Source organism: Salvelinus alpinus, unplaced genomic scaffold (assembly GCF_045679555.1).
Source record: "Salvelinus alpinus unplaced genomic scaffold, SLU_Salpinus.1 scaffold_44, whole genome shotgun sequence".
Lineage (NCBI taxonomy): Eukaryota > Metazoa > Chordata > Actinopteri > Salmoniformes > Salmonidae > Salvelinus > Salvelinus alpinus.
In genome coordinates, this window is record NW_027255985.1 from 295958 (window position 1) to 366360 (window position 70403).

Genomic DNA, 70403 nt, shown 5'->3' on the forward strand with positions numbered 1-70403 from the left:
GTGACTCCAAATCCAGACCTCCATGGGTTGATAAATTTGATTTCCATTGATAATTTTTGTGTGATTTTGTTGTCAGCACATTCAACTATGTAAAGAAATTTAATTTAAATTTAAATTTAATTAAATAATACTATTATATTGAGACATACAAAGACAGGAATGTGTTGATTGATTAGTGCAAATAAAAATGTTTACCACAGCATATTTAAGGCAGTTTCATTAAGTTATACTACATCTAAATAAGTAGCTAGCTACTGTAGGTCTATACTGCTCCTACATGGTGTAACAATACATCATGTAGATGTATATAATGAACAGACTAGGTCTGTACTGCTCCTACATGGTGTAACAAAACATAATGTAGATGTATATAATGAACAGACTAGGTCTATACTGCTCCTTCATGGTGTAACAATACATCATGTAGATGTATATAATGAACAGACTAGGTCTATACTTGCTCCTACATGGTGTAACAATACATCATGTAGATGTATGCTACCGTTCAAAAGTTTGGGGTCACTTAGAAATGTCCTTGTTTTTGAAAGAAAAGCAATTTTTTTGTAAACAGTGTGTGGGCCTTCTTGTTCTTTAACAAAGCTTTAGTAAACAGTGTGCTGGTTTTCTTGTTCTTTAATAAAGCTTTTGTAAACAGTGTTTTTGAATACAGCAATTCAACCATGAAGACCTGATTCATGTAGTCTCTGAACAGTTGATGTTGAGATGTGTCTGTTACTTAAACTCTGTGAAGCATTTATTTGGGCTGAAATCTGAGGTGCAGTTAACTCTAATGAACGTATCTTCTGTAGCAAATCAAATCAAATTTTATTTGTCACATACACATGGTTAGCAGATGTTAATGCGAGTGTAGTGAAATTTTACATTTACATTTTAGTCATTTAGCAGACGCTCTTATCCAGAGCGACTTACAGTAGAGATGGTCATTGAAGTTAATTTGGTTGAAAACAGCACGACCTGATGAAGATATCCCAGAAGACTTGTACATCTTCAGGTTCCCCAGGAAGATATCATTCAGTAACAGGTGTAAGCCACATCCAAGTACTTATAGGTTCCGACACAGGGGTCGCCGAACACGGAGTTGGATACCTTGACGATACACTGGCGCTCTCCGTCACACCTTTCTGCCATTGTGCTGGTGGTGGATGGGCTGAGGCAGTTGGTGTTTTTGAGTTGTTTATGTGGGCGCCCAATGGAACACACATCGTGTTGACGACGACCATAGTTGGCACGCTGAATATGGATCTCACCCCGATCACATAGTAGTTGAGAATCAGAGCCTTCACATATGATGCTGCTTATTGTTTCTTGCTGTTGGACACAGGAGTATTTGATGTCCAGGTACTTGTAAGTCCCGACACAGGGGTCTCCAAAAACAAAATTGGATGCCGGCACAACACACTCGCTCGTCCCACCGCATCTTTCTGCCATCTTGCTGGTGGTGGATTGGCTGAGGCAGTTGGTGTCGGTGAGTTGGTTATCGGGGCGCCCAATGGAACACGTATCGTGTTGACGACGACCATAGTTGGCACGCTTGATTTGAATCTTACCTCCATCACATTGCAGTAAAGCATCAGAGCCTTCACACGTGATGCTGATTGCTCCATCCGTTAGTGTACAGCAAGCTGCAGCCAGCAATGTGACCTGTTATGCTGATGAATGAGGACCCAAAAGCGACGTAATAGTAACAGAGTCTTTATTCCAGTATTAAACAAATAATGATTCTCCTGGATATAATCAATGGTAATCCAAAACAGGAAACTGAAATCCTCTCGTCAATAGAGAGGAACGCCTGGAGACGCGACCACAGACTGCAGGTCGCTTCGGGAAGGCACTGGCCGTAGCTGACATTGACACCTGCTCACACGCAGCATCTGAAGAAGGCAAAGAACACGACAGGGCGAAACAAGGACACAGGTACAGCAAACATCAAACAAGAATCCGACAAGGACAGGAGCGGAAAACAGAGGGAGAAATAGGGACTCTAATCAGAGGGCAAAATAGGGGACAGGTGTGAAAGAGTAAATGAGGTCGTAGGGAGAATGAGAAACAGCTGGGAGCATGAACGGAACGATAGAGAGAGAGAAAGAGAAAGAACCTAATAAGACCAGCAGAGGGAAGCACAGGGACAAGACATGATCAAAGACAAAACATGACAGTACCCCCCCACTCACCGAGCGCCTCCTGGCGCACTCGAGGAGGAACCCTGGCGGCAACGAAGGAAATCATCAATCAACGAACGGTCCAGCACGTCCCGAGATGGAACCCAACTCCTCTCCTCAGGACCGTAACCCTCCCAATCCACTAAGTACTGGTGACCACGTCCCCGAGAACGCATGTCCATGATCTTCCGTACCTTGTAAATAGGAGCGCCCTCGACAAGGACGGGGGGGGGGGAGGGAAGACGAACGGGGGCGCGAAGAAAAGGCTTGACACAGGAGACATGGAAGACAGGGTGGACGCGACGAAGATGTTGCGGAAGAAGCAGTCGCACAGCGACAGGATTGACGACCTGAGAGACACGGAACGGACCAATGAACCGCGGAGTCAACTTGCGAGCAGCTGTCGTAAGGGGAAGGTTACGAGTGGAAAGCCACACTCTCTGACCGCGACAATACCTAGGACTCTTAATCCTACGTTTATTGGCGGCTCTCACAGTCTGCGCCCTGTAACGGCAAAGTGCAGACCTGACCCTCCTCCAGGTGCGCTCACAACGTTGGACAAAAGCCTGAGCGGAGGGAACGCTGGACTCGGCGAGCTGGGACGAAAACAGAGGAGGCTGGTAGCCAAGACTACTCTGAAACGGGGACAGCCCGGTAGCAGACGAAGGAAGCGAGTTGTGAGCGTACTCAGCCCAGGGGAGCTGTTCTGCCCAAGACGCAGGGTTTCGAAACGAAAGGCTGCGTAAAATGCGACCAATCGACTGATTGGCCCTTTCTGCTTGACCGTTAGACTGGGGATGAAACCCGGAAGAGAGACTGACGGAAGCACCAATCAAACGACAGAACTCCCTCCAAAACTGTGACGTGAATTGCGGACCTCTGTCTGAAACGGCGTCTAACGGGAGGCCATGAATTCTGAACACATTCTCAATGATGATTTGTGCCGTCTCCTTAGCGGAAGGAAGCTTAGCGAGGGGAATGAAATGAGCCGCCTTAGAGAACCTATCGATAACCGTAAGAATCACAGTCTTCCCCGCAGACGAAGGCAGACCGGTAATAAAGTCTAAGGCGATGTGAGACCATGGTCGAGAAGGAATGGGAAGCGGTCTGAGACGACCGGCAGGAGGAGAGTTACCTGACTTAGTCTGCGCGCAGTCCGAACAAGCAGCCACGAAACGACGCGTGTCCCGCTCCTGAGTAGGCCACCAAAACCGCTGGCGAATAGAAGCAAGCGTACCCCGAACGCCGGGGTGGCCAGCTAACTTGGCAGAGTGAGCCCACTGAAGAACAGCCAGACGAGTAGAGACAGGAACGAACAGAAGGTTACTAGGACAAGCGCGCGGCGACAGGCGATGAGAAAAGTAAGCGCAAGGATGGACCTTATCGTCAGACTGGAAGCGCTGAGACAGAATGGCTCCCACGCCCACCTCTGAAGCGTCAACCTCGACAATGAATTGTTTAGTGACGTCAGGAGTAACAAGGATAGGGGCGGATGTAAAACGCTTCTTGAGGAGATCAAAAGCTCCCTGGGCGGAACCGGACCACTTAAAGCAAGTCTTGACAGAAGTCAGAGCTGTGAGAGGGGCAGCCACTTGACCGAAATTACGAATGAAACGCCGATAGAAATTAGCGAAACCGAGAAAGCGCTGCAACTCGACACGTGACTTAGGGACGGGCCAATCGCTGACAGCCTGGACCTTAGCGGGATCCATCTGAATGCCTTCAGCGGAAATAACAGAACCGAGAAAAGTGACAGAGGAGACATGAAAGGCGCACTTCTCAGCCTTCACGTAGAGACAATTCTCTAAAAGGCGCTGGAGTACACGTCGAACGTGCTGAACATGAATCTCGAGTGACGGTGAAAAAATCAGGATATCGTCAAGGAAAACGAAAACAAAAATGTTCAGCATGTCTCTCAGTACATCATTAACTAATGCCTGAAAGACAGCTGGAGCATTAGCGAGACCGAACGGCAGAACCCGGTATTCAAAATGCCCTAACGGAGTGTTAAACGCCGTTTTCCACTCGTCCCCCTCTCTGATGCGTACGAGATGGTAAGCGTTACGAAGGTCCAACTTAGTAAAGCACCTGGCTCCCTGCAAAATCTCGAAGGCTGACGACATAAGGGGAAGCGGATAACGATTCTTAACCGTTATGTCATTCAGCCCTCGATAATCCACGCAGGGGCGCAGAGTACCGTCCTTCTTCTTAACAAAGAAAAATCCCGCTCCGGCGGGAGAGGAAGAAGGCACCACGGTACCGGCGTCGAGAGAAACAGACAGATAATCCTCGAGAGCCTTACGTTCGGGAGCCGACAGAGAGTATAGTCTACCCCGAGGAGGAGTGGTCCCCGGAAGGAGATCAATACAACAATCATACGACCGGTGAGGAGGAAGGGAGCTGGCTCTGGACCGACTGAAGACCGTGCGCAGATCATGATATTCCTCCGGCACTCCTGTCAAATCACCAGGTTCCTCCTGAGTAGAGGGGACAGAAGACACAGGAGGGATAGCAGACATTAAACACTTCACATGACAAGAAACGTTCCAAGATAGGATAGAATTACTTGACCAATTAATAGAAGGATTATGACATACTAGCCAGGGATGACCCAAAACAACAGGTGTAAAAGGTGAACGAAAAATCAAAAAGGAAATGGTCTCACTGTGGTTACCAGATACTGTGAGGGTTAAAGGTAGTGTCTCACATCTGATACTGGGGAGAAGACTACCATCTAAGGCGAACATGGGCGTGGGCTTCCCTAACTGTCTGAGAGGAATGTCATGTTTCCGAGCCCATGCTTCGTCCATAAAACAACCCTCAGCCCCTGAGTCTATCAAGGCACTGCAGGAAGCAGCCGAACCGGTCCAGCGTAGATGGACCGACAAGGTAGTACAGGATCTTGATGGAGAGACCTGAGTAGTAGCGCTCACCAGTAGCCCTCCGCTTACTGATGAGCTCTGGCTTTTACTGGACATGACATGACAAAATGTCCAGCAGAACCGCAATAGAGGCAAAGGCGGTTGGTGATTCTCCGTTCCCTCTCCTTAGTCGAGATGCGAATACCTCCCAGCTGCATGGGCTCAGTCTCTGAGCCGGTGGGAGGAGATGGTTGAGATGCGGAGAGGGGAAGCACCGTTAACGCGAGCTCTCTTCCACGAGCTCGATGACGAAGATCTATCCGTCGTTCTATGCGGATGGCGAGTGCAATCAAAGAGTCCACGCTGGAAGGAACCTCCCGGGAGAGAATCTCATCCTTAACCTCAGCGTGAAGTCCCTCCAGAAAACGAGCGAGCAACGCCGGCTCGTTCCAGTCACTGGAGGCAGCAAGAGTGCGAAACTCTATAGAGTAATCCGTTATGGATCGATCACCTTGACATAGGGAGGCCAGGGCCCTGGAAGCCTCCTTCCCAAAAACTGAACGATCAAAAACCCGTATCATCTCCTCTTTAAAGTTCTGATAATCGTTAGAACACTCAGCCCTTGCCTCCCAGATAGCTGTGCCCCACTCCCGAGCCCGACCAGTAAGGAGTGATATGACGTAAGCGATCCGAGCTCTCTCTCTTGAGTACGTGTTGGGCTGGAGAGAGAACACAATATCACACTGGGTGAGAAAGGAGCGACACTCAGTGGGCTGCCCAGAGTAACATGGTGGGTTATTAACCCTAGGTTCCGGAGACTCGGAAGACCAGGAAGTAGCTGGTGGCACGAGACGAAGACTCTGAAACTGTCCAGAGAGATCGGAGACCTGAGCGGCCAGGGTCTCAACGGCATGACGAGCAGCAAACAATTCCTGCTCGTGTCTGCCGAGCATTGCTCCCTGGAACTCGACGGCAGTGTTGAGAGAATCCATAGTCGCTGGGTCCATCTTGGTCGGATTCTTCTGTTATGCTGATGAATGAGGACCCAAAAGCGACGTAATAGTAACAGAGTCTTTATTCCAGTATTAAACAAATAATGATTCTCCTGGATATAATCAATGGTAATCCAAAACAGGAAACTGAAATCCTCTCGTCAATAGAGAGGAACGCCTGGAGACGCGACCACAGACTGCAGGTCGCTTCGGGAAGGCACTGGCCGTAGCTGACATTGACACCTGCTCACACGCAGCATCTGAAGAAGGCAAAGAACACGACAGGGCGAAACAAGGACACAGGTACAGCAAACATCAAACAAGAATCCGACAAGGACAGGAGCGGAAAACAGAGGGAGAAATAGGGACTCTAATCAGAGGGCAAAATAGGGGACAGGTGTGAAAGAGTAAATGAGGTCGTAGGGAGAATGAGAAACAGCTGGGAGCATGAACGGAACGATAGAGAGAGAGAAAGAGAAAGAACCTAATAAGACCAGCAGAGGGAAGCACAGGGACAAGACATGATCAAAGACAAAACATGACATGACCACCGTCAGTCTGAACATGCGCATGATTCCAGGTACAGGAGTGGTAGTAACAGAGAAAATGCAACTGATGCTTGTGCTTCTAGTTCCGACAATGCAGTAATAACCAACGAGTAATCTAACCTAACAATTCCACAACTACTACCTTATACACACAAGTGTAAAGGGATAAAGAATATGTACATAAAGATATATGAATGAGTGATGGTACAGAACGGCATAGGCAAGATGCAGTAGATGGTATAGAGTACAGTATATACATATGAGATGAGTAATGTAGGGTATGTAAACATTATATTAATTGGCATTGTTTAAAGTGGCTAGTGATACATTTTTACATACATTTCTATCAATTCCCATTACTAAAGTGGCTGGAGTTGAGTCAGTATGTTGGCAGCGGCCACTAAATGTTAGTGGTAGCTGTTTAACAGTCTGATGGCCTTGAGATAGAAGCTGTTTTTCAGTCTCTCGGTCCCTGCTTTGATGCACCTGTACTGACCTCGCCTTCTGGATGATAGCGGGGTGAACAGGCAGTGGCTCGGGTGGTTGTTGTCCTTGATGATCTTTATGGCCTTCCTGTGACATCGGGTGGTGTAGGTGTCCTGGAGGGCAGGTAGTTTGCCCCCGGTGATGCGTTGTGCAGACCTCACTACCCTCTGGAGAGCCTTATGGTTGTGGGCGGAGCAGTTGCCGTACCAGGCGGTGATACAGCCCAACAGGATGCTCTCGATTGTGCATCTGTAGAAGTTTGTGAGTGCTTTTGGTGACAAGCCGAATTTCCTCAGCCTCCTGAGGTTGAAGAGGCGCTGCTGCGCCTTCTTCACAACGCTGTCTGTGTGGGTGGACCAATTCAGTTTGTCCGTGATGTGTACACCGAGGAACTTAAAACTTACTACCCTCTCCACTACTGTCCCGTCGATGTGGATAGGGGGGTGCTCCCTCTGCTGTTTCCTGAAGTCCACAATCATCTCCTTTGTTTTGTTGACATTGAGTGTGAGGTTATTTTCCTGACACCACACTCCGAGGGCCCTCACCTCCTCCCTGTAGGCCGTCTCGTCGTTGTTGGTAATCAAGCTTACCACTGTAGTGTCGTCCGCAAACTTGATGATTGAGTTGGAGGCGTGCATGGCCACCCAGTCGTGGGTGAACAGGGAGTACAGGAGAGGGCTCAGAACGCACCCTTGTGGGGCCCCAGTGTTGAGGATCAGCGGGGTGGAGATGTTGTTACCTACCCTCACCACCTGGGGGCGGCCCGTCAGGAAGTCCAGTACCCAGTTGCACAGGGCGGGGTCGAGACCCAGGGTCTCGAGCTTGATGACGAGTTTGGATGGTACTATGGTGTTAAATGCTGAGCTGTAGTCGATGAACAGCATTCTCACATAGGTATTCCTCTTGTCCAGATGGGTTAGGGCAGTGTGCAGTGTGGTTGCAATTGCGTCATCTGTGGACCTATTGGGTCGGTAAGCAAATTGGAGTGGGTCTAGGGTGTCAGGTAGGGTGGAGGTGATATGGTCCTTGACTAGTCTCTCAAAGCACTTCATGATGACGGAAGTGAGTGCTACGGGGCGGTAGTCGTTTAGCTCAGTTACCTTAGCTTTCTTGGGAACAGGAACAATGGTGGCCCTCTTGAAGCATGTGGGAACAGCAGACTGGGATAAGGATTGATTGAATATGTCCGTAAACACACCAGCCAGCTGGTCTGCGCATGCTCTCAGGACGCGGCTGGGAATGCCGTCTGGGCCTGCAGCCTTGCGAGGGTTAACACGTTTAAATGTTTTACTCACCTCGGCTGCAGTGAAGGCGAGCCCGCAGGTTTTGGTAGCGGGCCGTGTCAGTGGCACTGTATTGTCCTCAAAGCGAGCAAAAAAGTTATTTAGTCTGTCTGGGAGCAAGACATCCTGGTCCGCGACGGGCCTGGTTTTCTTTTTGTAATCCGTGATTGACTGTAGACCCTGCCACATACCTCTTGTGTCTGAGCTGTTGAATTGCGAATCTACTTTGTCTCTATACTGGCACTTAGCTTGTTTGATTGCCTTGCGGAGGGAATAGCTACACTGTTTGTATTCGGTCATGTTTCCGGTCACCTTGTCCTGGTTCAAAGCAGTGGTTCGTGCTTTCAGTTTCACGTGAATGCTGCCATCAATCCACGGTTTCTGGTTTGGGAATGTTTTATTCGTTGCTGTGGGTATTACGTCGCCGATGCACTTTCTAATGAACTCGCTCACCGAATCAGCATATTCGTCAATGTTGTTGTTGGACGCAATGCGGAACATATCCCAATCCACGTGATCGAAGCAGTCTTGAAGCGTGGAATCAGATTGGTCGGACCAGCGTTGAACAGACCTGAGCGCTGGAGCTTCTTGTTTTAGTTTCTGTTTGTAGGCTGGCAGCAACAAAATGGAGTCGTGGTCAGATTTTCCGAAAGGAGGGCGGGTGAGGGCCTTATATGCGTCGCGGAAGTTAGAATAACAATGATCCAGGGTTTTACCAGCCCTGGTAGCACAATCGATATGCTGATAGAATTTAGGGAGTTTTGTTTTCAGATTAGCCTTGTTAAAATCCCCAGTTACGATGAATGCAGCCTCAGGGTGTGTGGTTTCCAGTTCACATAGAGTCAGATTAAAGTTCGTTCAGGGCCATCGATATGTCTGCTTTGGGGGGAATATATACGGCTGTGATTATAATCGAAGAGAATTCCCTTGGTAGATAATGCGGTCGACATTTGATTGTGAGGAATTCTAAGTCAGGTGAACAGAATGACTTGAGTTCCTGTATGTTGTTATGATCACACCACGTCTCGTTGATCATAAGGCATACCCCCCGCCCCTCTTCTTACCAGAAAGATGTTTGTTTCTGTCGGCGCGATGCGTGAAGAAACCAGCTGGCTGCACCGACTCCGTTAGCGTCTCTCGAGTGAGCCATGTTTCCGTGAAGCAAAGAACGTTACAGTCTCTGATGTCTCTCTGGAATGCTACCCTTGCTCGGATTTCATCAACCTTGTTGTCAAGAGACTGGACATTGGCGAGTAGTATGCTAGGGAGTGGAGCGCGATGTGCCCATCTCCGAAGCCTGACCAGAAGACCGCTTCGTTTGCCCCTTTTACGGCGTCGTTGTTTAGGGTCGCCGGCTGGAATCAGATCCATTGTACTGGGTGGAAGGCAAAACACAGGATCCGCTTCGGGAGAGTCGTATTCCTGGTCGTAATGATAGTGAGTTGACGTTGCTCTTATATTCAGTAGTTCCTCCCGACTGTATGTAATGAAACCTAACATTACCTGGGGTACCAATGTAAGAAACAACACGTAAAATAACAAAATACTGCATAGTTTCCTAGGAGCGCGAAGCGAGGCGGCCATCTCTGTCGGCGCCGGAAGAAGAGGTAGCAGAGGTAACTCTGGGTCTTCCTTTCCTGTGGCAATCCTCATGAGAGCCACCCATACCTTGTCACAACACAACTGATTGGCTCAAACGTATTAAGAAGGAAAGAAATTCCACAAATGAACATTTCACTAGGCACACCTGTTAATTGAAAATAATTCCAGGTGACTACCTCATGAAGCCGGTTGAGAAAATTCCAAGAGTGTGCAAAGCTGTCATCAAGGCAAAGGGTGACTGCTTTGAAATATCTCAAATATAAAATATATTTTGATTTGTTTAACCCTTTTTTTGATTACTACATGATTCCATATGTGTTATTTCATAGTTTTGATGTCTTCACTATTATTTTACAATGACAAAAATAGTCAAAATAAAACCCTTGAATGAGTAGGTGTGTCCAAACTTTTGACTGATACTCTATGTAAATATAATATTTCAGTTGTTGTTTTTGTTACATTTGCAAACATTTCTAAAAACCTGTTTTTGCTTTGTCATTATGGGGTATTGTGTGTAGATTGATGAGGGAAAAAATCTATTTAATCCATTTTAGAATAACGTAACAAAATGTGTAAAAAGTGAAGGGGTCTGAATACTTTCCAAATGGACTGTATATATAGGGGCAGTACTTAATGACATCACTTCATGAAACAGGAGGTACAAATATATAATATAGGATCACAATATCAACATTCAATGTATCAAAATATATGACCCAGCTGGAAGTGGAAACGCCAGCCCAGCCACACTCCCTCTGATGATCAACCTCCTCCTTCACATATGACTCCTGATCATCAACCTCCTCCTTCACATCTGACTCCTGATGATTAACCTCCTCCTTCACATCTGACTCCTGATGATCAACCTCCTCCTTCACATCTGACTCCTGATGATCAACCTCCTCCTTCACATCTGACTCCTGATGATGAACCTCCTCCTTCACATCTGACTCCTGATGATCAACCTCCTCCTTCACATCTAACTCCTGATGATCATTCTCCTCCTTCACATCTGACCCCTGATGATCAACCTCCTCCTTCACATCTGACTCCTGATGATCAACCTCCTCCTTCACATCTGACTCCTGATGATCAACCTCCTCCTTCACATCTGACTCCTGATGATCAACCTCCTCCTTCACATCTGACTCCAGTGATAAATCCAGAGCGTCTTCTTTTTTGGGGAATCCCGATGGACGACGTCATCCAATAGGCCGTCGTCACCACCACCGCCCACAAGTTAATTGTCATTTAGGTCATTAATGGGAAGAGCATTAGCAATATGTCCTGTCTGGTAACTTGTCTCGTTCAATGGATTTACATTGACAGGTGCACAGGGAGAAACGCCATTATTTAAAACTCAGTTGATCTTAAACTGTGAAACACTTTTGGAAGTCTTTATAAAGTCCGTTGCCTGTGATGTTGGGACAAATGATAGTCCCTTATACAAGAGACAAAATCCACAAATTCTACAGCACAACGGCAGAGTCATGTCTTCAGTGTAAAACTAACAATAACTCAATAATCCTTCTGGGAATGTTATGACGTCATACAGTTATGGGCGGAGTTAGAAAGTTGGCTGTCAGAAGTACAGTTATACAATGTAAAATTACTTTTAATCTGTCTGTCTGTATATTTCAAGACATGGCATTTGAGGATGCAGTGAGACATCCGATGGTTGGATGATACTTTTCTCATCAATCATCTTAAATATTATACTTAATTAAAACCTGGAAATCAACCAATCCTCTGTTGTTAATTCAATGGAAAGGTAAAATGCTTTATTATCTAAAAGTTGAAAGTGAGTGTGCAACGGAGAGAAATAAAATGGTGCTGATGCAGGCGCTGGAGATGGAGGTGTGTTCTAGTGGGTCTGGGCAGGTGTGATGTAGTTAATGGAGATGGAGGTGTGTTCTAGTGGGTCTGGGCAGGTGTGATGTAGTTAATGGAGATGGAGGTGTGTTCTAGTGGGTCTGGGCAGGTGTGATGTAGTTAATGGAGATGGAGGTGTGTTCTAGTGGGTCTGGGCAGGTGTGATGTAGTTGATGTTTGTATGATGTTGTCGTTTGTATGTTTTGTATAGTTTTTAAAAAGATAAAATGAAATACTTTCCCCAATGCAAAGTTACACCTCACTGTTCTATATTTGGAGTTATTACATTAAACCAATCAGAATTCAGAAGAATGCCAAAGTCAGGTGTGGAGTAATATGAAGGACCAGCCTATCCCCTATGATGTAAACTACAACAGAAATAACTTCAAATGTAGAACTTAGAATAAAACCAATCGTTTGCACTCATGATTTGAGTGATTAAAGTAAACCAACGTTTTGGAAATACATAACGCCATCTAACCAAATATCAAAGAATGTTATAAGCCAGCCAGCTAACATTAGCTATTTAGCCAACTAGCTATTAGCCTAACCAGCGTAGCCAACCAGCACCGAGACCATTTAGAACCAAACTAACAAAACCTAAACGTGTTTGCAGATCAAAAGATCAGACACATACAGAATGATGGGAGAAAATGAATCTTCAGAAGTCATTGATCAATGGTGATAAAGTGACACACTGCTTAAATAATAATGAGTAGTTATTTATGATGTAAGGTGATTTGTAGAGCAGTCAGTTGGCAGTCGCCTGCAGTGTCGAACAAGCCCAATACCAAACCAATCAGGTGGTTGTTCGACGAAACGAAGCTTCAGACGTCATTGATGACGTGCTGCTGATAAAGTGATACAGGCATCAGTACACTGCTTTGAAGTTTACTGCTTTCAGGCATGCCCATATGCGGAAATCCCAGGGGGGACGGGGGGGACACGACCCCCCCATCCTGGGAAAAATATGATTTGTCCCCCCCAATCTATCACTGTAAACATAACTATGTAATTTCAATAATATTAATAATACGCAATGAAAGCAGTTGTGCTGATTATAGACACTTAATAGCGCGTTTTTAAGTTTCAAAAGATTGCGACCACCCCGCCCTTTGCCTCACAATGGTTTGATCCACTGCCAGTTCTTTAGCTGGCAAGGTAATAGAGGGTTCGTATCTACTGTCCGAAAGGCACTCAATGTACGTAACTGACGTGAGGTTAATCCAGTCAATCGCGCCATAGCAATGTTTTTATTTTTTTATGTTGGCAGGGTTCACACACTAGCTGAATTTGCAGAGCTAGCGCGCAAACTAAAGCAAACATTAACTAGCAAGCTAGCTAGTACCTATTCCATTTATGTGGCGTCGTCAAAGATGGAATCTTTGCTATCGTCAGTTTATTCCAAGATCAGCATGCAGCTGTAGTGCTTCAAAGTCCCTGTGATAAGGTTAGCGATAAACTGAAGTCCAAACTGAACAGAACTACACTCTCTTATACCATTGTCTTAAATATATTTAATGGTCTCGTTGCAAAAGCTAAATTGTCGCTAGTGAACTTTTTAAAATTTATTTTATTTCACCTTTAAAAAAAAAAAAAAGATTATAGCAAACACCACAGAAACTGAATTGGTGCTCGCTAGCTTTACAAATTCAGCTATTGTTGGAAGCCAGCCAATATGAAACAAACTATATTAAAATTAGAAAAGGTTGTAGCATATGTTGTGTAAATGTGTGTGTGTGCAGCTAGACCGGCCAGCCAGCCAGGTAGAAAAATGGCAGAAAAAAGTAAAAAGACGGACATCAGAGTATTTTTCAGTACACCAAAACGCAAAGTAAGAACTCTAGTAGCCTAATATCTCAAAGACGAGTTGATAAAATGTTCATAAGAAAGAAGTGAAATGCTAATGGAAATGTTTCACAATGATGTCATTAGGCAGAGCAGGCAACAGATGGCACACAGACAGCAGAGCTGGGGACAGATATGCAGGGACAGACTGGCAGAGACAGGGAGTCTCAGGTAAGTCTTTGTTTGGCAACATGAAAGGTTCTCAATTTTTTTTACTTGTAAAGTAGGGACATAATTGGAAAATGCCATTGATACCCCCGCTCTCAACTTAAACTGATGACTAAACTAAGATTTGTTTATGGCAATGGTATTGCTGTTGTGGTTAATTGTGTAGTTTTGGGTACCGGTAGTTAGGAGTACGGCAAACACCTTATTTATTTTCTAGGAGACAGACTGAGTCAGTGAGGGTGGTGAAAGGGAAAGAGCCAGGGAGAGAGACTTCAGAGAACAATGTCACAGCCACGGCAGGACCAGGTGTCACCCTTGTTGCCAGCAGCACCAGTATAGGGGACAGTGGCACTGCATTGTCCAGTTACCTCAGTGATGGCACAAAACCATATCAGCCACACCCACAATTTTTGAACCGCAAACTCTTGCCAACAGAGTGTTGATGTTTCAAGAGGCCCCAAAGCACAGAATGAAATTCTGAACATCATGGCCAATACAATCATTCGAGGCATTGCAGCTGAGATTAGGTCTCTTCCGATTGTACAATTTTCATTAAATGTTGATGGTACTCAAGATGTCTCTGGTCTCTGGTGCTGAAGGAGAGTGTATTTTTGCATTATGTTGACCATGACCTTGTCCCTCACAAGGAGTTTATTGGGCTATACAGGGTGTCGGAGACAACAGGCGAGGGCATTGCGAAAGTGGCAACTGAAGTGTTGTTGAGGCTCAATTTGCCCATGTCTGGCTTACGTGGGCAGAGTTACGATGGTGCCTCAAACATGGCAGGAAAATACACAGGTGCACAGGCAATTGTGAGAAGGCAGCAGCCATTAGCCCTCTATGTCCATTGTGGAGCACACTGTGTAAATCTGATTACACAGGCTTGCTGCTCAGCCTCCCCACTGATCCGGGATTCCCTTTCTTGGGTCCATCAGTTAGGTGTCCTCTATGGCCAGTCAGGAAAGTTTAAGAGCATGTTTGAATCAATTTCCACGTCCAAAGAAACACATCTGCCCACCCGGAAACCCCTATGTCCAACAAGGTGGACTGTGCGGAATACTGCTATTAGAGCTGTGCTAGGGCAGTATGAGCGGGTACTAAGCAGCCTAGAGGAGAGTAGTTTTTAGTACATGACAGTACACTTACAAATTATTTATTTCATGTTATTTTATTTAAAATTGCATACTTTGTGCGACATACTTGTCCATAGCTGCTGTTTGAAGAGTTGAGACACTGACTGAAGGATATTTTGTTTGATTTATTTGGGTTTTTCATTGAAGTAGTTATTTAGCTTTTAGAACTGTACTTATTTTAATCTTTTTGTTCTTGTAAAGATATTGTAGTAGACTCAGGCCAGTGGCACATTTAATGACTATATAAATGTATCAGAAAAAGTAAAATTAAAAGGTCTATTCAATACGGAGACTAACTTTGTGATGGTTCTCAATGGAGACTCTTTTAGATGTGATCACACCATGTTCATTGTATTTATGAAAACTACACCCATACAGTGTACAGTACCATTGCTACCTACTGGCCTTTCTTGATATTGCTAGTTGTAAGTACGAATACCTGCATACATACTGGACTGGTAAGGAGCACTGCTATAACTATTATTAGTAGTAGTATTATAATGATTTAAACATTTGAACAAGTTGGTTAAACCCTTCAGTTAACTACTGTACCTATCAATTATTCAGTTGTAGGAATTATGGTTCCTCAATATACATTTAACATATTACAACGTAGGCTATGTGTTACAGCACTACTTTTGGTGTCCCCCTCAGGAATTGCTCTTGAGAAAATGTAATGTAATTGTCCCCTCCAAGGTTGATAACAGATTTTCGCCCCTGGGCATGCCTCGTACCTCCGGTATCAAACATAACATCCCCATCGAAAAGTTGACAAAACAAAAAGGAGCAAGCAGGTTGATTTCCTCTGTCATTTTGAGCCCACGGCAAGAAAGCACCAGAGCCTACCGTGCTAACGGGTTCCCACTAGATAACACAACCACACAGTTCATATGAGGTGAAGCTTGAGCTAGATATCAACCTATGAGCTAGTGTGACCTTCCTGGTCTCTCAAGTCAGTGAGTCAACACAGGAAGGAGCAATGGATGGATAGTTCATTTATTTCCAAAGCTGCAATGATGGGACACACACAGTATGGATGAATGATCATTAGTGACGGGATATAAATAGCACTCCCGCAGCAATTCTACATAAATCTGCCCTATAATATACTAACAAAAAAATTATTGAAATGTCTATCAAAGTCATTGTGATCGTATTGTGGATTTAACAATTCCTAATAATTCCTAATTTACTATAATAAATGAATACATTGTTTCCATGTGTCTCATATTCACAACATCAGAATAAACTGTCATCCATTATTAGTATCAAAATATATCAAATTAACCTGAAAAATTACTCAATGTCCCCCTCTGGTGGTGAAGAAGTATAATACATCTAAACTAACAAACACGGGATAATAAACTGGCTGGTGTTCATGAGTTTATAAAACATATACTTTATACATTTGTCATAAATGACCTGCATTGATGAGACGCACAGTGTGGATAAATGATCAGCAGTCGACAGGGTAAAAATAGCACTCCTAAAGAAGATGCATTTTCCAGTTAGATACCAATTTGAAAGAGGGAACTTTTGCATAAAACCCACATGGAAAACTGAGATTCGGCAAAAATAATATAAAGAGGCTTATTTGACCCCAAACCAACAACAGTAGTTATTAAAACATAAATTGCTAATGTATGATGTAAAAGGTGGATTTTATGATGTAATGTCAACTTTATAAATTTCTATCCCGGGACTATTCGATTTTCAACTCACTCACAGCAATTCTCCATAAATCTGCTGTGGATTACCCAGAATCCCGAAATAAATTAATACATATGCGATAACACAAAAACATAACTGGTTGTGCTTATAGGTTAACCAGATCTTCAATACAACTAAGTCTTTAACCACACTGTGTTGTTACACTGGTGAGTAAAAACTCATGCTTCCTACACTAACTTTTTGTCTGAACATTATAATATATATTTTACGTCACACTAGCGTCATTGTCTTAAAGTCGCACATCTCCATCGCAGTCAGAGGTTCAGACTGAGCGTTACCCACTCCAGTCAGCAGATGGCGGTGTGCGATTTTAAGGCAATGCTGTTAGTGTGACGTATAATCTAGTGGACGGAACGCTTCTTTCGGCAGCAGTAACAGTTAGTCAGCCACCTCGGTAGCTTGCTAGACAAAATAGCCGAACCAATAAAGTTCTTTAGACGCTTTAGTGTATATTAGCCACTGTGTTTTGAACCTACTTCTGTCGTCTAGTTAGTTATCAGATTTAATTAAATATGTACCGTGTTGTTATTAGTCAGCTAGCGGGCTGGTTAAGTTAGCATTAGCCTAGCTAGCTAACATCTCCGACCATGAGTTCACTAAGTTATTCTCCTTCTGCTGAAGAAGAGGCGGTCTGCTGGACGGAGAAAGAAGCTCTCGTCAAAGAGCAGGAGGAAGAGAAGGATGTTACAATACAAAAACAAGTAGAGGGTGAGACTGTTACAGGGAAAGAAGAAGAGAAAGACGTTACAGTGAAAGAAGAGGCGTTAAGAGTGAAAGAGGAGGATGATGCAGTTTTTGAAGTGAAAGAGGAGGGGGAGATTACGGTCACATCGGAAGAGGAAGAAGAGGAGGAAACTGGATATCTGGGCCCGATTTCCCAAACGCAATTTAAGGCATCCAGTGGTTCTAAAGATGAACTTAGCCATAAGATGGTTTTGAGAAACCGGGCCGTGATTACCACTGGTAAGTACTGTCTTAAATACAGAGGTACAAACTCTGCAGTTGTTGAACTGATGTTTGGTGTTAAAGTGGAAATCTGCAATTGCTACATCCATATTTTGACTTTTAAATTATTTATTTATAGCCATTGATTCTTGAAGAATATAACACATGCCTCATGATCTTAGTTCAACTGTTGTACCCCATCAGAACCCAAATAAGCATTTTTTTACTCCAATGTTTAGAAACCATGTAAATCAACAGCCTCAACATGGTTAAAACTATAATGTTGATATCATGGATGGTCAGTCCTTGCATCCATAGATCTGTCTATGAATTTGAGAGTAGTTACATTTCTCCAGGCCCATCCATCATCTTATTACCAAAACAGTGGTGGAATTACTGCTTTGTTATTGTTTCATTGCAGATTGGTTGATTGATGTGTGGCTTTTTTAAAGGGACAACCTAGTATTTAAACAGCAACAAAATGGCTGCCAAGAGACTCGGTTTGGTAACCAGCTGAGGGATGGGGCTGGAGAAATGTAAACACTCTCAAATTCATAGAGAAAGCAATTGTAGCAACCGTAACCCAACACCTAGCGACCTCGTCAAGAAGTTCCGACATTCTTGGCATAACAGTTATAAGGTGTTGGCTTGACAGTCACTGGACCCAGGTTTGATGATGTCATAATGATAGTTTAACCAGGTTTCTAGGCTGTATAGTATATTCTAGAATTCATCCATGATGTCATAATGATAGTTTAACCAGGTTTCTAGGCTATATAGTATATTCTAGAATTCATCCATGATGTCATAATGATAGTTTAACCAGGTTTCTAGGCTATATAGTATATTCTAGAATTCATCCATGATGTCATAATGATAGTTTAACCAGGTTTCTAGGCTATATAGTATATTCTAGAATTCATCCGTGATGTCATAATGATAGTTTAACAAGGTTTCTAGGCTATATAGTATATTCTAGAATTGCCAGTGAAGATTTCCTGTGGAGGCAAATTATTAGAGCTGTTGATAAGTCATTGTATAATATTCAGCCAATTATTTTTCATGCCCTTACATTAAAGGCAAGACATACCTAGATTCAATTACATTCATGAACCCTTCTCAAAGTTGGTGCCTTGACGGATTTGTGTAAAATGGTTTATCATGAAACACTCATTTTTATTTATTTAAATGTAACCTTTATTTGACTTGGCAAGTCAGTTAAGAACAAATTCTTATTTACAATGACTGCCTACCCCGGACGACGCTGGGCCAATTGTGCGCCGCCCTATGGGACTCCCAATCACGGTCGGTTGTGATACAGCCTGGATTTGATCCAGTGTGTCTGTAGTGGCGCCTCAAGCACTGAGATGCAGTGTCCGCTGCGCCACTCGGGAGCCCCAAAATCATGTTCTAGTGCTGTCCCCAACTAAAATACATCTTGGTCAACCAAGAGTCATCTGTTCTTTCTACCAATCGCCCCATGTGTTTTTATAAAATGAAATATACGTACTGAACTTGTCTGATGCTTTAAGCATTCTGTTTGATCAAATAATTAAGACACACAAATGACTCGAGGTCATAACTAGAGGGAGCCGGTCGTCAGCATAACCTGACTAGAGGGAGCCGGTCGTCAGCATAACCTGACTAGAGGGAGCCGCTCGTCAACATAACCTGACCAGAGGGAGTCCCCCCTCTGCTGGACTTCGTAAATTCTGCCGTTCTGCTCTTGAAGTTTTCAGTAATAGACTAATAGTCTACAGATAGATAGACTAATAGACTAATAATAGACTACACCATCAGTCTGCAACCTTTTCCAGTTGGAGTGCCAATTTATCTGACCATTTCTGCGAATCTGTGTGCCAGTTATGATTTTCATATGCACATTTTACTGGAACAGTTTCATTTAATTTATAATAGTATCTCAAAATTATTGTCTGTGATTAATCTACATTCTATCTAAATCTAAATGAAAATTATAGAAATCTAAAAGTAACTTTCATTGCCATTGCCAACTATGTAAAAAGATAGCCTACATAAAGCCAACAAATAAAAACATAGCATTCTGCAGGTAGAAAATATCCTGATAAAAATAAATATCCTAGAAATCACATTGGCTGCACATGGCCTGTCTACAACAAACTTGAAACATTGTATCAACTATCAACTGGGTCAGTGAAACTCGGATAGCAAGCTTGCAACATTGTATAAAATATTCTAGGCCCACAGTTTCCTGCTCCAGTGAGTTCTGGACAGACACAGCTGTAGGCTATTTGTGCAAAGGATAAGAAGTAATAAGGTATTTTATGACATTTCCACTGGATCAGAGCATTACATTTTTCCCTTTTATGCCGAGTGGTTATCGAAAGGGCGAGAGCTGGAAATATTTTACAAAAATACTTTGAGGAACTATTGTCATTCGCAATTGATTTTGATTAGACTTTGTTTACTTGCTGTTTGGAGGCGAAGAAAAAATTACTTTGAGAAGCTCCACAACTCATTAGTGGTTCAGCGTTAAGACAATGAGAAATACTATCAGACATCCCCAAATGGGCACATTTATAGGCCTACATTTGTGTGCAGGCCAGATAGATTAATCCTACTTCTATATGGGTAATCAGGTGTGCATCCTTACTCAACATTGACAGGAGTGTTACAAACAAAAGACAATGAATAAATTGACAAAACTGACGCATCTTGTAGGGTCAGGTCTGGGTGGTCTGCAGGGGGCCGTTTCATTTCGTATCCGTTTGGTTCGGCTGGGGAATGATTTTATTTCCCCATAGTATGTTGTTCCGAAGTTGACTGACTGAAAGGGAGTGTAACTTTGATTATAATTACACTTCCCTGAAGAAGGGAAACGAGGTACAACACCTGTTTGTTCCCGCCCTTTCCTGGGTTGGTGAAGAGCGGCATTACATTTTAAGGAATAAATCCAAGCCTCACTCTCATCACCTGTGGACGGTGGTGCTTCCAGCGAGGCGTGGATTTAATAGTATGTTGTACCTCGTTTCCCTCCTTCAGGGAACAGTAGTTATAGTCATAACGTTACGCTTGTCAGATGATGAACTTCAACTTAAATAAGGGATCTTCCTGTCGGACAGTTTTTTGTATTCTGAAATGGACTTGAACTATGTATCATTTAGTGGCTCCTTATGTTACGCTGGGAAAACAGTTTTCGAGTTTGCTAAATCCGATGTTTTTTTACAGAGTCATCTTGTAATCCAAGATGGCGTAGCATTAAGACGTGTTTGTTGTAAATGGTATGTATTTTTCGTCTTTTTTTGTATATATTGCAATATATTTAAATCTTTTTCCATTTTTAAATTAAATATACCTTCCGGCAACCCGCCTCACCCATTATGATACGGATCTGCAATTTTATTTTTTTAGACCTTATAGTTAGAACCTCCATCAGCAGCTAGCCATCAGAAGCTAACCAGCTAATTAGCTACTAGCTATTTAGTCATTGTTAGCCACTGCTAGCGGCCTTTACCTTTTTAGCTCAGACACCAGCCGCTCTTAGCCTAGATAACACCTGCCAGTCTGCACAGCGCGATATCATACTGAGCATATCGGACTGTTTTTCTCCACTACATCACCGTATTCTTGCCGTAACTCTGGACCATTACACCGGATGATCGCAGCTAGCTAGCTGCCACCGAGTGCCCAGCCCCGAAGGCCTGGCTCAAGGCTAGCTATCTCCCGGCCTGCTCAGTGGACCCTATGATCACTCGGCTACACAGCTGATGCCTCCCAGACTCTTCACTAAGACGACTAGAAGCCTCTACATCACCGGATTCCTGCCGTAAATTCTGGACCTTTGCACCGGATTGGCTACAGTGGCTAACACCCTTGTCCCGAAGCTAGCACCAGTTAGCCTCGAGCCAGGTGCATCTCCCGGCTAGAAAACAAAATTACTCCAGCTACAATACCTATTTTGCCAATTGGCCTGGACCCTTTGTCGACCCGGAGCACCGCCGATCCATCACAACTGGTCTGCCGACGCAATTCCGTCCAATGTGCCCTCAACCGGCGTTTGCCAGACGTCGGTGACGCCCTTGTCCCGAAGCTAACACCAGTTAGCCTCGAGCCAGGCGCATCTCCCGGCTAGCGTAGTAATGACTACCTAACGGCTTCCCTGGTTCATACACTGCTCAAAAAAATAAAGGGAACACTTAAACAACACAATGTAACTCCAAGTCAATCACACTTCTGTGAAATCAAACTGTCCACTTAGGAAGCAACACTGATTGACAATAAATTTCACATGCTGTTGTGCAAATGGAATAGACAAAAGGTGGAAATTATAGGCAATTAGCAAGACACCCCCAATAAAGGAGTGGTTCTGCAGGTGGTGACCACAGACCACTTCTCAGTTCCTATGCTTCCTGGCTGATGTTTTGATCACTTTTGAATGCTGGCGGTGCTTTCACTCTAGTGGTAGCATGAAAACGGAGTCTACAACCCACACAAGTGGCTCAGGTAGTGCAGCTCATCCAGGATGGCACATCAATGCGAGCTGTGGCAATAGTGTCCAGAGCATGGAGGCGCTACCAGGAGACAGGCCAGTACATCAGGAGACGTGGAGGAGGCCGTAGGAGGGCAACAACCCAGCAGCAGGACCGCTACCTCCGCCTTTGTGCAAGGAGGAGCACTGCCAGAGCCCTGCAAAATGACCTCCAGCAGGCCACTAATGTGCATGTGTCTGCTCAAACGGTCAGAAACAGACTCCATGAGGGTGGTATGAGGGCCCGACGTCCACAGGTGGGGGTTGTGCTTACAGCCCAACACCGTGCAGGACGTTTGGCATTTGCCAGAGAACACCAAGATTGGCAAATTCGCCACTGGCGCCCTGTGCTCTTCACAGATGAAAGCAGGTTCACACTGAGCACATGAGCACATGTGACAGACGTGACAGAGTCTGGAGACGCCGTGGAGAACGTTCTGCTGCCTGCAACATCCTCCAGCATGACCAGTTTGGCGGTGGGTCAGTCATGGTGTGGGGTGGCATTTCTTTGTGGGGCCGCACAGCCCTCCATGTGCTCGCCAGAGGTAGCCTGACTGCCATTAGGTACCGAGATGAGATCCTCAGAGCCCTTGTGAGACCATATTCTGACACATTCACATTTGTGGCCTGCTGGAGGTCATTTTGCAGGGCTCTGGCAGTGCTCCTCCTTGCACAAAGGCGGAGGTAGCGGTCCTGCTGCTGGGTTGTTGCCCTCCTACGGCTTCCTCCGCGTCTCCTGATGTATTGGCCCGTCTCCTGGTAGCGCCTCCATGCTCTTGACACTACGCTGACAGACACAGCAAACCTTCTTGCCACAGCTCGCATTGATGTGCCATCCTGGATGAGCTGCACTACCTGAGCCACTTGTGTGGGTTGTAGACTCCGTCTCATGCTACCACTAGAGTGAAAGCACCGCCAGCATTCAAAAGTGACCAAAACATCAGCCAGGAAGCATAGGAACTGAGAAGTGGTCTGTGGTCACCACCTGCAGAACCACTCCTTTATTGGGGGTGTCTTGCTAATTGCCTATAATTTCCACCTTTTGTCTATTCTATTTGCACAACAGCATGTGAAATTGATTGTCAATCAGTGTTGCTTCCTAAGTGGACAGTTTGATTTCACAGAAGTGTGATTGACTTGGAGTTACATTGTGTTGTTTAAGTGTTCCCTTTATTTTTTTGAGCAGTGTATATTGCTGTTCACTGGACCCTATGATCACTTGGCTACATAGCTGATGCCTGCTGGACTGTTCATTAATCACGGTACTCCATTTTGTTTATTTTGTTTCTGTTGGCCCCAGCCTCGAACTCATGCCCTGTGTGTAGTTAACTGACCCTCTCTGCCCATTCATCGCCATTTTACCTGCTGTTGTTGTCTTAGCTGATTTAACTGTTGTCTTACCCATTGTTGTCTTAGCTAGCTCTCCCAATCAACACCTGTGATTGCTTTATGCCTCGTTTTATGTCTCTCTAATGTCAATATGCCTTGTATACTGTTGTTTAGGGTAGTTATCATTGTTTTGTTTTACTGCGTAGCCCCTAGTCCCACTCCACATGCCTCAGAGAACTCTTTTGTCCCACCTCCCACACATGCGGTGACCTCACCTAGCATAACTGTTGCCTCCTGAGATGCAACCTCTTATTGTCACTCAATGCCTAGGTTTACCTCTACTGTACCCACACTCTACCATACCCCTGTCTGTACATTATGCCTTGAATCTATCCTACCACGCCCAGAAATCTGCTCCTTTTATTCTCTGTTCCCAACGCACTAGACGACCAGTACTGATAGCCTTTAGCCGTACCCTCATCCTACTCCTCTGTTCCTCGGGTGATGTAGAGGTTAAGGCTGTGTGTCCCCAGGCGCTCTCATTTGTTGACCTCTGTAACCATAAAAGCCTTCGTTTCATGCATGTTAACATCAGAAGCCTCCTCCCTAAGTTTGTTTTACTCACTGTTTTAGCACACTCCGCCAACCTTGATGACCTTGCCGTGTCTGAATCCTGGCTTTGGAAGGCCACCAAAAATTCTGAAATTTCCATCCCCATCTACAACATTTTCCGTCAAGATAGAACTGCCAAAGGGGGAGGAGTTGCAATCGACTGCAGAGATGGCTTTCAAAGTGCAGAGTTCTGTCATACTTTCCTGGTCTAAGCCCAAACAGTTCGAGCTTCTAATTTTAAAAATGAATCTCTCCAGAAATAAGTCTCGCACTGTTGCCGCCTGTTACAGACTCCCGCCTGTTACAGACTCCCAGCTGCTCCCAGCTGTGCCCTGGACACCATATGTGAATTGATTGCCCCCCCATCTATCTTCAGAGTTCGTTCTATTAGGTGACCTAAACTGGGATATGCTTAACCTCTCTAGGGGGTGTGGGACGCTACCTTCCCACATGGCCAACATCCAGTGAAATTGCAGAGCGCCAAATTCAAAAACAAAAATACTCATTATATAAATTCATGAAGCATACAAGTGTTATCCATCGGTTTAAAGATTAACTTCTTGTTAATCCAACCACGGTGTCAGATTTCAAAAAGGCTTTATGGCGAAAGCATACCATGCGATTATCTGAGAATAGCGCCCAGCAAACAAATCATTACAAACAGTTTCCAGCCAAGTAGAGGAGTTACACAAGTCAGAAATAGCAATAAAATTAATCACTTACCTTTGATGATCTTCATATCGTTGCACTCACAAGACTCCCATTTACTCAATAAATGTTAGTTTTGTTCGATAAAGTCTCTCTTTATATCCAAAAACCTCCGTTTTGTTCAGTAATCCACAGGCTCAACAGCAAACACAACAGCCAGACGAAAAAATCCGAAAAGTATCAGTAAAGTTCGTAGAAACATGTCAAACAATGTTTATAATCAATCCTCAGGTTGTTTTTAGCCTAAATAATAGATAACATTTCAACCGGACAATAACGTCGTCAATATAAAAGGTAAACAAGAAAGGCGCTCTCTCGGTCTCGCACATGAAAAATCTCTGGGACACTGAATGGTCCACTCATTCAGTGGTCTTACACTCTCATTTTTCAGAATACAAGCCTGAAACCATTTCTAAAGACTGACATCTAGTGGATGCCATAGGAAGTGCAATTTGAGTCCTAAGTCAATGGAATCTGTATAGGCAGTCAATGGAAAACTACAAAGATATAAAAATCCCACTTCCTGGATGGATTTATCTCAGGTTTTCGCCTGTCATATCAGTTCTGTTATACTCACATACATTATTTTAACAGTTTTGGAAACTTGAGTGGTTTCTATCCAAATCTACCAAGTTTACTTTGGGCACGCTTTTCATCCGGAGGTGAAAATAGTGCCCCCTACTCTAGTGAGGTTAACACCCCGGCCATCCTACAATCCAAGCTAGATGACCTCAATCTCACACAAATTATCAAGGAACTCACCAGGTACAATCCTAAATAAATCTGTAAACGTAGGCACCCTCATAGATATTATCCTGACTAACTTGCCCTCCAAATACACCTCTGCTGTTTTCAATCAGGATCTCAGCGATCACTGCCTCATTGCCTGCATCCGTTATGGGTCCGCGGTCAAACGACCACCCCTCATCATTGTCAAACGCTCCCTAAAACACTTCTGCAAGCAGGCCTTTCTAATCGACCTGGCCCGGTATCCTGGAAAGATATTGACCTCATCCCGTCAGTAGGGGATGCCTGGTTGTTCTTTAATTGTAATTTCCTCACCACCTTAAATAAGCATGCCCCTTTCAAAAAATGTAGAACTAAGAACAGATATAGCCCTTGGTTCACTCCAGACCTGACTGCCCTCGACCAGGACAAAAACATCCTGTGGCGTACTGCACTAACAGCTCCCCACCCCCCGCAGCTACTTCCCCAAGCCTCCCTAGCTTATCCTTCACCCAAATCCAGATAGCTGATGTTCTGAAAGAGTTGCAAAACCTGGACCTTTAGAAATCAGGTAGGCTAGACAATCTACACCCTCTCTTTCTAAAATTATCCTCCGCCATTGTGGCAACCCCTATTACTAGTCTGTTAAACCTCTCTTTCGTATCATCCGAGATTCCTAAAGATGGGAAAGCTTCCGCGGTCATCCCCCTCTTCAAAGGGGGTGACACTCTAGACCCAAACTGTTACAGACCTATATCCATCCTGACCTGCCTTTCAAAAGTGTTTGAAAGTCAAGTTAACAAACAGATCACTGACCATTTTGAATGCCGCCGTACCTTCTCCGCTGTGCAATCCAGTTTACGAGCTGGTCACGGGTGCACCTCAGTCATCCTCAAGGTACTAAACGATATCATAACCGCTATCGATAAAAGACAGTACTGTGCAGCCGTTTTCATCAACCTGGGCAAGGCTTTTGACTCTGTCAATCACCGTATTCTTATCGGTAGACTAAACAGCCTTCGTTTCTCAAATGACTGACTCGCCTGGTTCACCAACTACTTCTCAGACAGAGTTCAGTGTCTCAAATCGGAGGGCCTGTTGTCCGGACCTCTGGCAGTCTCTATGGAGGTACCACAGGGTTCAATTCTCGGACCGACTCTTTTCTCTGTATATACCAACAATGTTGCTCTTGCTGCGGGTGATTCCTTGATCCACCTCTACGCAGACGACACCATTCTGTATACATCTGGCCCTTCTTTGGACACTGTTAACAAACCTCCAAACGCGCTTCAATGCCATTCAACACTCCATCCGTGGCCTCCAACTGCTCTTAACTTCTTTGGGATAGGGGGATGCTGTTTTCACTTTGGAATTTTTTTCCCCAAATTAAACTGCCTCGTACTCAATTCTTGCTCGTACAATATGCATATTACTATTACTATTGGATAGAAAACACTCTCACGTTTCTAAAACCATTTGAATTATATCTGTGAGTAAAACAGAACTCATTTTGCAGCAAACTTCCTGTCAGGAAGTGAAAAATCTGACATCGAGGCTCTGTTCCAGGGCCTTGCTATTCATTTGCTTCAAATCTATGGATATCCATGCCCTTCATACGCCTTCCAGTAGATGTCAACAGGCAGTGAGAGGTGAAATGGGGTGTATAGCTTGATCTGAGGTCAAAAGAGAGCTCTTGGAATGACATGACCCCAATTTCCTTTGTTCAGCAAGGCGCGGGAAGGAACTCTGGATTGCCTTCTGAAAAGCTTTCGTTATAGATGGCTAATATCTCCGGCCTTGATTTTATTTGATAAATGTGATAATATCATCGTAAAGTATGTTTTTTCAATATAGTTTCATCAGATTATTGAAAGTTTATCGGGAGTTTTGGCGTGTTCCGTTCTCTGCGTTTGGTGGAGATGGACAGCTTCGCGCCACTTGGCTAGCTTTGGTTGCTAATTCGACAGGAAAAAAGGACATTCTAAAACCAAACAACGATTGTTCTGGACAAAGGACCCCTTGTACAAGATTCTGATGGAAGCTCAGCAAAAGTAGGAACCATTTATGATGTTATTTTGTATTTCTGTCAAATGTTTAGTATTATTTTCCGCCCTGATTTTGGGCGCTGTCTCGCTATAACATAAGCTGTATGTCGTACTAAAGTTATTTTTAGAATTCTAACACGGCAATTGCATTAAGAACTAGTGTATCTTTCATTTGCTATCCAACATGTATTTTTTAGTAAAGTTTATGATGAGTCATTTGGTCAGATTAGGTGAGTGTCAGAAATATATCCGGAGATTCTGGAAAAAAGTTGCTACGTTTTCACAATGTATAACCACGGATTTCAGCTCTAAATATGCACATTTTCGAACAAACCATATATGTATTGTGTAATATGATGTTATAGGACTGTCATCTGATGAAGATTGTGAAGGTTAGTGAATACATTTATATCTTTTGCTGTTTTTTTTCGCTACCGTTGCGTTGAATGAATGCGGTTGTGTGGCTGGCTATTGTAGTAAGCTAATATAATGCTATATTGTGTTTTCGCTGTAAAACACTTAAAAAATCTGAAATATTGGCTGGATTCACAAGATGTTTGTCTTTCATTTGCTGTACACCATGTATTTTTCATAAATGTTTTATGATGAGTATTTAGGTATTTCACGTTGGTCTCTGTAATTGTTCTAGCTGCTTCGGTGCTATTTGTGATTGTAGCTGCAATGTAAAACTATGATTTATACCTGAAATATGCACATTTTTCGAACAAAACATAGATTTATTGTATAACATGTTATAAGACTGTCATCTGATGAAGTTGTTTCTTGGTTAGTGACTAATTCTATCTCTATTTGGTCGGGTTTTGTGCAAGCTACCTGTGCTGTGAAAGAAATGCCTGTGCTTTTTTTGTATTTGGTGGTGAGCTAACATAAATATACGTGGTGTTTTTGCTGTAAAACATTTTAAAAATCGGACATGTTGGCTGGATTCACGAGATGTTTATCTTTCATTTGCTCTATTGGACTTGTTAATGTGTGAAAGTTAAATATTTCTACAAAATATTTTTTGAATTTCGCGCGCTGCCTTTTCAGTGGAATGTGGGCTAGCGGAACCCCAGTCCTAGACAGGTTAAACGCTAGCAAAACTAAATGTATGCTCTTCAACCGATTGCTGCCCGCACCCATCCCCCCCCCCCCCCCCCCCCCCCCCGTCCAGCATCACTACTCTGGACGGTTCTAACTTAGAATATGTGGACAACTATAAATACCTAGGTGTCTGGCTAGACTGTAAACTCTCCTTCCAGACTAATATTAAGCATTTCCAATCCAAGGTTTCCTATTTCGCATCAAAGCTACCTTCACTCACGCTGCCAAACATACCCTCGTAAAACTGACTATCCTACCGATCCTTGACTTTGGCGATGTCATTTTCACAATAGCCTCCAACACTCTACTCAGACTGCATCCAGTTTGCTATCACAGTGCCATCTGTTTTGTTACCTAAGCCCAATATACCACCCACCACTAGGACCTATGTGCTCTCGTCAGCTGGCCCTCGCTACGTGTTTGTCGCCAAACCAACTGGCTCCAGGTCATCTATAAGTCTTTGCTCTTCACTCAGCTCACTGGTCACCATAGCAACACCCACCCATAGCACGTGCTCCAGGAGGTATATCTCACTGGTTATCCCCAACCCCAAAGTCAACACCTAATTTGGCCGCCTTTCCTTCCAGTTCTCTGCTGCCAATGACTGGAACGAATTGCATAAATCGCTGAAGTTGGAGACTTATATCTCCCTCACTAACTTTAAGCATCAGCTATCTGAGCAGCTTACCGATCGCTGCAGCTGTACACAGCCCATCTGTAAATAGCCCATCCAACTACCTACCTCATCCCAATGTTTTTATTTACTTTTTTTGCTCTTTTGCACACCAGTATTTCTACTTGCACATCCTCATCTGCACATCTATCACTCCCGTGTTAATTTGCTAAATTGATTTGCTAAACTTCGCTACTATGGCCTATTTATTGCCTTAGCTTTGTACTCCATTTGCACACACTGTATATAGATTCTTCTATTGTGTTATTGACTGTACTTTTGTTTATCTCACGTGTAACTCTGTGTTGTTTTTGTCGCACTGCTTTGCTTTATCTTGGCCAGGTTGCAGTTGAGCTTGTTCTCAACTGGCCTACCTGGTTAAATAAAGGTGAAATATATATATATTTTTTTTAATCTTAGCTTTATTGACAACACTCAAATGGATACTGTCATTAACGTGGTTCTTTCAATAATTACACATAATTCTTAATACTGTAGCTGTTTAGTTACAGCCACATGTTCAACTATCATCAGAAGATCCAGGAAATCATTTTGTGAATGACAGTCAAATGACAAACATCACGACATGCAACAACAACCAAAGTGCTTCTTCATTCATTACTCTGGTAAAGACAGTTATGCCGTGCTCCACGTTGGATACAACATCCCTAACAAATTGATGTTTATAATGTTATTGTCTGCTTGATTTATAGTTGGGTCTCGTTAGTCTGTTTGGACACAGAGATACTTAGCTCATAATGTGTAGAGAACTGTTCCTTAATGGATAGGCTGTTGTACAACACACACAGCTATTTTCCTATATTTGTTCTTAGGTGAAGTTTATGGGCCAATTTGGCAAACAGTGTACAAACCCTCATTGTCAGGCTGATGAAAAAGCCAAAGAGCATTTTACTGGTTCAAGTGTTTTTTAAGTACAAAGCGGTTGATTTGCGATGATGACACAAATATTATATTAAGCAGGACATTCAAACGATCCTTACAATTATAATCCAAAGTAGTGTGAAATGTACTCATAAGCAACCTGGAAATGGTGGTTACTCCCCTGAGTTTTCCCCCATTCACATTCAGAATACATTGTGAAAAACTAAAATCTTTGCTCACCATTTTTGCTCCAGGCAGATATACTACATACAATTTTAGCAAACACAGAAAGGGGCCTATATTGGAGACCAAAAGTCGTCCGGCACACTGCTTCAACAACATGAATAACTTATTTCTAGTCTACAATCTTAGATGTTACTACTAATGTGAAAACAAGACAAAATATGACTTCTTGCTCATTTTAAGACAAATGTCAAATCATTACAGACGTCAATTGTTGTACAACATCATGGCTATGCTGTTGGCATCACCTTTTACAGTGGATTTCTGCTGTTGTGGGCCTTTAATCACCTGTATGACTTTGTCATTCACACAGGAGAGAGACGTGACTGTCCTGAATCCTCTGGGGAGCCTCAACAACCTCATGATGCTAAAAAGGCAGAGAAGAGTCTCTCCAGATCAGAACACCTCAATAAACACCTGCAGAGATCCACAGGGAAGAAATCTCACTGCTGCTCTGACTGTGGGAAGAGATTCACCTCATCAGGCATTAAAATTCATCAGAGAACACACTCAGGAGAGAAACCTTATAGCTGTGGTCAATGTGGGAAGAGATTTACTAGATCTGGCTCTCTGACTCAACACCAGAGAACCCACACAGGAGAGAAACCTTACAGCTGTGATCAATGTGGGAAGAGTTTTAGTGCATCTAGAGATCTGACAGTGCACCAGAGAACACACACAGGAGAGAAACCTTATAGCTGTGTTCAATGTGGGAAGAGTTTTGGTGCATCTAGCACTCTGACTCTACATCAGAGAATACACACAGGAGAGAAACCTTATAGCTGTGTTCAATGTGGGACGAGTTTTGGTCGATCTTGCCATTTGACTCAACATCTGAGAATACACACAGGAGAGAAACCTTATAGCTGTGGTCAATGTGGGAAGAGTTTTGCTGCATATAGCACTCTGACTCTACACCAGAGAACACACACAGGAGAGAAACCTTATAGCTGTGGTCAATGTGGGAAGAGTTTTGCTGCATATAACACTCTGACTCTACACCAGCGAATACACACAGGAGAGAAACCTTTTAGCTGTGGTCAATGTGGGAAGAGTTGTACCTCATCTGGCTCTTTGACTCTACACCAGAGAACACACACAGGAGAGAAACCTTATAGCTGTGGTCATTGTGGGAAGAGTTTTTCTGCATCTTCAGCACTGACTATACACCAGAGAACCCACACAGGAGAGAAACCTTACAGCTGTGATCAATGTGGGAAGAGATTTACTACATCTGGCTCTCTGACTCGACACCAGATAACACACACAGGAGAGAAATCTTACAGCTGTGATCAATGTGGGAAGTATTTTACAACATCTTACCATCTGACTCGACACCAGAGAGAACACACAGGAGAGAAACCTTACAGCTGTGATCAATGTGGGAAGAGATTTACTAGATCTGGCTCTCTGACTCAACACCAGAGAACCCACACAGGAGAGAAACCTTACAGCTGTGATCAATGTGGGAAGTGTTTTACTATATCTAGCCTTCTGACTCGACACCAGAGAACACACACAGGAGAGAAATCTTATAGCTGTGGGCAATGTGGGAAGAGTTTTGCTGCATCTAGCTATCTGACTCAACACCAGCGAATACACACAAGAGAGAAACCTTATAGCTGTGGTCAATGTGGGAAGAGTTTTGCTGCATCTAGCTATCTGACTCAACACCAGCGAATACACACAAGAGAGAAACCTTATAGCTGTGGTCATTGTGGGAAGAGTTTTGCTGCATCTAGAGCACTGACTCTACACCAGATAACACACACAGGAGGGAAATCTTACAGCTGTGATCAATGTGAGAAGTGTTTTACTACATCTAGCCACCTGTCTCGACACAAGAGAACACACACAGGAGAGAAATCTCATAGCTGTGATCTGTGTGACAAGAGATACTCTGATAAAAGATCTCTGATCAAACATCAGAAAATACATGGAGTTTCATGATATCAATGAAATAATGTCACAATGTAGAATGTTTTAACATTGTAGAAGGAGTATTTTAATGATGTCACAATGTAGAATGTTTTAACATTGTAGTATGAGTATTTTAATGATGTCACAATGTAGAAACCTAAAGTTTTGTCCCCTGTTCTATTGATTTCAGCATGATATGGATATTAGCCTCAGGGGAAAAATCCAGGCTCTGAATTAAGAGAGTACTATTTATGTGATTTAACAAAAAGTGACTAACAGAAAAAGAGCTGTGTTACACTTACCGTGTTGGTGACCCACTTGAATCAAAATGCAACACTTCAAAATGTAGCTAACTGTTTTCTACAAGTTGTCCTCAAACCAGGGATGTACACATTATTCCCAGATTCCGTGTGGTTTTTGAGCTGTTAGTTTTAACAGGACGTGCAACCTCATCTCCCTCCTCTCGGCAGAATTGATTTCAACATGATATCGATGAGTGATGACAAATAAGTGTTGTGTTCCTTTGTTTAGTGACCCCTAAATTTAAATGCAGCACTCCAAAATGTAGCTGACTGTCTTCTGCAGGTTGTCTAACCAGTGAGGTTTAATATATCTCCCATTTCCATGTGTTTTTTGTTTTGTGTTACCTCCAAGAGCAGGTTCAACCAGATTTCCTCCCAAATCGATATGCGTTGCCATGGATCTTAATTTATTTTGACTACACATTTTTCCATATTGTAGATGAGTTTTGTTTGCGCTCGTTCCAAGGGGACGAGAGTTCTAGAAGCTAGTGAGTTTTAGGATTCTATAGAAAGAAAAAGGAGAAGAAATTATTTCAAAATACGTGTTTTTTCTTGTTTTTAAATGTTGACAGCCAGTAGACACCATGTTTATTTTGTATTGGTGAAGCATTGTAGTTGATTATAATGTGAAATGGAAGTTTTTTTCTGTTGGTGGTGAGCAAACTTGTCCAGCAAAAATATAGGATTTATTTGTTGTCTTAAGGGGGAAGGTGTTACAGGCTTTGGTTTTTCCATTTGTTTGAGGTTGGACTTTGGCACGTATAGCTCGTTAGCATGTAGGATGCACTGATTGGTGTCACCTCGTTAGTCAGTATGTGTTACACCTGTGCTGGCTTGTCCATCTCTTTAGTGGGAAGGTGTTTCACCTGAGCTGGTCCAGGTTCTATTTAAGAGTGTCTGGCCCAGTGCTCCAGTTGTCTTGATAGATGTGGAGAGTCAACACCTTTAGTTGCTCCACCTTTTTGGTTTACTTCCTGTCTTTAAGTTTGGTGTGGGTTTTTCTTTTGTTTTCCTCTTCTTAGGCAGATTTAGTGGGTCTCATGGTGGGTGTCTTTTAGGTCCCAGTTGTTGTTACTAGTCAATTTTCAGTCGACACCCTCAGTGTCTTTCAGAACCCCTCCTAAAAAACAAGCTTATATTTTTGGGTTGGATATTGCATCCAATTAATATTTTAATCAATGGCATTTCCTAAGAATGCTCATCAGTCTTTCAGTTATTATTGTTATCGTTTTTTCCTGTGAATCCGTTGTGTTGTATCCGTGTGTTATGGGATTTTTGTGTTTAATGACTAAAATATGTATACATTTAACTTAGAATTATAACTAAACAGAATACTACTATATTACTGTAAGAATTAATCTTATAATCATAATGTTGAATGTTATGTGTTCCTTGTTAGAAAGAATGGGTTTATCTTCAGACAGGCTAGAATGATGTCTCTACCCAGGGAGGGGAAAGACCTTGGGTTGTTTGTAGATAGTTTAACAGGTGGCAGACAGTAATGAGAACTCTAACTATACTGTCATTGTATCCGAGAGGAGGATGGACATTAAAACCTATGACATCTTTATTATATAACCTGATGTAAAATGTATTATGATCAGTACTCGAGAATAAACGCTATTGATTGATTTTAAGACTGGTTTCTGTCCATTTAATGCTGATAATTATCTTACAAATTCTTATGTATGGGCAGAGTGTTTTAATTGAATTGGTTGATAAACATAGGAATTAAAATTCCTTTAACACCGTGTCTGAAATGTGCTGTATAAATAAAGCTTGATTTGAACATATTGTAAGACAAATGAACCCAATGACTGACAATCAACAGACTAGCAAAACCAATGAACAAATATGTGCAAAAGCAAAACATATCTTAGTATGAAAAACAGTATATCTTCCACTATGTTAAAATATCTTCCACTATGTTAAAACGTACATGGTATGTACGTTTAGTATCATTTTTCAACCAACCCAGTTCATTTGTTGAAACTGAAATGTTTTGAAATCAACAATAAGTCAAAGGATTCAACTACTGGATCAAACAGATCAATCCCACATTTCCAGCCTGCTGAAGGCATGGTGGAGTGGTAAACACCACCCCCGGCTCTACCAGGGGCTTGAGGTGGTCTCCCACAGCTCTGCTTATGTCATGTTCTGTGGTCTTGCTGTTCCATTTCTTGACTGCCCCTGCAACACAGAAAGAAACACATTTAGACATATTATATAAAACACTTTAAGTAATGGATATGGAGCATCTATGGCCTCAGTTACACCTGGCACCTAAATGTGACTAATGTCATCTGATCACTCCAAGCTGCATTAGGTTCAGATCTACCAGGATGGGCCTTTGACATAGTCTGGATGCAGTCAGGCCACTGAATATAAATATTCAATATAAAGAGATGGGGTGAATGAGTGGGGAAAAGTACATTTTACACAAATTACCTTCATAATATCAAAGAACAAATGTGTGTGCCTGAGGGGAAATTAACTTTCATACAGCCAAAAGGGGTGAGAAATTTCATCAATATCAGTGGACAATTTGCACTAACGTAAATAAACACAGATGGAACATATTCCCTTTTGCTTACGTGATGAACCACTAAGGGGACATAAATATTTACCATCTAAACCATGTGTGACCTCTCACCTCTCTGGCTGTAGAAGTGTTCTTCCTAACCAGTCCCTCAACAGCTCTCTGACTGAGCTCCACCCTCACTGGGTCTTCAGAGGAGAGGAAGGCTGAGGAGGGATGGAAGGATGAATGGATCAGTCAGTCAATAAAGTGTAGAGCTGCTGTCTGACAAAATCACTATTTTAGTAGTTCATTAAAGTAAATTAGGGTTTATGACTGCTGAATACCAACTATCAATCACTTAGATCATGTATTTTCAGGTAGCGATACATCCTTGGGACGTCCCGGACGTCACTAGTATAAGGGATTTGCGTCAATTCAAATCTGGTATCAGGACAAAATGTGATTCAGAGTCACCGAATATACTTTAAGTATTTTTATTAAACTCAAGCGATAAATGGTAAATGCATTTTTCGTATATATGGGCTCTCTGTATCACCTCGCAGGGCAGAACTGAGAACTGGCAGGATGTAAGTAAACAGCTGTTCTTATACTGTGGCAGACTAGTTCCAACCCGTCTGTTGGCCTATCACAGTAGAGGCTGAGCGTGGTTTAAACTTTGCTCAGCCTATCGCCGGCGCTCAGGCTGGTCCCAGCCTCTTGGCGCTCCTTGGTGTCCCGGCGCTGTTGCTGTGTAGATTACGCTCCCTCACCCCAGAGACTGAAGTCAGACAGCTCTGCATCATTGTCTGAGCTATTTGCACCTGCATACAAAGCACACTGTTCTCGCTCAAGGCTAACCACAGCTTCCCAGCACACTTATCTGGGGCTAACTGTTACTTCCAGCACACACACACAGACACCCAGGCGCCCAGGCTAACATATCACATGTGATATAGCATTGGGTTATAGTAATAAACACCAATCCTAACACTAGCCCATTGAACTTGACATTTCAAACGGTTAAGTTAGGGTTTTGGGTAGGGATGTCCCAAGAATCCCAGATAGCATTGACCATTGTGCATTAGTAACCGATGTGAAATGGCTAGCTAGTTAGCGGGGTGCGCGCTAATAGCGATGGTAACGATGTTTCGTGGGAGGCAGTTGTTGATGTGTGCAGAGTCCCTGGTTCGAGCCCAGGTAGGGGCCAGGAGAGGGACGGAAGCTATACTGTTACACATTCTTCGGTCTCTTTTACGTAGCAGGTGTAAAAGAAACACAGACAAGACAAGTAGGCGCTCAGGTCATTATAGTCATTGTAGTTTAAAAAAATAGCATCTAATTATGCGGAACTCTATGTGGGGTTGTTAGAGAAGAATGTGATTGTCAGCCCTAACAATCCATTCTAGCACCTCATCAGGTTCTGTAAAAGTCTTCATTGATGATGTGTTCCTTCTATTCCAGGGGACAGCAGAGGAACTTCATCGATTCCACTCCTTCATCAATACAAGCAGTGAACATCTGAAATTCACCCTCACCTTTGATGAGCATGAAACAAGTTACCGGATGGTTGGACTATACTTTTCTCGTCAATCATCTTAAATACTATACTTAAACTGGAAATCAACCAATCCTCCATTGATAACGCAATAGAAAGGTAAAGTGCTGGGCGACAGTGAGAAATAAAATGGTGCAGTTTGAGGCCATGTGGCAGACAGTGATGCAGGAGCTGGAGATGGAGGTGTGTTCTAGTGGGTCTGGGCAGGTGTGATGTAGTTAATGTAGATGGAGGTGTGTTCTAGTGGGTCTGGGCAGGTGTGATGTCGTTAATGGAGATGGAGGTGTGTTCTAGTGGGTATGGGCAGGTGTGATGTAGTTAATGGAGATGGAGGTGTGTTCTAGTGGGTCTGGACAGGTGTGATGTAGTTAATGGAGATGGAGGTGTGTTCTAGTGGGTCTGGACAGGTGTGATGTAGTTAATGTAGATGGAGGTGTGTTCTAGTGGGTCTGGGCAGGTGTGATGTAGTTAATGGAGATGTGTTCTAGTGGGTCTGGGCAGGTGTGATGTCGTTAATGGAGATGGAGGTGTGTTCTAGTGGGTCTGGGCAGGAGTCATGTAGTTAATGTTTGTATGATGTTGTTGTTTGTATGTGTATGTTTTGTATTGTTTATAAAATATCAAATAAAATATTAAAACATTTCCAATGCAAAGTAACACCTCACAGTTCTATTTTTGGAGTTATTACATTAAACCAATCAGAATTCAGAAGAATGCCAGTCAGGTGTGATGTAATATGGAGGACCAGCCTATTCCCTATGATGTAAACTACAACAGAAATAACTTAAAATGTAGAACTTAAAATTAAACCAATCGTTTGAACTCATTATTTGAGTGATTAAAGAAAACCACAGTTTTGGAAATACATAACGCCATCTATCCAAAAATGTTAGCTATATGCAGTTATCTTAGCCAGCCAGCTAACATTAGCTATATGCAGTTATCTTAGCCAGCCAGCTAACATTAGCTATATGCAGTTATCTTAGCCAGCCAGCTAACATTAGCTATATGCAGTTATCTTAGCCAACCAGCTAACGTTAGCTATTTAGTCAACTAGCTATTAGCCTAACCAGCATAGCCAACCAGCACGGTTATGGTCAGCGAGCTGGAGCCCAAATACCGGAGACCAGTTAGAACCCAAGTAACAAAACACAAATAAAACATGACTGCAGATCAAAAGAGACATACAGAATGATGGCAGGGGAAATCCCCATCATTCAATACAAATCGATTCCAGATGTCAGAAAACTAGCGGCTAGCATTAAGCCAATTTGGAAAAACGTACAAAACTCCCGTGGTCTAATTCACAGAAAACATGCTGCAAAGTAGTGATGGGGAAACAAAGCTTCCTGAATCATTGGCTCTTTCCAGCCAATTGTGTCAAAAATAGGTTCATTACTCAAGGCTTTGAGCTACACAGAATTTAGAACAGCCACATTTTTATAGATTAAGTCACACGCCGTAGCAGCGTAGCCATTAGGTCATATATTAAACCACTGGCCATGTTCGAGAGCATCAAATCCATGCTGCGTTGTGGTTAACCGGTAACTGGCTGACTGTTTTATAAATAATAATGTGTAGTTATTTATGATGCAAGGTGATTTGTAAATTAGTCAGTCAGCAGTCAGTAGCCACCTGCACTGTCAGCTGCAATGTCGAACAAGCCCAATACCAAACCAATCAGGTGTTCAACAAAATTATTCTTCAGACGTCATTGATCACGTTGTGCTGATAAAGTGACACTGCTTTGAATTATATCGCTTAGCGACTTCAGTACATGCCTCATAGTTCCAGTCTCAAACTTAACCCTGTTCTTGCTGAAGAAGAGGAGGTCTGCTGGATGGAGAAAGAAGCTCTCGTGAAAGAGGCGGGAGAAGAGGAGGCTGTTACAATACAAAAACAAGTAGAGAATGAGGCTGTTACAGTGAAAGAAGAAGAGAAAGACGTTTCAGTGTAAGAGGAAGACGCGTTCAGAGTGAAAGAAGAGGAGAAAACTGGATATCTGGTCCCTGTTTCCCAAACGCATCTTAAGGCATCCAATGGTTCAAACGGTGAACTTAACAATAAGATGGTTTTGAGAAACCGTTCCCTGATTAACACTCGTAAGTACTGTCTTAAAAACAGAGGCACAAACTCTGCGATTGTTGAACTGATGTGTGGTGTTAAAGCAGAAATGTGCAATTGCTACATCCATATTTTGACTTTTAAATGATTTATTTATAGCCATTGATTCTTGAAGAATATAACACATGCCTCATGAGCTTAGTTCAACTGTTTGCCCCATCAAAACCACAAATAAGCTTTTTTTACTCCAATGTTTAGAAACAATGTAAATCAACACTGTATAGCCTCAACATGGTTAAAACTATAATGTTGATATCATGGATGGTCAGTCCTTGCATCCTTAGGTCTGTCTATGCATTTGAGACTAGTTACATTTCTCCAGCCCCATCCATCTTATTACCAAAACAGTGGTGGAATTACAGCTTTGTTATTGTTTCAACTGCAGATTGATTGTTGTGTGGCTTTTTTAAAGGGGCAACCTAGTTTTTAAACAAACAAAATGGCTGCCCAGAGTCCTGAGCTTTGTTAGAATACTCATACAAACCACACTATTTGTGATGTTAATTGAGTATATAGTCTGCTTATTGGTCATAGTATGATATAGTTAGTATGCCAAAAGTTCCCGGATGTCGTACTAAATTCGCCAAAATAGGACGTATACACGCAGTACTTTAGGGCCCATAATGCTATTCTTCAGGAAATGGTTGTGGCTTCAACGTTTTCAGATTTGAAGAAAATGGGGGGAAATATGCAGCCGAAGTCCAACGAGAGAGCGGATACAAATGAACTGCTTTAAATAATTATGACAAATGTTGAGCAATGCAATAAAGTAATGACTTTTCAAATAAGTTACGTTACACATTATGTTAGCTACACTATCCTTACAAAACGCATAGCATATCTTTACAGCAGTATGTACCAGTATGTGAGCTAGCTACCTAACATTAGTTGGCTACTTATACATCAAACTTGCCAGTATATTAACTACAGTGGGGAGAACAAGTATTTGATACACTGCCGATTTTGCAGGTTTTCCTACTTACAAAGCATGTAGAGGTCTGTAATTTTTATCATAGGTAAACTTCAACTGTGAGAGACGGAATCTAAAACAAAAATCCAGAAAATCACATTGTATGATTTTTAAGTAATTAATTTGCATTTTATTGCATGACATAAGTATTTGATCACCTACCAACCAGTAAGAATTCCGGCTCTCACAGACCTGTTAGTTTTTCTTTAAGAAGCCCTCCTGTTCTCCACTCATTACCTGTATTAACTGCACCTGTTTGAACTCGTTACCTGTATAAAAGACACCTGTCCACACACTCAATCAAACAGACTCCAACCTCTCCACAATGGCCAAGACCAGAGAGCTGTGTAAGGACATCAGGGATAAATTGTAGACCTGTACAAGGCTGGGATGGGCTACAGGACAATAGCCAAGCAGCTTGGTGAGAAGGCAACAACTGTTGGCACAATTATTAGAAAATGGAAGAAGTTCAAGATGACGATCAATCACCCTCGGTCTGGGGCTCCATGCAAGATCTCACCTCGTGGGGCATCAATGATCATGAGGAATGTGAGGGATCAGCCCAGAACTACACGGAAGGACCTGGTCAATGACCTGAAGAGAGCTGGGACCACAGTCTCAAAGAAAACCATTAGTAACACACTACGCCGTCATGGATTAAAATCCTGCAGCGCACGCAAGGTCCCCCTGCTCAAGCCAGCGCATGTCCAGGCCCGTCTGAAGTTTGCCAATGACCATCTGGATGATCCAGAGGAGGAATGGGAGAAGGTCATGTGGTCTGATGAGACAAAAATAGAGCTTTTTGCTCTAAACTCCACTCGCCGTGTTTGGAGGAATAGAAGGATGAGTACAACCCCAAGAACACCATCCCAACCGTGAAGCATGGAGGTGGAAACATCATTCTTTGGGGATGCTTTTCTGCAAAGGGGACAGGACGACTGCACCGTATTGAGGGGAGGATGGATGGGGCCATGTATCGCGAGATCTTGACCAACAACCTCCTTCCCTCAGTAAGAGCATTGAAGATGGGTCGTGGCTGGGTCTTCCAGCATGACAACGACCCGAAACACACAGCCAGGGCAACTAAGGAGTGGCTCCGTAAGAAGCATCTCAAGGTCCTGGAGTGGCCTAGCCAGTCTCCAGACCTGAACCCAATAGAAAATCTTTGGAGGGAGCCGAAAGTCCGTATTGCCCAGCGACAGCCCCGAAACCTGAAGGATCTGGAGAAGGTCTGTATGGAGGAGTGGGCCAAAATCCCTGCTGCAGTGTGTGCAAACCTGGTCAAGAACTACAGGAAACGTATGATCTCTGTAATTGCAAACTAAGGTTTCTGTACCAAATATTCAGTTCTGCTTTTCTGATGTATCAAATACTTATGTCATGCAATAAAATGCAAATTAATTACTTAAAAATCATACAATGTGATTTTCTGGATTTTTGTTTTAGATTCCTTCTCTCACAGTTGAAGTGTACCTATGATAAAAATTACAGACCTCTACATGCTTTGTAAGTAGGAAAACCTGCAAAATTGTCAGTGTATCAAATACTTGTTCTCCCCACTGTATATTCTAACTAACTACCCAAAGTTTATTGACTTGATTAGAGCGCATAATAACTGATGAATTTAATAACGCTCAACACCCGTTGAATATGGCCGGTGTCAGTAAACATCTGCAAAAAAGCTCAAATTAAATTGTTTCCAGCAGCACAGTTAGTCACCAACGCTCTGGATAACATGAAAACAGCCTAACCAGCTCTGCTAGGGCAAGTAAAATGGTAAAAGTGAGGTTCTCTCTGATTTGTGTCTAGCAAGCTATCCAACTTTAGCCAGTTAGCTTGGGTGCTTTACTGTCGTTGTGAGGTCAGAACGCTTGGATCGACCATACTCCTCAGCCATATAGTATTTGTTTACAAACAGTGGCGTTATACAAGCTTATGTTTTGGTTTCTGGTGGGGTAATACGGTTGAAACATTTGAGGCATTTATAAGTTATATTCTTCAAGAATCAATGGTTATATAGTAAATGGGTCTTTCTATAACTGCCAGTGTATATTTCCTGTTGGGGTCAAATTGTTACAGCTGTTGATAAGTCATTGTATAATATTCTGGCAATTCTTTTCATGCCATTACATTTAAAGGCGAAAGATTGTCTTTTCTTAGCAAGGTGTTGCTCAAATAATGTTAGCTGCTAAACGCTAGTTAGCGGGCTAGCTAGCTTGCTAAATGTATTAATAGTCAGAGCAAACGTAGCTAGCTAATATTGCCTGGTACCAGTGCTGGTGTAGGCCTAGATAAGCATGTTTGTGCAGCGGTATCTTATCAGAGAGGAGTAAGCGATGTATGAATATGTTGGCTAGCTAGCCGGCTACATGAAGTAAGAAAACAACATGTAACTTAACATCTAATTAGGGTCAACTGGAAACACTGACCAACACTTTTGTTCCTACCATGTCTTCTTCTCTGAGGTTTATTGTCAGACTACACTCATCAGGTGTATTGCTGCCACCTACTGTACGGGGTTGTAAAAAATAACCAAAACGCTAAAATAATTGGGATTTAACAAATCATACTAATTACGTAAAATAAACACGAACCAAATTCACTCCACTACCCTGAATTTCAAACAAAAATGGTACTATACAGATCCCTACACAGGTTCAGGAACCTGGGAGGGGTGGAAATTCTTAATTCAGTACTCCCTGTAACATTTTGTCTGTGAAGTCCTGGAGATCCAGAAATCTATTTGCTGCCTTCACAATGATGTCTAGCTTCTTAGATGTTTTATTAGTTTATTTTTAATGCAATTTATCACTGCGGCAGTGAGGGCAATGCAAACACAATTTTGTTGTATTAACTCCTCCATGCTAATGCAGAAACTGCTAGTTTTGGACGAAGGTTACTAATAATTTATTAATTAAATTTATCACTTGCTCTATAAACACAACAAAGTCCACCTTGTTCACTATTAGTGTGTTGGGATCCTTCTCCTGCATGACCTCACTGTGGGACATAAACTACCTTCTCCTCTACTCCTTCAGCTATTTTCACTGCCTCCACAGGCCCACTGCTGGATGGGCCTGATCATCCAAGCTACTGTGACATCCTTCATCCGAGCAGGGCACCCCGGGAACTCGGGAACGTGATTCCCATCACAATTACAACATGCTTCATCTGACTACGACATATTTATTCCTTTGACAAACACTTGCCACATGTCCAAACCTTTTTACAATTGTAACACTGCAGCGTCTTCTGTATATCTCACTTACCCAGGTTTTACAAAAAATGGGAGAACCACTTCACCAAACCACAGTAAAACCTTCCGTCTAGCATTCATTTTAATCAACGTGCGTCTACCTGAAATGTTTAACCTAAACCACACAAAGCTTTCTCCTTTTGCGCTGTTGACACACAATCAGTATCATACCACTCCTGGTCACTCAAACCGATTCCACTTTACCCAATTCATCCTTCACCATCTTTGAGACTGTTAACAGGTCACCCACAAAAACATCCTTGCTGATGATTCCCACTCCGACCCTAAACTGCTGTTCATTACCAACAGACAGGGGATGAAAATGTCAGGGAAGACCCTTGCCAGTTGGTCCACGCATGCTTGGAGTACACGTCCTGGTAATCCGTTTGGCCCTGTGGCCTTGTGAATGTTAACCTGTTTAAAGGTCTTACTCACATCGGCTGCGGAGAGCGTGATCACAAAGTCGTCCGGAACAACTGATGCTGTCATGCATGTTTCAGTAATACTTTCCTTGAAGCGAGCATAGAAGTAATTTAGCTCGTCTGGTAGGCTCGTGTCACTGGGCAGCTATCGGCTGTGCTTCCCTTCGTAGTCTTTAATAGTTTGCAAGCCCTGCCTCATCTGACAAGGGTCGGAGCCGGTGTTCAAGGGGTATATCAATCTCCCCAGGGTAGCAGTAATACATTGAGAGATTTGTCCACAAAGGGGTACCCCCCCATCTTAGTATGAAATACAGTATCAATCTCACATTTCCAGCCTGCTGAAGGCGTGGTGGAGTGGTAAACACCACCCCCGGCTCTACCAGGGGCTTGAGGTGGTCTCCCACAGCTCTGCTTATGTCATGTTCTGTGGCCTTGCTGTTCCCTTTCTTGACTGCCCCTGCAACACAGAAAGAAACACATTTAGTCATATTATATAAAACATTCAAAGTAATGGATATGGAGCATCTATGGCCTCAGTTATACCTGGCACTGAAATGTGACTCCTGTCACCTGATCACTCCAAGCTGCATTAGGTTCAGATCTACCAGGATGGGCATTGTGTTTGGAATTTGAGTCTGGCCACCGAATATGCATAAGCAATGTAAAGAGATGGGGTGAATGAGTGGGGAAAAGAACATTTGACACAAATTACCTTCATAATATCAAAGAACAAATGTGGGTGCCTGAGGGGAAATTAACTTTCATACAGCCAAAAGGGGGGAGAAATTACACCCATATCAGTGGACACTTTGCTGATGTGATGAACCCCTGTACCTGTACACAGCCAATCTGTAAATAGCACACCCGACAACCTCATCCCCATGTTATTACTTGCTCTTTTGCACCCCAGTATCTCTACTTGCACGTCATCATCTGCACATCTATCACTCCAGTATTCATGCTAAATTGTAATTATTTTTGCCTCCAGGGCCTATTTATTACCTCCCTACTATTCTACATCTGCACACACTACATAGATTTTTCTATTTTTCTTTTGTGTTATTGACTGTATGTTTGTTTACGTGTAACTCTGTGTTGTTGTTTGTGTCGCACTGAGAACTACATGAGAACTTGTTCTCAACTGGCCTACCTGGTTAAATAAAAAAATGGGACATAAATATTTACCATCTAAACCATATATGTCAGAGTCAAGGCCCGCGGGCCACATCCGGCCCGCGAGAAGGTTTTTTACGGCCCCTGGGATGATCTTGATTTATTATTAGAACCGGCCCGCAGACCGCAGCAAGCCGGCAGCCCGCAGATCTTTTACACGCACCAATACTACATTTCCCACAATGCAACGGTGACGCACCGAGCAGTAGGCTGCTGTGTAAATGAGATGGAGCTGCCTTGGGAAAAACTCGTGGGTTTGACAACCGACGGAGCACCTGCGATGTGTGGACACAGGAGCGGACTGGTGGCGAAGATACGGGAAAAGATGCAAGAGGAAAACGCGACAGGTGAGCTGACAGCTTATCATTGTATCATACACCAGGAAGCGTTGTGCGGTAAAGCCTTGAAAATGGAGCATGTAATGAGCATCATCACGCGCACAGTTAACTTTATCAGAGCCAAAGGTTTGAATCACCGCCAGTTCAAGGCATTTCTGACGGAGTTAGAAACGGAGCATGGTGATTTGCCTTATCACACAGAGGTGCGATGGCTAAGCCAGGGAAAGGTGCTTCAAAGATGTTTCGAGCTTCGTGAGGAGATTTGTCTGTTCTTGGACAGCAAAGGGAAAGACACAACACAACTCCGAGACGAAATGTTTCTGTGTGAAATGGCTTTTCTGTGTGACATTACGAGTCATCTGAATGCAATGAACTTGCAGCTGCAGGGTCGGGATCATGTCATCTCTGATATGTACAGTACAGTGAAGGCATTTAAAACCAAACTGACTCTGTGGGAGACGCAGATGCGGAAAGAAAATTTGAGCCACTTTCCCAGCTGCCAGACCATGAAAGAGAAGCTCTCTACCAGTGCGTTCCCGAGCGCACAGTTGGCTGATAAAATAGGTATGCTTGCCGCTGACTTTCGACGCCGATTTGCTGACTTTGAAGCACAAAAAAGCAGGTTGGAACTGCTCGGTAACCCATTTGCTGTTGACGTGGAAAGCTCACCACCAAACCTCCAAATGGAGTTGATTGACCTCCAATGCAATGATGCACTGAGGGCAAAATATGCGGCAGTGGGTGCTGCGGAGTTCGCCCGTTTCCTCCCCGACACAATGCCCCAGCTGCGCATCCAGGCTGCTCAAACGTTGTCTATGTTTGGCAGCACATACCTGTGTGAACAACTGTTTTCTTTGATGAACCTGAACAAAACATCACACAGAAGTCGACTTACTGCTGAACACCTCCACTCAATTCTGAGGATTTCCTCAGCTCAGAGCCTTACCCCGAACATTGATGAACTTGTGGAAAAGATGGGACACCACCAAGTATCACCCTCAACCTCAAACAAGTGAACATTACTGTGCAATCACATATTTAGAGTTTTTACTCAGTTCAAGTTTAAAAGTTAAAGTTTAATATTTGTTTTCACTGCATGTTACTTCTCCTTAAACAAAGTGTTGTTTTTGATTAATAGATTTTTGCACTTTATTTTATTGTATTTCAATCCAATTATATTTTAAAAATATTTCAGTTGAGTGGATGATAGAAAATTGCTATTATTGTTTTTTTCTTTGAAGTAAATTGAGCCCACTTTTGCTAAAATAGAAAATATAGGCTACTGATGGTGCCTTGAATACCGGTTTCTTTCATTTAATGTTCATGTTATGGGGATTTTTATATAAAGGAAATTTGTCTTTTGTGTCTGTTGAAAATTAAAGATTACTGACAGAGCCATAAGAAAATATTGCTTTATTTATCTGATCATATTGGAATATATTTGTTAGGTTTTCAGTAGGTTCAATTAGGTTCACTAGACTATATGCGTCATTTAAACATTTTTCAATGAACATTCGAACAGTCCGGCCCTCGGCTTGTAGCTAAATTTTTTTTTTGGCCCTCCGTCCATTTGACTTTGACACCCCTGATCTAAACCATGTGTGACCTCTCACCTCTCTGGCTGTAGAAGTGTTCTTCCTAACCAGTCCCTCAACAGCTCTCTGACTGAGCTCCACCCTCATTGGGTCTTCAGAGGAGAGGAAGGCTGAGGAGGGATGGAAGGATGAATGGATCAGTCAGTCAATAAAGTGTAGAGCTGCTGTCTGACAAAATCACTATTTTAGTAGTTCATTAAAGTAAATAAGGCTTTATGACTGCTGCATACCAACGATCAATCACTTAGATCATGTATTTCCAGGTAGAGATACATCCTTGGGACGTCCCTAACCTGTTGAAGTTGACATTTAAAATGGTTAAGGTAGGGGTTAAGGTTAGGGTTTAGAAAGGGATGTCCCAAGGATCCCAGATAGCATTGACCATTGTGCATTCTTCTGTCTCTTTTACATAGCATGTGTAAAAGAAACACAGACAGGACAAGTAGGTACACAGTGGATTATGGTCATTGTAGTTAATTATGTTTTATGCGCTAAACTATGTAGAATATAGGTCTGTTGGAAACTACAACTCTACTACATCACACAGTTCAGTCTGGATCTGATTTATCTCTAGAGAAACTACAACTCCCTACTACATCACACAGTTCAGGCTGGGTCTGATTTATCTTTAGAAACTACAACTCCCTACTACATCACACAGTTCAGGCTGGGTCTGATTTATCTCTAGAAACTACAACTCCCTACTACATCACACAGTTCAGCCTGGATCTGATTTATCTCTAGAGAAACTACAACTCCCTACTACATCACACAGTTCAGGCTGGGTCTGATTTATCTCTAGAAACTACAACTCCCTACTACATCACACAGTTCAGGCTGGGTCTGATTTATCTCCAGACTAGCTCTAGACACACCCTCTCGGCAGACAGGCCAAAGGAGCTTGCTTGCCCCAATTCAGGGAACCGTTGATCTACTTCAGAGGAACTGTGTCTAGAGTCATTTCCTGTTGTTTTGACACCTCACTGGAAAACTAGAATAACTAGCTGTTGCTACAGAACGAGACGACCAATCCCCAGTTAGTCTGTGTCTCATTCTCCACACACGTACACATACCAAGATCACGTGTTTTCTATATGTACAAGATAGTTTGACTATATAAGGCTTCTGAACTCCTTGTGTCATCGAGCTCTCTGCCTTTTGTTGGATCTGGGCCCAGTCCCCAATGTCTTGCTCTAGTACATTTGGGTTAACATCTGAAAATGAACTCTGATATTCTAAAAGCAGGGCAGCAATGTCAATATAATTGTACCAAAAAAATTGTCAGTTGGTTGCATAAATAATTATCATTACCAAATGTTACATGAAATGTAAATATTAAATATTTGGTTGCATAGTCTTATTTTCAACAGCTTTTCAATTACATTTTGCTAGGTGGGATAACCTAATGTCAAAACACAGTTTTAACGTGTCCAAATCCATAACCAATATGCAGAAACAGTTTCTGATATATTGAAAACCTAAACATAAAATGTACTATATACACAAACATCTGCCACAATAATTGTATTACTTGTATTTTTTTAAACAAGCTCCTTATAAACTGCACAAGCACCAAAAACGCTGTTGTTTTGACAAGTAGCAATAAATCACTGATATTGATTAGGGGGGAAATCAGGTTGTACGTGCTGTTGAAACTAACACAACAACAAAAAAACACATGGAAATGGGAGATATCTTTTACCTCACTGGTTAGAGGACAACATGCAGAAAACAGTCAGCTACATTTTGGAGTGATGCATTTAAATGTAGGGGTCGCTAAACAAAGGAACGCTACACTTATTTGTCATCACTCATCGATACCAGGCTAAAATCATTTATGGGAGATGAGGTTGCACGTCCTGTTAAAACTAACAGCTCAAAAACCACACGGAATCTGGGAGTAATGTGTACATCCCTGGTTAGAGGACAATTTGTAGAAAACAGCTCGCTACATTTTGAAGTGTTGCATTTTGATTCAAGAGGGTCACCAACATGGTAAGTGTAACTCAGCTCTTTTTGTGTTAGTCACTTTTTGTTAAATCACATAAATAGTACTCTTTCAATTCAGAGCCTGGATTTTTCCCCTGAGGCTAATCTCCATATCATGTTGAAATTAAATGATAAGGGGGCAAACGTTTAGGGTTCTACATTGTGACATTATTCAAATACTCATTCTACAATGTTAAAACATTCCACATTGTGACATTTATTCATTGAAATCATGAAACAACCTCATGTATGCATTTTCTGATATTTGATCAGAGATCTTTAATCAGATTATCTCTGGTCACAGCTATGAGATTTCGTTCCTGTGTGTGTTATCTGGTGTAAAGTCAGCTGGCCAGATGTAGCAAAACTCTTCCCACATTGATCACAGCTATAAGGTTTCTCTCCTGTGTGTGTTCTCTGGTGTCAATATAGGCCCCTTTCTGTGTTGAATAAAATTGCGGCACGAGGGCGATGCAAATGCAATTTGGTTGTAGAAACTCCTCCCTGCTAATGAGGAAACCGATAGTTATGGATGTAGTATATCTGGTAATGAGGAAACCACTAGTTATGGATGTAGTATATCTGCTAATGAGGAAACCACTAGTTATGGATGTGGTATATCTGGTAATGAGGAAACCACTAGTTATGGATGTGGTATATCTGGTAATGAGGAAACCACTAGTTATGGATGTAGTATATCTGGTAATGAGGAAACTACTAGTTATGGATGAAGTATATCTGGTCATGAGGAAACCACTAGTTATGGATGTAGTATATCTGGTCATGAGGAAACCACTAGTTATGGATGTAGTATATCTGGTCATGACGAAACCACTAGTTATGGATGTAGTATATCTGGTAATGAGGAAACCACTAGTTATGGATGTAGTATATCTGGTAATGAGGAAACCACTAGTTATGGATGTGGTATATCTGGTAATGAGGAAACCACTAGTTATGGATGTAGTATATCTGGTAATGAGGAAACCACTAGTTATGGATGTGGTATATCTGGTAATGAGGAAACCACTAGTTATGGATGTGGTATATCTGGTAATGAGGAAACCACTAGTTATGGATGTAGTATATCTGGTAATGAGGAAACCACTAGTTATGGATGTAGTATATCTGGTAATGAGGAAACTACTAGTTATGGATGTAGTATATCCAGTGGCGTGCCGTGGGCCTGGGGCCTAGGCCTTCAGTGAGGTACTACACAGTCCCACCCGAATTAATCCACCTCTTATTACCGTCATTATGATGCCATGGCTCTAGACACTATACATTTAGACAGAAACGCAGTATAACCAGGCGTTGAGTCACCTTGAAATTGACAAATTGACATTTTTGGGTAAACAGTGTTTAACAGACAACTCAAGTTTGCAAAGCCAGTGTGGCTCCAAACACCAAATCGATCACTTGCAAATAATAGGCATTCCCAGCAGTACAGTTTGCAGTGCTTCTCGGAGCCTGTGAGCCATTGACAGCGCTCGTAGTTTAAACTTTGAAAGTGGCGAGCGAACGAACCCCTTTCCCGCCTGTGACAGGCTTTGTGGCGTCGGGCGACCTCTCCTTACAATGTCTAACTTTTCTTGAAAAGTTTGTCTTGAGAATGGCGTTATAATTATATCCTCGACCAAATCGATATCTTCTCCTCCTTCCGCCATTGTGGGTTGAAAAAACAGCTTAGTAGAACGCAAATTAATTCGTTTATCAAATTCAGTTTCCTAGATCTGCATAGACCTGCCCATAGGACCTGCCTCTCAATATTGGTAATCCAATCAAAAGACGTGCACGCACTACGCCTGCTAGCTGGCTCCTGTGTAACACTGGAGCCAGCCAGCAGGCGTACAATAGCCAACTCTAAAGCTGATTGGTTGACACAAAATTTTAATTTCCATTCACTATAAACTACAAGCGCCCGCACTGTTGATTCTGAAGGCCTGAGGGCAGATTTTAGACCCCTGGCAACACATGATGGCAGAATATGATTGGATAAAAGATCTAACAAAGACCAGCCCTCCAAATCTCAACCTGGGGCTGGAAGCAGTGCAACCAAGAGGAAAGCTATGAAATGAAGAGTATAACTCTTACTCTGGGGAATAATTTAATACATATTTGTGGGAAAATATATTTAAAAAAAAATTATATTCTGATGATGTTTAGGCCAGCAGAGAAGGCCTTGCAGGCCCTGACGGCCCACCACTGAGTATATCTGGTAATGAGGAAACTACTAGTTATGGATGTAGTATATCTGGTAATGAGGAAACTACTAGTTATGGATGTAGTATATCTGGTAATGAGGAAACCACTAGTTATGGATGTAGTATATCTGGTCATGAGGAAACCACTAGTTATGGATGTAGTATATCTGGTCATGAGGAAACCACTAGTTATGGATGTGGTATATCTGGTAATGAGGAAACCACTAGTTATGGATGTGGTATATCTGGTAATGAGGAAACCACTAGTTATGGATGTAGTATATCTGGTCATGAGGAAACCACTAGTTATGGATGTAGTATATCTGGTTGTAGAAACTCCTTCCCGCTAGTGAGGATAATAGTTATAGCAAAGATTTTAGTTTTTCACAATGTATTCTGAATGTGAAAAGGGGAAAACTCAGGGGAGTAACCTCCATTTCCAGGTTGCTTATGAGTGCATTTCACACTACTTTGGATTATAATTGTAAGGATCGTTTGAATGTCCTGCTTAATATAATGTTTGTGTCATCATCGCAAATCAACCGCTTTGTACTTAAAAAACCCTTCAACCAGTAAAATGCTCTTTGGCTTTTCCATCATTCTGACAATGAGAGTTGGTACACTGTTTGCCAAATTGGCCCATAACTTCACCTAACAACAAATATAGGAAAATAGCTCTGTGTGTTGTACAATAGAGTATCCATCAAGGAACAGTTCTCTACACATTATGAGCTAAGGATCTCTGGTTCCAAACAGACTAACGAGACCCTACTGTAAATCAAGCAGACAATAACACATTATAAACATCAATTTGTTAGGGATGTTGGATCCAACGTGGAGCACGGCATAACTGTCTTTACCAGAGTAATGAACGAAGAAGCACTTTGGTTGTTGTTGCATGTTGTGATGTTTGTCATGTGACTGTCATTCAGAAAATGATTTCCTGGATCGGCTGATGATAGTTGAACATGTGACTGTAACTAAACAGCTACAGTATTAAGAATTATATGTAATTATTGAAGAACCACATTAATGACAGTATCCATTTGGGTGTTGTCAATAAAGTTAAGGGGGCTCGGTTAGAACCATTGGATTTTGCATACTCAGAAATTATTTGGAATTTCTGTGCCTATGAAAACTGTTTTCCCAGCGTAATATAAGGAAACTAAATGTTATGTAGGTAGAGTGTATTTCAGAGATCTGAATACAAAAAACTGTACTAACAGGACAATAACCTAAACCACAAGGCCAAATCCACACTGGAAGGAGCTTACCAAGATGGCATTGAATGTTCCTGAGTGGCCTAGTTACAGTTTGGACTTAAAGTCTTTAAAATCTATGGAAAGACTTGAAAATGGCTTTCTAGCAATGATCAACAACCAACTTGACAGAACAGGAAGGATTTAAAAAAGAATAATGAATATTCACATGAAGATCTGTCTCCTATTGGATGACATCACGACTTCCCATCAAGCCAACTCCTTGAAGGCCTTACTATGACATCACTCACTCCTTCTAGTTTGCAGTTCTCTAAAAAAAACACTATTTTGCTCAAAACATTTATTTGTTTCCCTTTAGTGTGTTTATACTTTACTGTATTTATATATCACTTTTCAACAGGAAAAGTTTTTTTTTACTCACTGGAGGACGTCATGAACAATACAGTGTGTGCAAATGGAGTACAGAGGCAATAAGGCAATAACTAGGCCATAGTAGCAAAGTAATTACAATTTAGCATTAACACTGGAGTGATAGATGTGCAGATGATGTGCAAGTAGAAATACTGGTGTGAGCAAAAAAAGTTAATAAAAACATGGGGATGAGGTAGGCAGTTGGATGGACTACTTACAGATGGGCTGTGTACAGCTGCAGCGATCGATAAGCTGCTCAGATAGCTGGTGCTTAAAGTTAGTGAGGGAGATATAAGTCTCCAACTTCAGCGATTTTTGTGATTCGTTCCAGTCATTGGCAGCAGAGAACTGGAAGGAAAGGCGGCCAAAAAGGTGTTTGCTTTGGGGATGACCAGTGAGATATACTTCCTGGAGCGCGTGCTATGGGTGGGTGTTGCTATGGTGACCAGTGAGCTGAGTTAAGGCGGCCTAGCAAAGACTTATAGATGACCTGGAGCCAGTGGGTTTGGCGACGAATATGTAGCGAGGGCCAGCCGACGAGAGCAGTGGTATATTGGGCTTTGGTGACAAAACGGATGGCACTGTGATAGACTGCATCCAGTTTACTGAGTAGAGTGTTGGAGGCTATTTTATAGATGACATCACCGAAGTCGAGGATCGGTAGGATGGTCAGTTTTACGAGGGTATGTTTGGCAGCATAAGTGAAGGATGCTTTGTTGTGAAATAGGAAGCCGATTCTAGATCTCATTTTGGATGGGAGATGCTTAATGTGAGTCTGGAAGGAGAGTTTACAGTCTAACCAGACACCTAGGTATTTGTAGTTGTCCACGTATTCTAAGTCAGAGCCGTCCAGAGTAGTGATGCTGGACGGGCGAGCAGGTGCAGGCAGTGATCGGTTGAATAGCATGCATTTAGTTTTACTTGCGTTTAAGAGCAGTTGGAGGCCACGGAAGGAGAGTTGTATGGCATTGAAGCTCGTCTGGAGGTTAATTAACACAGTGTCCAAAGAGGGGCCAGAAGTATACAGAATGGTGTCATCTGCGTTGAGGTGTATCAGAGAATCACCAGCAGCAAGAGCAACATCATTGATGTATACAGAGAAGAGAGTCGGCCCGAGGATTGAACCCTATGGCACCCCCATAGAGACTGCCGGAGGTCCGAACAACAGGCCCTCTGATTTGACACACCCACCTGTAGCACGCGCTCCAGCAGGTATATCTCTCTGGTCACCCCCAAAATCAATTCCTCCTTTGGCCGCCTCTCCTTCCAGTTCTCTGCTGCCAATGACTGGAACGAACTACAAAAATCTCTGAAACTGAAAACACTTATCTCCCTCACTAGCTTTAAGCACCAGCTGTCAGAGCAGCTCACAGATTACTGCACCTATGCATATGCATATTCATGCTAGTAGCTTAGCATCTCTCTCCATTGAATACAGGCGGTTGACGTCAACCTTCCTCAAAGAATATAAACAATAGATTACAATAAGATGAATCCACCAATCCAAAGAAAGGTTAGGCAGGAGCTAGTAGACAACCCACAGTGCCGCTTTGTGGACAACGACTCCCCTTGTTAGGGCAGAGAGTCATCTTGTCAGTATATCCATAATCTTTGGTGTAGCCAACCCAACTCTCACATGGCACTATTGGGGGGCACAGTGTGTAGAAAATCATCACTACACGCCGTGCCCCCCAGTCTGCGGTCAGCAGATAGACCCTTCTCAAATATATATGTTAAGTCACCTTTTGGAAACGGAACGGAGAAAACAAGTGGTAGCTTGTTCTCTACGTCGTCTGATTCTAGACATATCAGTCATCATCCTAGGGCCCTCCTTTGAAGAGGTAATGATGAGCCAACTCCGAATATCCAAAGTTAAAAACACATTTAAGGCGGTACTTACTGTTGTTAATCAGATCTCCTATCTCCTCTTCATCTTCCAATGTGACAGTAATCTCCCCTTCCTTCTTCACTCCAAAAACGGCATCCTCCTCTTTCTCTTCCTCCTCTTCTTTCACAGTAACACCCTCCTCCTCTTTCACTCTGAACGCATCTTCCTCTTCTTTCATTGAAACGTCTTTCTCTTCTTCTTTCACGGTAACAGCCTCACCCTATACTTCTTGTTTTACTGTGACATCCTCTTCTTCCTTCTCCTCTTTCACGACAATGTTCAGCCCCAGAGCTTCTTTCTCCGTCCAGCAGACCTCCTCTTCTTTAACAAGAGGGGAGAAGCTTACTGACCTCATGTTCGGGGATGTTAGCTAGCTAGCTATCATTAGCGACTAGGCTAGTGCTAACTAAACCAGCCAGCTACTATAGTTGACCAATACAAAATAACGTAATATTAAATTAAATAGGTTAACAAGTAGATACGACAGAAGTGTGTCTAAAACACAGTAGCTAATATACATCGAACGCGTATAAACAGCTTGAATATTTCGGCTATGTTGTCTAGCAAGCTACCAAGGTGGTTGACGAGCTGTTTATGAAGAACCGTCCACTAGATTATACGTCACGCTGGCAGCTTCGCCTGAAAGACGCACGTCGCCGTTTGCCGACCTGGGTGGGAAACGCAGTTGAGGTTCATATTTTATTTTCAGACAAAGATTATTTTAAATGGATTTAATTAAATAATACTATTATATTGAGACATACAAAGACAGGAATGTGTTGATTGATTAGTGCGAATAAAAAATGTTTACTACAGCAAACTAAATCTAAATAAGTAGCTAGCTACTGTAGGTCTATACTGCTCCTACATGGTGTAACAATACATCATGTAGATGTATATAATGAACAGACTAGGTCTATACTGCTCCTACATGGTGTAACAATACATCGTCTAGATGTATATAATGAACAGACTAGGTCTATACTGCTCCTACATGGTATAACAATACATCATGTAGATGTATATAATGAACAGACTAGGTCTATACTGCTCCTACATGGTGTAACAATACATCATGTAGATGTATATAATGAACAGACTAGGTCCATACTGCTCCTACATGGTGTAACAATACATCATGTAGATGTATATAATGAACAGACTAGGTCTATACTGCTCCTACGTGGTGTAACAATACATCATGTAGATGTTTATAATGAACAGACTAGGTCTATACTGCTCCTACATGGTGTAACAATACATCATGTAGATGTATATAATGAACAGACTAGGTCTATACTGCTCCTACATGGTGTAACAATACATCATGTAGATAGATGTACACTACCTTTCAAAAGTTTGGGGTCACTTAGAAATGTCCTTGTTTTTTAAAGAAAATCAAATTATTTCATTTACCATTTATAAAAACCTGTTTTTGCTTTGTCATTATGGGGTATTGTGAGGTCATTATGGGGTATTGCGATGTCATTATTGGGTATTGTGATGTCATTATGGGGTATTGTGATGTCATTATGGGGTATTGTCATGTCATTATTGAATATTGTTTGTAGATTGATGAGGGGGAAAAAATTATTTAATCCGTTTTAGGATAAGGCTGTAACGTAACAAAATGTAGAAAAAGTGAAGGGGTCTGAAAACTTCCGAATGCACTGTGTATATAGGGGCAGTACTTTGTGACATCACTTCATGAAACAGGAGGTACAAATATATAACATATAACACAATATCAACATTCAATGTATCAAAATATATGACCAAGCTGGAAGTGTAAACGCCAGCCCAGCCACAATCTTAGAGGTTCACTGATGATCAACCTCCTCCTTCACATCTGACTCCTGATGATCAACCTCCTCCTTCACATCGGACTCCTGGTGATTAACCTCCTCCTTCACATCTGACTCCTGATGATCAACAACCTCCTTTTACATCTGACTCCTGATGATCAACCTCCTCCTTCACATCGGACTCCTGGTGATTAACCTCCTCCTTCACATCTGACTCCTGATGATCAATCTCCTCCTTCACATCTGACTCCTGATGATCAACCTCCTCCTTCACATCTGACTCCTGATGATCAACCTCCTCCTTCACATCTGACTCCTGATGATCAACCTCCTCCTTCACATCTGACTCCTGATGATCAACAACCTCCTTCACATCTGACTCCTGATGATCAACCTCCTCCTTCACATATGACTCCTGATGATCAACCTCCTCCTCCACATCTGACTCCAGAGCGTCTTCTTATTTGGGGAATCCCGATGGACGACGTCATTCAATAGGCCGGGAAGAACATTATCAATATGTCCTGTCTTGTAACTTGTCTCGTTCAATGGATTAACATTGGCAGGTGCACAGGGAGAAACCCAATTTTAAAAAACTCAGTTGATCTTAAACTGCAGAAAAACTCTTTAAAAGAAGTCTTTAACTGCATCAAAGTCTGCGGCCTGTGATGTTGGGACAAATGATAGTCCCTTATTATACAAGAGACAAAATTCACAAATTCTACAGCACAACGGCAGAGTCATGTCTTAAGCGTAAAACTAACAATGACTTAATAATCCTTCTGGGAATGTTATGATGTCATAAAGTTATGGGAGGAGTTAGAAAGTTGGCTGTCAGAAGTACAGTTATACAATGTAAAATTACTTTTAATCTGGCTGTCTGTATATTTCAAGACATGGCATTTGAGGGTGCAGTGAGATACCCGATGGTTGGATGATACTTTTCTCGTCAATCATCTTAAATATTATACTTAATTAAAACCTGGAAATCAACCAATCCTCTGTTGTTAATTCAAAAGAAAGGTCAAATGCTTTATTATCTAAAAGTTTAAAGTGACGGAGAGGAATAAAATGGTGCTGGTGCAGGCGCTTGAGATGGGGGTGTGTTCTAGTGGAATGTAGTTAATGGAGATGGAGGGGGGGGGGGGTGTTCTAGTGGGTCTGGGCAGGTGTGATGTAGTTAATGGAGATGGGGGTGTGTTCTAGTGGGTCTGGGCAGGTTTGATGTAGTTAATGGAGATGGGGGTGTGTTCTAGTGGGTCTGGGCAGGTGTGTTGTAGTTAATGGAGATGGAGGTGTGTTCTAGTGGGTCTGGGCAGGTGTGGTGTAGTTAATGGAGATGGAGGAGTGTTCTAGTGGGTCTGGGCAGGTGTGATGTAGTTAATGTTTGTATGATGTTGTCATTTGTATGTGTACGTTTATAAAATATCAAATGAAATATATGTTTTAAGGCCCAATGCAAAGTTACACCTTATTACATAAAACCAATAAGAATTCCAAAGAATGCCAAAGTCAGGTGTGAAGTAATATGGCGGACCAGTCTATTACCTATGATGTAAACTACAACAGAAATAACTTCAAATGTATAACTTTAAATTAAACCAATCGTTTGCACTCATGACTTGAGTGATTAAAGTAACCAACGTTTTGGAAATACATAACACCATCTAACCAAATATCAAAGTTGTCAAATGTATGTATCAAATGTATCAAATGTTAGCTATATGCAGTTATCTTAGCCAGCCAGCTAACGTTAGCTATATGCAGTTTACTTAGCCAGCCAGCTAACATTAGCTATATGCAGTTTACTTAGCCAGCCAGCTAACATTAGCTATATGAAGTTATCTTAGCCAGCCAGCTAACATTAGCTATATGCAGTTATCTTAGCCAGCCAGCTAACGTTAGCTATATGCAGTTATCTTAGCCAGCCAGCTAACATTAGCTATATGAAGTTATCTTAGCCAGCCAGCTAACATTAGCTATATGCAGTTATCTTAGCCAGCCAGCTAACGTTAGCTATATGCAGTTATCTTAGCCAGCCAGCTAACATTAGCTATATGCAGTTATCTTAGCCAGCCAGCTAACATTAGCTATATGAAGTTATCTTAGCCAGCCAGCTAACATTAGCTATATGCAGTTATCTTAGCCAGCCAGCTAACGTTAGCTATATGCAGTTATCTTAGCCAGCCAGCTAACATTAGCTATATGCAGTTATCTTAGCCAGCCAGCTAACAGTAGCTATATGCTGTTATCTTAGCCGACCAGCTAACATTAGCTATTTAGCCAACTAGCTATTAGCCTAACAAGCGTAGCCAACCAGCTAACGTTAGCTATTTAGCCAACTAGCTATTAGCCTTACAAGCGTAGCCAACCAGCTAACGTTAGCTATTTAGCCAACTAGCTATTAGCCTAACAAACGTAGCCAACCAGCTAACGTTAGCTATTTAGCCAACTAGCTATTAGCCTAACAAGCGTAGCCAACCAGCTAACGTTAGCTATTTAGCCAACTAGCTATTAGCCTAACAAGCGTATTCAACCAGCTAACGTTAGCTATTTAGCAAACTAGCTATTAGCCTAACAAGCGTAGCCAACCACCTAACGTTAGCTATTTAGCAAACTAGCTATTAGCCTAACAAGCGTAGCCAACTATTGTGGGTTAAGAAATATGTAAAAAAGCAAAAGCATAACTGTTTGTTCTTATAGGTAACCAGATCTTCAATACAACTAAGTTACTAAGTCTTTAACCACACTGTGTTGTTACACTCTGGTAAGTAAAAACTCATGCTTCCTACACTTTTACTTTTTGTCTGAAGATAAAATATAAATTTTACCCACTCCAGTCAGCAGATGGCGGTCTGCGACTTTAAGGCAATGCTGTTAGTATGACATATAATCTCGTGGACAGAACGCTTCTTTCAACAGCAGCAACAGTTAGTCCGCCACCTCGGTAGCTTGCTAGACAAAATAGCCGAACCAATAAAGCTCTTTAGACGTTTTTGTGTATATTAGCCACTGTGTTTTGAACCCACTTCTGTCGTCTAGTTAGTTATCAGATTTAATTTCATATTTACGGTTGTTGTTATTAGTCAGCTAGCGGGCTGGTTAAGTTAGCATTAGCCTAGCTAGCTAACATTCCCGAACATGCGGTCACTAAGCTACTCCCCTTCTAATGAAAAGGAGGATATCACAGTCAAACAAGAAGTAGAGGGTAAGGCCGTTTCTGTGAAAGAAGAGGAAGACGCGTTCAGAGTGAAAGAGGAGGAGGATGTTACAGTAAAAGGAGAGGAGGATGCAGTTTATGGATTGAAAGAGGAGGAGGTAGAGATGACTGTTACATCGAAAAAGGAGGAAGAAGAAGAGGAGGAACCTGGATATCTGGGCCCGTTTTCCCAAACGCATCTTAAGGTGTGTGAACGTTGCGTTATTCGAATCCGGTATCAGGATAAATAAAAAGCAAGGTCTGCTAACTTTCTTTAATTATGTTTAATTACCGCAAGCAATGAATGGCAAATGCAATTTTCGTATATACGGGTTCGCTGTATCACCGCGCAGGGTTGAACAGAGAACTGGCAGGAAGTACGTAAACAGCTGTTCTTATTTCGTGATGACGTAGTTCCAACGCGTCTGTTGGCCTATCACAGTAGAGGCTGAGCGCGGTTTAAACTTTGCCCAGCCTATCCTTTGCCCAGTTACTCAGACTGGTCCCCTTCTTTCAGATGTCCGCATCTGGTCGTTGCGTAGATTAGATCCGTCTTGTGCCGCTACACTCAAACAGTTCCTTATATGGTATTGTCCAGTGTCCTAACCACCCTGGTTGGCCTGGAGATATGCACCCCTCCCCTCTCCAGATTGACCACAGCTTTTATGGCCTGTGTTGGTCAGTCCTTACACACATCTGTATTGTTTGTGTGTGTGTGTAACAAAACAATATTAATCTTCAAACAATATGCTAGCAGGCTATAGTGCATAAACATAAATCCTAACAATTTCCCCCTTTTTACACCCTCATGGGGTGTAACCAACTTTAATATCCATATACTGGGTTGGCGTTGAACCCAGGAACTTGAAACCTTCAACCTAGGAGGATAGTTATTTTCATGAAATGTATCATTTTTATGCAAAACAATGTAAAAAAAAAAAAATCTGTGGGGTTTTCGATTCCCCCTTTTGGGTGTCATCACAACAACATGATTACATACAGAATATATATTTAAAAAATGAAACCCTCTGGTCTCTCCCTCTATACATATTGTACCAGGTGGGCTCCTTGCCACCCGGGAACTTCAAACCTTCACAACAGGGAGGACAAACGTAATGACCTGGATAAAAAGTACCGGTATATTGTTTCTTTTTATAATTTTTTTTTCTTATTATTTTTATTTTTCTTATACGACAACCTCACCCACAGCAAACCAAGGGTCATCTTACCCATCTTTCTCCTGTAGTTTGACTCAGTATCAGCATCTCCATCCGGAGCATCAAACAAAGGCATCATACCAGCAGCCTTCGCTACATCTGTAACAGATTTCTTTTAACAAGGTATAATGCAAGCAGCACAACACATTAACATAAGGAATACAACCACTAGGGTCAGAAATCCAGGAACCATCAATGCAGTGTACTTACCAAACCAACCACCCAGCCAGGGGAACAGTCCATCCTCCTCCACACCTGCAAAACCCCTTATCTCCACAGATAACTTTTCCAACCCGCTCAGAGATTTTGAAATGCTCCCATCCGGACTGGTATTATTAGGAATAAACGTAAAACACTGTTTTCCAAACATCTTACAAACACCTCTCTGGTTGGCCAGAATCATGAGCGCGGTTTTAGCCTATTTTGTCTAGCGGTTCGAGAGGTGGCATCCAATTCTTCAGCCATCCCCTTAAGTGCAGTGTGGTGTAGTTAACTCATTGTTGATTATAGTAAATATAATTGATCCAGGCAGTTTGCTTAGCATCAACAATAGCTGGCCCAATAATGGGCAACAAATGCCACAGACCATCATTTCTGTTAAATGCCTGGAATTCGTGGGGGACCCCTATTGGGACCCCCAACAGGTTGGTGTGGATGTTATCTGTACCCTCGGACCAAGGAGCGTCACGTTTCTGCCGTCTCCTGGGTTGGTCCCGCGCCTCTGTGTCATGTGTAGCTCCCAGGAGTTGGTTAGCTGTAACCTCAATAATAGTCAATGGTGTTATCAGACTGGCCAAAGCACATGTGCCCTGCCAGTCTCCTTTCAAAATGGGGGTCAACCGCCTGACAGGTCCACACATCCACCATACATCAGCAACACCTCTAGTTTTGTTCAGCCCTTCAACGGGCCAGGTGGCATTAATAGTGACATTAGTGATGCAGTCAGCAATAGGGAGCCTCCCATAGTCTATACCCCTATCTGTACCAGTGATACAGCTGTAATTTCCCCCATATGCCTTAACTCCCCACGGTGCCTTCTGGGGAGGGACTTCTGGGAACACAAGACTCAGAGCTTTACACAGGGTCGAATTTAGCTTATGGTAAAAACCCTCCAATATGCACATCCAACCTCCCCACTGCTTAGGGCAAATGGGTGAGTAGCCAGAACAGGTCTAGCATGTTCACAGATCACACAGTCTTTTCTATTAAGTGTTTTGGCGGTGTATCTCATATAGGCTAACCACATGTTCTCCCTACTGTTAGGGTTGCGTAAGTTCAACTGAGATAGGAACAATAGGACACTTGAACTTGATTAAAATAATTGTTTAATTCAAAAGTTAATAAATGGCAAATGCATTTTTCGTATATACGGGTTCTCTGCACCACCCCGCAGGGTGGAAACAGAGAAGACACTTGTTACTGACAAAGACATTATAATAAATACTCATGACAGAGATAGTTCCCACTTCCGAGCCGGCCTGTCAGAGTAGAGACTGGGCGTGGTGTAGACTCACCCAGCCTATCGTTGGTGTTGGCGCTTAAGCTAGTCCTAGCCCCTTTGCGCTCTCTGTTGTCCCGTCGCTGTTGCTGTGTAGATTACGCTTCTTCACCCCAAAGACTGAGGTCAGACAGCTCTGTAATATTGTCTGAGCTATTCACACCTGTTATACAATGTCCACTGTTCTCGCTCAAGGCTAACTACAGCTTCCCAGCTTCTTATCTGAGCTAACTGTTACTTCCAGCACACACACACAGACACCCAGGCGCCCAGACCAACAGTCAGCTAATATTCAATCACGTTTGTTGTAGTATTCAATCACATATAATACAGTTGCTAATATTCAATCATGTTTGTTATAGTATTCAATCACATATAATACAGTTGCTAATATTCAATCATGTTTGTTATAGTATTGGGTTATAGTGCATGACTCAGAACCTCACATATGTTTTTCGTGTGTATAGTTGATCTGTTATTGTCTGGTCAGCAGTCTCCTGATTCACCCCCCTCCTGTGTCTCTCTAAGATTAGCACAGTCTCGGCCACACAGTACAGCTTCACACTACTGATACATTTGTTTCATACACACACATATTTCATACAGTACAGCGCTATCTTTAACACACACATTTCAGGCTGATATTCATGGTTAGGCCCTGAGCACTGGTAAGAGTGAGAACAATGGAAAATGCAGGTTCACAGGAGTCAGCAATTCAAACTTTAATGCATAAGAAGCCCTACTAGCTTATAGTTAGTTAAGCATGTCAAAAAACCTTTATAAAACCCCACAATCCCCCGTTTGACACCAAAAAAGGTGTCAACATAAACATTTTTGATTAACATAGACATTTTTTATTTTATTTTTTGATTCCCCCGTTTGACACCAAAAAGGTGTCACATACAATAAACATTTCATCCCTTTTCCATATACTAGGTGGGCTCGTTACCACCCAGGAACTTATAACCTTCTTAGGGAGAACAGTGTTATTCATAGACCTCTTTCTATAGCATTTCATGAAAATAATAAAAAGTTTATTATTAATTAATTAATTTTAGTATTATTTTATTTTTAATAAGTTGCATTTCGACTCCTCCTTTTGCTCTTAGAATACAAAGATTAAAAGAAACACACCTTTATTGCATAAAGAATAAAAACCCTCTAGTCTACCCTGCTACACCTAACAGGTACTAGGTTGGCTACCTCCCACCCAGGAAATTTAAACCTTGACATAAGGTAGGACAACATACAGGGTAAAAGATTACAAGGATATATTGTGCAACAAAAAGCAATGAATTAAACTAAAAATAAGCAAATTTTTATTATTTTATAGCAAACCATGGATCACCCTCAGTTGACCCCATCTGTTCACAATAGTTTGCTTCAGTATCCTCTCCGCTGGCTGTAAGCAGGGGCATCATGCCAGAAGCTTTAGCAGCATCTGCAATAGATCTCTTGGTACAAGGTAAAATGCAAGCAACGCAGCAGATTAACACAAGAAATACAATTATTAGGGTCAGAAATCCAGTAACCATCAATGCAGTGTACTCACCAAACCAACCACCCAGCCAGGAGAACAGTCCACTCTCCTCCACACCTGCAAGACCCTTCATCTCCACAGATAACTTTTCCAACCCGCTCAGAGCTTTTGGAATGCTCCCATCCGGACTGGTATTGTTAGAGATAAACGTGTAACATTGTTCTACAAACATTTTACATACACCTCCCTGGTTGGCCAGAATCATGTCTAGTGCTAGCCTATTTTGTCTAGCAGTTCGAGAGGTGGCATCCAATTGTTCAGCCATCCCCTTAAGTGCTGTGTGGGTGTAGTTAACAAATCGTTGTTGATTATAGTAGATATAATTGATCCAGGCATTCTGCTTAGCATCAACAATAGCTGGGCCAATAATGGGCAACAAATGCCACAGGCCATCATTCCTGTTTAATGTCTGGAATTCGTGGGCGACCCCTATTGGGACCCCAACAGGCCAAAGCACATGTGCCCTGCCATTCTCCTTTCAAAATGAGGGTCAACCGCCTGGCAGGTCCACACATCCACCATACATCAGCAACACCTCTAGTTCATAGTGACATTAGTGATGCAGGCAGTAGTAGGGAGCCTCCCATAGTCTATACCCCTACCTGTACCAGTGTTACAGCTGTAATTTCCCCCATATGCCTTAACCCCCCATGGTGCCTTCTGGGGAGGGACTTCTGGGAACACAAGACTCAGAGTTTTATACAGGGTTGAATTTGGCTTATTATAATAGAAACTTTCCAATATGCACATCCAACCTTTCCCATTGCTTAGGGAAAATAAGTGTGTAGCCAGAGTAGGTCTGGCATGTCCACAGATCACACAATCTTTTCTGTTAAGTGTTTTGGTTGTGTATCTCATATAGGCCAACCACATATTCTCCCTTCCCTCATAACCAGTTTCAGTCCCCAATTGGTCACTATCTGAGATGTCATCCACATTTATTACCTGTACCGGATTTGAGAGCTTAGGCGATGGCGTGGGACTTGGTCTTGAAGTGGTGGAGGAGGCCGGCTGAACCTGGCCCGTTGGAACTGGTGGTGGCCACAGCCCAGTACGACCAACAGTCCTGTAAAGCCCCACCCTCTCCCAGAGAACACATCATCAGCCAGAGACCAAGCCACACCCCCACTTCTATGAACGTTCACAGTGATGAAAGGTCGGGGTCAGGGATTTTTCATTAAGGAGTTGACCCCCGAGCTTTATTAGCAACAGTTCTTCTCCTTAACTCTGTGATCATTCGGCAGTGTCAGTGTGTCTCACCCTCCAAGTGCGATATGCCCCCAGGTCGAGTGAATCACCTTCTCCTTTAATTCACCTGTAATGCATAAAATCTTGGACATACAGGTTTGGTTAACAAACAGTTTCTCATTTGTTCTATCTGATTATATATTTAACTTCTATGCCTATTTGTTAGCTAGATTTTTTTTTCTTTTTTCGTTTATTATCCAATAGGCCCCATCCTATCCTAGACCACAATGTACCCCTCCCCCGTTTGATACCTGGCCCTGGCCAGGTAACAACCTTACCTATTCTAAATAATGACTTAGGTAAGATTAGTCAAATATTCTTATGTTCTACATTATAATATAGGAACGTACCTTTCATTTTCCACATGTCCAATTCTCCCTTGGGCGTCCATTCATATCTATTATCTGTCAAGTGACTTATCTACTTTAAAATGTATCTGTGCTGCTTATATATGTTAAACCCTTTCTCTCCTATCTTATTTCACAGCCTACCTTGCTCATTTCCTGGTCCCCCCTCCCACTCTGCTCTCAAACCTTCAAGGTCTCAGCAGTGCAGGGAGGTCTCCTCTGTCTGCCCTTTCCCTTATCTGTCTGTAACAACTGTGTTGTTTCCAAATTTTAACTAAATGTCTCACTGTTTGGCTTCATCACTCATGGATTTTTAGAAAAACATGTCTATGGTGGCAATTTACCCCTTAAGCTTGATCCCCTTAAACCAAACGTGTACTACTAAAACAAAACCTAATATCCTCTATGTTTCATGTAACTGTGTGCCTTATCCCAATAACATGAACCTCCATAAGTTGACCAATGGCGCACTCTAGTGATTTTTCATGTAACTCATTCAGTCCTTCTCCAAAGTGTCTCCCCAAAATACTTTATACCCTGCCATTACACTCACACAACTGTGATAAACGTGTACTGTCCCTTTAACTCCCGGCCAGCCATACCAGTTTGCTGCCGTTCATTGTTCCCCATAATGAAAACAGATCATGTTTAGAATATGTTTACTTTTTGTTCGAAATCCCTGGCGTTACTTAACCAAAAACCAATAACTGTTGCTCTCTTTAATTAAAAAACTCCTCAACTATAGTATTTATTACTGAATGGAATTAACAATCCCCAATATAAGAATTCTTATCAAATATTGGCCAATCAGTCACAACATCATTGCCTGGGGCCTGTTGCACAAAAGTAGAATTAAGACATCCGGGATAAATGACTCAGCTGAGCTCAATGAAGCCAAAACATGTGCGTCCAGGCTTAATTGGTTGCACAAAGACCAAGCCAGGATGAGCAGACACGGATTCATTAAGCCAGGTGAAACCAATCCTGGATAGGTGCGCGCTCACGGCTCACTCAAATAGACCCCGCCACAGATCACAGATTAACTGATTTACCATGGCAACTAGAGCCGCGTACTTTTCCCCGTCGGAAGCACAAATCCTCATGGAGGCATACGAGGAGGTAAAAGATATAATTAAGAAGAAAGGCAACACCGCCACAGTGATAAAGCAAAGAGAAAAAGCGTGGCAAAGTATTGCAGACCGCCTGAATGCGTAAGTAGTGCACAATTACACACTCACCGCTCCGCTGAAACATCACAATTACAATTCAAATATTTAATTCACATCTCCAAAAATGCAGTTGTACTGTAACTATGAAACGGTTAAATTTTTAATTGAAATGCACTGCAGATATGAGTGAAATTGTGTAAAGTAACTCCATCACACTGTATAAAGCTATGATAAATTTTTTGATATTTTTACTGAAAACAAGACAAAAATACCAAGTAATTTTTTGCAGTGTGACTCCATTAAATGTGTGTGTGTGTGTGTGTGTGTGTGTGTGTAGATTAAACATGAACGGGCCAAAACGGACATGGCAGCAGGTCAAAATCAAATACAAGAACATTCTGCAGAATGGTATGGTCCCTGACTAATATTTAACAAAGCACAAGCATATATTGTACCCAGAAGGTGCCTGCTCACACATTGTCTGTACTGTTTTAGCAGTGAAAAAGAATACCCACAGACAAGGCACGGGTGGTGGGTCACCAAAGGCTGACCTTACCCCAGCAGAGGACATGGCCTTGGAGCTAAATAAAGGCAGGCCCGTCTTAGAGGGGATCCCTGGGGGGAAAGAGACGAGCATAGGTTCCTCCCAAGATGCCACCCGCTTCATTCAAGGTATGTCCTTCCATCTCTACATGGGATACAACCACATTCATATTGAATCAATTTGGACTGTCTGACTTTGGTTTACCTATTGCCTTGCAGTGTCTGGCAGCACTGTGTTCCTGTTAGAGCCACAAGCACCAGACGATGCTGATCCAGTGAGTACTCCATCAAAGGCATACTGTAGGCCTGGCATGTCTTGTCTACTAGCTTCAATATGAATCCGATTAAATGTGATAGGGTGAAGGCCCCAGTGCAGCAGCAACAGCACATGATGGAGACGATGATGAGGAGGAGACCATCTCTCTGGATTCCAGAAGGCATGAGGTATCATGTTAAGACTGTGAAAGTACTATTTACTCTACAATGGTGAGGAGTCCTCATCAAAATCAAAAAATCTAATTTCTTTTACAGGACCCAGATGCTATACAGTGGGAAAACCAGCCTGGCAACATAGTGCGTATTAATAAAAGGACACCACATCCTGCCAAATTCCAGCTGCGCTAATTGTATTGTGTTCACAGAGCTCACAAGCTATCAGAAAGTTGTATGGCAACCACCTCCGGCGCCAAATAGAACTGGCAGACATAGACATTCAGTACAAGAAGAAAAAGATGGAAAATCTTGCACTGGAGTCCGAAATAAAAAAGAGGACAATTAGGAAACTGGACCTTGAAATAAAAAAACTTGAGAGGGAGGTGAGATATGCCTTCAATGTACACTGTATGCTAACTGTAACACAAATGTATTAATCATTATTTTTCTTTCCTCCCCCAGCTCCAAGAAGATGACACAGCTCAAAATAAAAATTAGGTATATTCTCGTAAAGTCAAGTGAGCCATGACATATGAGCTCTTATTGTGAGCACACAGGACGGTGGCATCTTTCTAAGGTTTTTTTTATTTTCCCAGCAATCAGTACAACCAAGTCATCGTTATAAGGCATCGCCCTCTTTTGCCCACCCCCCCAGCACCAGGTGTGGCCACTAGCCTATATGAAGGCCCAAAATTGTGTGTTCCTTTCTGCTCTGACAATGGCATGCCCATTCGTGCGAGATGTGGTGGATGAAGAAGCACTTGTGCTGAGGAGAGCCTTCAGGCGAGAAAGGGTCTTCAGGGACCGGTTGGACCCACTGGCCTTCCCTGATGACCATCTATATGAAAGATACAGGTTTTCTGCAGATGGCATCAGGTATCTATGCAGACTACTGGGTCCCAGGATTAAGCACCGCACTGCACGGAGCCATGCACTGAGTGTGGAGCAAATGGTTTGTGTGGCCTTGCGCTTTTTTGCTAGTGGAGCCTTCCTGTACTCAGTGGGGGATGCAGAACAGCTGAACAAGGCCACAATTTGCCGCACAATAAGGAGTGTGTGTCTGGCTATCAAAGCATTAGCAGATGTCTTCATCTCCTTCCCTGGCCACAGAAGACTCTGTGACATCAAAGAGGAGTTCTATAGGATTGCAGGTAAGAGGATCTACAAATTACAGGACAACTGTTAACACATAGTAGGATACTCATTACTTTGTGTGACAGGTTTCCCCAATGTCATTGGTGCAGTGGACTGCACACACATAAGGATAAAAGCCCCCTCAGGTGCCCATGAGGCCGATTTTGTGAATAGGAAATCCTTTCACAGCATTAATGTTCAGGTGAACATAACTTTTTGATATTGTCCATTGACGAACACTCTGCATTGCCAGTGATGTGCATTGATTGGTGTAATATTCCTCATCTTATGATTTCAGATGGTCTGCAATGCTGACTGTGTGATCAGCAATGTTGTGGCAAAATGGCCTGGCTCAGTCCATGACTCCAGAATCTTTCGGGCCTCTGAAATCTATCAGTGCCTATCACAAGGTAAGCCACACAACCCCTATTTATAACCATCATGGCTGTGTCAAGAATATCACTGTGTTTATGAGGTAGTAATGATGAGATTTTGTGTTGACAGGTGAATTCTCTGGTGTGTTGCTGGGAGACAGGGGGTATGGCTGCCAGCCTTTTCTCCTGACACCTTTCACAGACCCCCAGGAAGCACAGCAGGCCTACAACCATGCCCATGCCAGGACCAGGGCCAGAGTTGAAATGACCTTTGGCCTCCTGAAGGCACGCTTTCACTGCCTTCACAAATTAAGGGTCAGCCCTGTTAGGGCATGTGATATTACTGTGGCTTGTGCTGTCCTCCACAATGTGGCCTGCCTGAGGAAGGAGAGGGCCCCCAGAGTGCCACCAGCCATGGACTGGGACAATCCGGCAATCTTCCCTGATGACGACAGTGGTCGGCTGCTGAGGGACCAATATGTGTTGAATTATTTTAGTTAGTATGTGTGCTTTCAATTTTGGTTAAATATGTCCTGCGGTGGCAGAGGAATTTGGTTTTTTTTGGGTTCGTTTTTTGACGAATTTGGCCTCTTATGATGTTTGTGCGGTATACTGTGTGTAATACAAGGCTGCAGGGAGGCTACTGCATCCATTCATTTGTCTGTTCAGTTGATGTGTATGGATTTGTCCTGCATTTATTTTAGTGTGCAGACATGCAGGGTGTGTTATATACAGACCTTTGAATGTGTATGTATCATTTTGTATAATATGCTTGGATTCTGTGCTTTCCATCTTGTAGAGTCACTGTGACTTCAGTTTCGAAAGGAGCTGATGGTTTACCTGCTTTGTTTTGTCCTTATTCAATAAAGGAACATAATGTTACACATTGTGTTTTTATATTCATATGGAATGTGTATTTGTTTATATGACAGAGTACTAGGGCCACACTGAAGAAAAAGGATAAAGTCATAAATTTATGAGGCTGGTTCTTTCTGCAGAAAAGCTACATATTGTTTTTACAGTTTTGATACTTATGACAATGTGATACTTAATATTCTGGCACATCAGCATGTCTTTGTTTATGAAACCATACTGAAGTACAATTTCACGAAATGCCCCACATCTGTCATTTTAACAACTGTCCTCCTTTAAAACAACTGGTTACAATATTATGACTTGTGTTTTTTTCCCCTCTGTGGCCCTAATATTCTATCATTTTATATATAGCCTTATAGTCTATGGGAAACTGTAAATTATCTAATGATAGCAACATCATCTAAAAATCATTTTTTATCCAAAATCATTGAAATTAATGATCACAAACGTTTAAATAATAACAGTGGGTCTAGTTATATGTGATAACAATGTATAGTGAGCAGTGAAATAACTATTGGTTTCCATTTGTGGTGACTGCTGACTGACATTAGGCATGAGATTAAATAGATCCTGGAATTTAGCCTGGTCTGGAGCAGGCTAGCTCCACAGAATAAATCTCCATGGTAATTTATACCATAACATATCCTCCTGCCCC

General features: G+C 42.5%; 2 protein-coding genes across 2 annotated transcripts; one reads left to right on the forward strand and one right to left on the reverse strand.

Moving 5' to 3' along the window:
* Positions 1-943: 943 nt before the first annotated feature.
* On the reverse strand, positions 944-6645 carry LOC139567119 (L-rhamnose-binding lectin CSL3). The gene is made up of 2 exons (XM_071388606.1): positions 6582-6645; positions 944-1662 (listed from the first exon to the last, which is right to left on the reverse strand). Exons 1-2 carry the CDS (start codon positions 6603-6605, stop codon positions 1033-1035), a joined length of 654 nt encoding a protein of 217 aa, XP_071244707.1. The 5' UTR covers positions 6606-6645; the 3' UTR covers positions 944-1032.
* A 10100-nt stretch (positions 6646-16745) lies between these two features.
* Positions 16746-34337, forward strand: LOC139567106 (zinc finger protein 271-like). Its single transcript, XM_071388593.1, has 2 exons — positions 16746-17667; positions 30792-34337. The coding sequence occupies exons 1-2, from the start codon at positions 17292-17294 to the stop codon at positions 32426-32428; spliced, it is 2013 nt and encodes a 670-aa protein (XP_071244694.1). The 5' UTR covers positions 16746-17291; the 3' UTR covers positions 32429-34337.
* The last annotated feature ends 36066 nt before the right edge of the window (positions 34338-70403 follow it).

What these genes read in the sequence shown, in the direction of transcription:
- LOC139567119 (XM_071388606.1), bottom strand. Translation starts at nt 6,605, where the DNA reads ATGCGCATGTTCAGACTGACGGTG. An exon ending in GCATGTTCAGACTGACGGTG is followed by an intron (nt 1,663 to 6,581) that starts GTCATGTCATGT and finishes TCAGCATAACAG; the next exon opens with GTCACATTGCTGGCTGCAGC.
- LOC139567106 (XM_071388593.1), top strand. Translation starts at nt 17,292, where the DNA reads ATGAGTTCACTAAGTTATTCTCCTTCTGCTGAAGAAGAGGCGGTCTGC. An exon ending in CCGGGCCGTGATTACCACTG is followed by an intron (nt 17,668 to 30,791) that starts GTAAGTACTGTC and finishes TCATTCACACAG; the next exon opens with GAGAGAGACGTGACTGTCCT.